The sequence below is a fragment of the Lutjanus erythropterus genome, chromosome 2 (genome assembly GCF_056507025.1).
Source record: "Lutjanus erythropterus isolate fLutEry1 chromosome 2, fLutEry1.hap2, whole genome shotgun sequence".
In the NCBI taxonomy this organism is placed as follows: Eukaryota; Metazoa; Chordata; class Actinopteri; order Lutjaniformes; family Lutjanidae; genus Lutjanus; species Lutjanus erythropterus.
In genome coordinates this window covers 20,877,107-20,947,980 of record NC_139318.1, presented here as the reverse complement: position 1 = coordinate 20,947,980, position 70,874 = coordinate 20,877,107, and the positions used below count along the sequence as shown (strand labels likewise).

General features: G+C 38.6%; 6 protein-coding genes across 8 annotated transcripts in view; 3 read left to right on the top strand and 3 right to left on the bottom strand.

The window, feature by feature from the left end:
* The window catches only part of nab2 (NGFI-A binding protein 2 (EGR1 binding protein 2)), an 11,460-nt gene extending 3,452 nt beyond the window's left edge, over positions 1-8,008 (bottom strand). Inside the window, exons 1-7 of one of the 2 annotated variants that reach the window (XM_084731683.1) lie at positions 7,628-8,008; positions 7,355-7,445; positions 4,889-5,852; positions 4,573-4,706; positions 2,886-2,937; positions 2,607-2,721; positions 2,312-2,497 (exon numbers count right to left, since the gene is read on the bottom strand). In XM_084731683.1, the coding sequence (XP_084587809.1) occupies positions 2,312-2,497; positions 2,607-2,721; positions 2,886-2,937; positions 4,573-4,706; positions 4,889-5,800 (1,399 nt within the window). In that variant the 5' untranslated portion in view covers positions 5,801-5,852; positions 7,355-7,445; positions 7,628-8,008. The remainder of the gene's footprint in view (positions 1-2,311; positions 2,498-2,606; positions 2,722-2,885; positions 2,938-4,572; positions 4,707-4,888; positions 5,853-7,354; positions 7,446-7,627) is intronic. The other variant, XM_084731674.1, reaches the window with a different exon arrangement.
* Positions 8,009-11,041: 3,033 nt separating this feature from the next.
* Positions 11,042-18,963, top strand: dnajc14 (DnaJ (Hsp40) homolog, subfamily C, member 14). 2 transcript variants are annotated; one of them, XM_084731662.1, is made up of 7 exons: positions 11,042-11,150; positions 13,206-14,624; positions 14,740-14,846; positions 16,389-16,508; positions 16,685-16,845; positions 17,015-17,117; positions 18,108-18,963. In XM_084731662.1, exons 2-7 carry the CDS (start codon positions 13,425-13,427, stop codon positions 18,400-18,402), a joined length of 1,986 nt encoding a protein of 661 aa, XP_084587788.1. In that variant the 5' UTR covers positions 11,042-11,150; positions 13,206-13,424; the 3' UTR covers positions 18,403-18,963. The 2 variants fall into 2 exon arrangements, with proteins under 2 accessions (XP_084587788.1, XP_084587778.1); XM_084731652.1 differs by having other exon boundaries at positions 11,042-11,170.
* Positions 18,964-25,800: 6,837 nt separating this feature from the next.
* Positions 25,801-34,537, bottom strand: inpp1 (inositol polyphosphate-1-phosphatase). The gene is made up of 6 exons (XM_084731639.1): positions 34,048-34,537; positions 32,507-32,712; positions 32,359-32,419; positions 29,592-29,792; positions 29,317-29,491; positions 25,801-26,528 (listed from the first exon to the last, which is right to left on the bottom strand). The coding sequence occupies exons 2-6, from the start codon at positions 32,708-32,710 to the stop codon at positions 26,036-26,038; spliced, it is 1,134 nt and encodes a 377-aa protein (XP_084587765.1). The 5' UTR covers positions 32,711-32,712; positions 34,048-34,537; the 3' UTR covers positions 25,801-26,035.
* Positions 34,538-37,888: 3,351 nt separating this feature from the next.
* On the top strand, positions 37,889-41,377 carry LOC146331482 (protein S100-B-like). The gene is made up of 3 exons (XM_084744574.1): positions 37,889-38,080; positions 38,245-38,388; positions 41,156-41,377. Exons 1-3 carry the CDS (start codon positions 38,075-38,077, stop codon positions 41,297-41,299), a joined length of 294 nt encoding a protein of 97 aa, XP_084600700.1. The 5' UTR covers positions 37,889-38,074; the 3' UTR covers positions 41,300-41,377.
* A 5,587-nt stretch (positions 41,378-46,964) lies between these two features.
* On the bottom strand, positions 46,965-56,127 carry LOC146331481 (bile acid-CoA:amino acid N-acyltransferase-like). The gene is made up of 11 exons (XM_084731625.1): positions 56,052-56,127; positions 54,108-54,317; positions 52,501-52,600; positions 50,579-50,769; positions 50,303-50,478; positions 50,068-50,184; positions 49,713-49,798; positions 49,289-49,382; positions 49,053-49,133; positions 48,775-48,910; positions 46,965-47,662 (listed from the first exon to the last, which is right to left on the bottom strand). The coding sequence occupies exons 1-11, from the start codon at positions 56,104-56,106 to the stop codon at positions 47,562-47,564; spliced, it is 1,347 nt and encodes a 448-aa protein (XP_084587751.1). The 5' UTR covers positions 56,107-56,127; the 3' UTR covers positions 46,965-47,561.
* Positions 56,128-61,288: 5,161 nt separating this feature from the next.
* Positions 61,289-64,963, top strand: sys1 (SYS1 golgi trafficking protein). Its single transcript, XM_084731614.1, has 4 exons — positions 61,289-61,444; positions 63,170-63,432; positions 63,530-63,597; positions 64,228-64,963. Exons 2-4 carry the CDS (start codon positions 63,271-63,273, stop codon positions 64,466-64,468), a joined length of 471 nt encoding a protein of 156 aa, XP_084587740.1. The 5' UTR covers positions 61,289-61,444; positions 63,170-63,270; the 3' UTR covers positions 64,469-64,963.
* Positions 64,964-70,874: the final 5,911 nt, after the last annotated feature.

The window sequence follows — 70,874 nt, the reverse complement described above, 5'->3', positions numbered from 1 at the left end:
TGTTAAAACGATGAGATCCTGACTGTATGAAGCGTCAGCGGAAGATGAGTTGTGGCAGAAAACAATGACGTTGAAAGGAAGTGAGAGAAAGTTCTGATTAATGAGAGAGACAAGATGAAGGAAACTTGGATGAGTGTGAAAGACAGAGAAAAAAAGACAAAGTGAGGGAGATCGACGTCAGAGATGAAACATATGTCATTTTTTCTGTTGTTTCCGCAGTCCTTTTGGTAGAGGGAGAAGATGTATAAAAAAGACTGTGCCATTTCCCTGCCCACAGGTTTTATTTTTGTACACTGTCGCTTGGTGAGTCAATGCAACGCCCCTCCAATTACCTCCCACTCCTTCGCCCCCACGCCCCATCCATCCCGCCCTTCAGCCCACGCACCTAACACACTCTGACGTCAGTCGCTGCTGAGAGGGGGGGTCCGATTCTGCCACCCACAGAGTACTTCCTATCCCCCCTCCCCCCCTCCTCCCTCCCCGCCCCCTCATGTCTTTGCTGGCTTCCTTCTTCTCCTCGCTTCATCTCTTCGACTGGCTATCACAGCCCAGAACGACTAACTTGCCCAGATCAGTGCTTTTTTTTTTCTCTTTCTTGTGAGAAGCTGTGATGCATCAGAAAATGATACACTAACAGGGTATTAAGGAAGTGCTATAACAGTGTAACACCCTCCCTCCCTCCCTTTTCTCTACCCTCCTTCTCTCACTCTTTTCCTCTCCATATATCGCTCTCCACCTCCTTCTGTTTCCCCTTCTAACTTCTATCCTCTCTAATTTACAGTCTGGTGAAGTTCAGCTGTGCATGGTGGGAGGCGTCACCTAGTGTGACTCACTAGAGTTCAAGCTCTAGTGAGCTATGAAATATTCATTGTTAGGAGAGGTTATTGAGTCTCTGTCTGTCATTTTCAATTTAACCCCGACATTAACTTACTCTAATTTAATTCACCTTAAAATCCAACTTTAAGAAATAATTTGATATTTCTGGAAATAAGGTTATTTGCTTTCTTGATGAGAGTTGCACAAGAAGATTGATACCACACTCATGTTGGTATGTTAAATATGCAGCTAACACCAGGAGCCAGTTAGCTTAGTTTAGCTTAGCTTAGCATAAAGGCTGGAAACAAGGGGGAAACAAAGTCATGTCTATAAGGGAATCCCAGATTCACAAAATGATCTTGTTGTAGTGATTTTTAACTGAAATTATTCTCTTTTCCTAACCCTAACCAGATGTTTTCTGTCCCTAAACCCATCCAAATCTTTACCACACATTGTTAAACATTGCTGTTTGAACAATGTACACAATGAAGAAACAACACATACAAATCTTCTGAGAATTTCACAAATCAAGGGTTCCCTTACAGACACGACTGAGAAACAGCTAGCATGACTCAGTCAGTCTTTCAGCACCGCTAAAGCTCTCTCATTGACCCCTATTTGTATGTCCTGCCCCTATTTCCTCTGTGCAAGTTGAGTAGGCTTTGCAACAGGTGGAAACTTGGTCACCGTTCACCTTTTCTGTTTCCTGTTCTTAGCTGTGCTAGAGTCATCAATAGAAAACAAGTCTGAAAGTGGTTAAAAGATGTTACTGGAGGACCTATAAAAGCAACATGGTCAGAGCTTAAGTTGGTTAATGTCTACAAATCACTAGCTAACTACCTGCTAACAACTGATTTAGATTAGCTTGCTAGTTAGATAGAATTCTGCTAGCATTAGCTGTAAGATATAAGTAGCTAGCTAATATTTGGTTTGGATTTGCTAGCTAGTAAGCCAGCATTTTGCTTAAAGAAAGGAGAAAGTTTGTGGAGGTTCTGCCGTGTACAAAGATTGCTCAAATGGAGAACAGAGCAAAAAGGGGCAGGACTTTGGAAGGGTCAATAACACATTATATCTTATTTGTTTAATAGGTACAATAACTGAAGTTTAAAAGTGCTTCCAGGCAACAAAATAATTAGCATACAACCCCTGTAAAATGGCAAATTGTTATTTTTTACAGTTTGTTTTTTGTACACATTAAACAAACAAGATACGACAAGTTAATTTGTGAGCTTTAGATGTGCTGGGTTTGGATTTTCTCAGCTTTGGGTAGAGACCCATTGTTTCAGGTCTTTGTGCTATCCTAAGCTAACTGTCTGCTAGCTGTAGCATTGTATTTATCATAGAAATATGAGTCTTATTTGCCTTTTCATCCCAAAATGTTAAACTATTCCTTTAACTCAAACAAAGCTGGGAAAACATTTCAAAATACACGTTTTATTCTGTGTCCATTGTTATTATGCACATAATATTGTTGAGTCATTATTGGAAAAGTCACCTGTAGCGTGAGTTCCTTCTGACCCTAGGCTGAGCTTGCCAGCCCGATCATGTGACACCATCCGAGCCAATCGCAGCCCTTCATCCATTAGCGTTTGCTGTATGAGATGGCGACTCCAGCTGGTGGGGTTGGAGGTGTCGGTATGGGGACGGGGGGATGGAGACTGGTTGCACTGTGAGCCCATGTCTAACAGGACAGACAGATTTGGGTGTGAATGCTGTCTTTAAACACCAAGTTCTCATAGAAACATGAGGATCTACTAAGGAGCTCAGAGAAATCGATCTGAAGTGTTTACCATGTGATACACTGTCGAGGCTCTCTGCAGATAAGCTGTCATCATCTGCCCTCTGGGTCAGGCCCTCTGAGCCATCCACTCCGAGAAGTGACGACACACTCTCAGGCACAATCACCTAAAACACATCATGCTGATGAACCACTTAAAATTACTGACAAGTGACCTGAAATCTGGCTACGTTTACACACGGCGTCATGTGTTATAATCACACATTGATCTGTAAGAAGTCACACTGAATATTGTTATCAGGTGACAGCAGTGAATTTACTGAACACTCACCTCATGTCTCACTCTCTTATTGGACAGTAGGCTGTTTTCTTCTGCATTTGACCTGCGGGAGGAAAACAGTTGAGCCAGTTGAACATGAGTTCAAGTTCATTTTGACCTGGGAAACAAGTATTCTGACCACTAATGAGTTTTTTTTTTTTCTGCAGAGCTTTCAAATGCAGCATCTTCCTCAACAGATGGAGGCTAAAGGCTCAGAAAAAAAGCTCACAGTTTACACTGATTTAAAGGGAAAAATCAGCACTTTTCATGTTGATGTCAGTCATTGTTAATGGTAAATGTATTCAGTTGAACCAATACATTCCCCAGTATGTGCTATATTGACTGAGAAACCTGAGCTCTTCTGCTGCAAAATCTGTTGCTGCACCTGCACCAGTGATGTCAGAGTGATGTCACCGGTGTTAAGGACAAACTACAGGCTGTTTCAGCTTGTATTTCTGGTCTCAGCCTCCGGGTACCCAAAGGGCATGCTAGTCACCTAATGCTGTTTTTTAGTCAAGAAAGTAATAACTATTGGCTAGGGTGGTGATACATGACAAGATGGATGTGGGAGTCACAAGCTCACTTGCAATGCATCCTGGTTCATGTAGGCACTACTAGTATGGCTTAGTCAGCATGAGAACTCAGCTTTCTAGGCCAATATAGCACACACTGAGGTATTTCCTGCTTTAACTGGCCACATTTACCATCAACACTGACTGGACATCCACATGAAAAGTGCCAAATTTTCCCTTTAAGGTTATTTTTTTCAAGTCAAGCCAATGCTTTTGCACAAGACGCAGCAAAAGACAAGAAGTCACACTGAATACAACTTTTATTCAACTTATAAAATGACCTGGTACATAATTTTAAAAATGATTTGACCATAAACAAAAATAAATATGCGAATCTGTAAGCTTGTTGTCATTTACGTTTATATGAATTATTTGTACGCAAATATATATTTCCAAATAAAGTGTCTGTTGTAAGTATTTGAATTCCATGAGGTAGCAAGCACAAGGAGAACTTTTGTTATATTTTTTAAAAATAATTTGACTGACTATGGCTAGGAAAATTTAAATAACACCAGGCCCAAAGACACTGTTAAACTCAAAACACTAATTAAATCTAAAGGATTATATAATAATTTTGTGAATTTTTGTTAAATAGTTTGCTGTGGTTTGTACTGTCTTATTACTTTTTAAATCCCCATGGGGGGGGGGTTTAAAAAAAACTGCTGATACTTACTTTCATAAAGATTATATGAGAATGTTTTGTGCAAGTTAACAAACACATACAGCTGGGGGTTTGTGTATTCCTGTGTGGCTCAGACGTTCAGCTCATTATATTATAACACTACAGAGGTTGGAGTTCAATTCCCACTGTGATCTGAACCAGGTTCATTGTGAAAATGAATGAAGTGGTGGGAAGATGACTCATAGAAACCACATGGTACATGTACAATATGCTAAATAAAGATTTTTTTCTGCTTTGAAATCATGTCAGTTAATTTACTTCACATGTGGCTTATTATAACATGTTGCTACTCTGTTGCTGTGGAGGGTTTCAGATGGTGCTTTTCTATTCTCTCATAGAGTTTTGCCATAAGATAGAGGAACAATTAAGACACAGCAAAGGTGAGGTGCACTGGTCATAGGTTGTTGGTGAACAGATCACTCTTCTCGATGGGCAGCGGCCCTACCTTGCATGCTTTAGTGTGGAGGTGTAGGCACATTTTCTTGCCACCTGCCGAGCCAAAGAAAAGAGTTCCACTCGTCTCAGCAGAAGGGCATTGTCGCGCATACAGAACTGGGCTGCAGCTTCATTGATGATCAACTGAGGACGAAAACACTAAGTGAAGGACACTGAAAAAATGACATGCAGATAATAAAGAAATTATACTTTTATTTTGAAATTTATATATATGCCCTATTAAAGCTGTCTTCTGCCTCACCTTTAATCAACAGTTTATTGCAGGTATAACACATGATTCAAAATCTTGTTTTTGGTGCTTTTACCTCGTGATGTGTGAGCTGCTTCCCTTCTCTCCTCTTGGAGTCAAAGCGTCCGTAGATGAGACTGTACTTCCGGATCTCCTCTTCTTTGTTCACGTCTTGGGACCCCATCTTGAAGATGTGTCCCACAGTCTTTGCCATCTTTTTGTTCATCCTGAGCAGAGTCTTCACCTCTGCAGGATCAGACCTCGGCAGGGTCCTAAGGAGCCTCTCCACGCTCTCCACCACCGCCCTCGCCGTCTCCCCGTCCAGCTGTCCTCCAGGCCAGGCTGACAGGGCTGCTGGCGCGAAGGAGGCAGAGGGGCTCGGAGATGTGGAGGGACCTGGGGGACCCGTGGACAGCAGAGGTGGGCTGGGCGGCTCCTCTTCTGCTCCAGATGCAGAAGCCAAAGTGCAGTTCCCATCAGGCTCTGGGCTGAGCCAGTGTGGGTCCATGGGTGACAGTTTTTCCCTGTAGTGTGTGTCCGGTGGCTGTGGCGAGGCCTGCGAGCAGGGGCTTCTTGGACTCCCACTGTGCATTGGAGTGAGACACGCCCGATCCTCCCTCTCACAGGGAGATCCCGGCTGCCCGTTGCTCACAGACTTCCTGGGCCCGCCTGCTGGGCCACTGGCGCCCGTCCCGTCCACTTTGAACAGCGGGATGCCCCCGAGGGGAACATTAGAGACAGGCTGACTGAACAGGGCAGGGTTCGCCGCCCAGTCTCGGAGGGCCTTCTGCAGCCTACGCACGTGCAGCGGCTTGGTGGCCATGCCAACTAGTGCCATGATCTCCAGAAACTCCTCCTCTGCTGCCTCGCAGAGCTGCTGCACGTCGTCACCACCCTGCTGGATGAAGGTTTCATAATAGGCAAGCAGGTTGGCCCTCTGCAGTACCCGATAAAGCTGCAGCTCCCCAAGTGTGCGTGGCAGAGACATGGCTGGCACACAGCACTGGAAAGTTTAGGCAGGAGAAAGGAAAGACGTGAACCTGCAGGTGGAGAAATCCTCCACAAGTTATTTATTTAGATAAAGACTTTGACATCTGGACTACAACTAGTGGCCTATACCTGCTCCAAATGCTTCTGTCATGATGAAAAATCAATAAAAACAGATGAATACAGGAAGTTTATAATTGCTTTGGAGCAGTTTTCTCCATATATGAACTATTTTCAACTTCTTAAACATGTTTTGTTCTATATTACCCTAATATAACTAACATGTTGAGTATAGGGGAGACCAGGGGAAATTTTAACAAGGGACAATTGTAACCAACTCAATATCTCCAATCAGAAACAAGCTACAGCTAGAATGATGACACTTACTCCGCACATGCTCACAAGTCTGAAAGCTACATTTTGGATGCTCAGCATTTTTCTTCTGCTGTCTAAAGTTTAGATAAGTGCAAATCTACACTTAGGTCAATTTTATCTCTAAGTTATTGGTTAAAAATTAGCATGAACAAACTATGCTAATATAGGTGTTGCTAGCTAGCATACAGGATTGTATCATAGCTGCTGTTACAGCAGCCCCAGAGCCACATGGCCCAATGTCAGCACCTTGTTTGTATGTGTTGATATATTTTTCCGTTGGAAAATAACCACACGTTTTACTGAATTTATATGTGAAATTACTTTTAACACAATTTTAAACTAGTATAGTATAAAAAACAATACTCTATACCTCTTTGGTTTTTTTCTGTTGGGTCTATGTATTATGTTGTGAGCCCCTAACCTAAGATGATTTTCTGTCACTTTGTGATAGGCAATTTTTGAATTTTAAATCTTTTGATACCACAACAAAAAAGTCCTAGGCAGACAATATATTATATTTCTTTCTATCTTTCTTTCTTTTTTATTAACAACTTACACATACTGCAACAGAAAAAAGTCACTTAACACTGGTTTTGCTACAAGCCAAATATCAGAAAGACCAAACTGAACTGAGATCCTGGATGAGCACATTGATAACCTTTTAAAATAGTTTTGGTATTGTAACTTATGGATATTGTATTGTTTTAAACACATGGTATTGAAAAAGTATGTCAGTATTGATTGTTTTGACAACCTTGATTCAAATAATTAAAATCTAGTTACCACTAGAATAGCTGTCAGATCCACTAAAATAGAAATAGACTTTTGTTTTAAACACATATGATGCCTGACATCTAACAGAATTTGAACCATATACAAAGCAGTCTTGAGTGACATTATTAGATACTGCAGCAGTAATCTGATTACTTTGAAGCATACTTTTGTTTGAGATATATGGGTTAGTTTGACTTATTTTATCAGTGTTACAATTGCCCAAACCAAATTCTGACTTTTTGCATTAAATTTAATATTACTGCCTTGTCCATTAGGGTATTTATATGCATTGTGTTATTAATTAATGCACATGTTTCTTATATGAAGATGAATATTTCGTAGTCTGAGAGTTATGAAGGAAAATGTTACAATTGCTCCCAGTCTCCCCTACATAAACCTCTCTTACCTTCTTCAGGTCAGGTAGACGGACGTGCGTAATTTCAGAAAGGTGTCTCTCCAACCACCCGATGTCACAGGTCGTTACTCCCGGACTGAAACTGAGAGAGAAATAAGAACCATGAGACAAAGGCACGTTACATTTGGACTGCACTAAAGTAGAAACACTCGGGTTATTGTCTCCGGCTCAGACTCAGCCATCGACTGGAGGAGTCCTGAGCCAGATGTGAGCAGAAAACACCCCGCTCGCAGCTCGCAGTTTGTTATCCTATTCGTTTCTTACCCTGTTGCCTATCGCCGAAAGCTTCCCCGGCTCAGATTGGCGTAGTAAATCCCCTTTGCGTATCGTAGCTCGTCTGAAATCACTGGCAGAAATCCTCCTCCGGCGCACCGTATTGGTTGCTGGCTGCCCTGTCTGTGTGGGCTGGAGAATGACGGGGGCGGACTGCAGCACGCCATCTGACCGAAAAAGAGCCTTCCTCTCCCGGTAGAGAGGCGGCTTTCAAATTGGAGATGTGGGTGGTGGTTGGTGGGGGCTTGAAATTAACCCTCTGCGTCTTCAAGATTAGGCTTTTATGCAGAGGCTTCAGGGGGTTCCCACAGTTTTGCCGTCGTCAAAGACCCTCTAAACAAGCAGTCAGCACATCAGCATTACAGGCTCACACAAAGGACACTGGACAGATGAGACAGATGTGGGTTTACTGAACCGTGAGCTGGTTTTTCCTATTTTATTTATGTAGGAGGTGGGTGGTCGTACGTTATTCTGAGAGCACAGGTGGAACTCAGTTATTCCCCCAGTAGCCTACTTTCTGTACGTGCTGTATCACATTTCTTTCCAAATTTAAAGGGTCATTTCATACAAATATGCTTATAAAATCACCAAAAATATCAACTCCTCTCCACCTCTAAGTTTCTGCCCATGCACGTCCAGGATCAACAAAGCTCACTGCTGTCACTGTGAACCACTGTAACTATTGCAAATGTTATTTTATTACAGAGATGTTTTCATAGGTGTCATTGACACTGTGGATATGTCCACACCACTTTTTGAAAGGGGCATTTTTGTCCCCATCACCTTTAAAAATGATAAATTATTAAAACTGTTCAGAAAAAAATGTTTGCACCAATGTTAACTAATGTTTTGAGAACCATTTACTTCCACAATGAGTAAACATACAATGAGTCATGATTGGCTGAACTCATGAACTCTTGTGACCTCTTGTGAGTCCTTGTGAAAGAGAACAAGGTTATATTATTATTTATAAGGTAGATTCTGTTTTGTCATACTTTAGGGCAGTGATATTGGAGAATTTTTTATTGCTGGGCTGGCTGATATGCACAGATGCTTTCTACAGTAAATGTGATACTGGAATCTTTTCTCTTTTATTCTGTTTTCTCTTCTCTCTCTCTCTCTTTTTTTTTTTTAAAAACTCAATTTTAAAATGTGATCCAGTATTGACTTTAAATTTGAAGAGGTTTAACTTTTAAATTGGCCGTCTTTTTGATTAAGCAAAATAATCAGGTTCCTCAAAGGAACTTAAGAGACTCGACTCAGTGAAATCCAGTTATATAATGTGCCCCTTTTTCTTTAACTTCAGTTAATCCATTAAAACAAGAGTTGCTGCCAGGTTGTCTCTGTTTTTTCTTACCGTTGTGTTGTCCATTTTTAAATAATCTATTATTTGGTCATATTGCTCCATTAAATCAGCCAACAACATTTTATTCTTAAAGGAGAAGGAACTAGAGTTTCTCTGTGAATAGGCTAACTAGTTAACAAACAATGTGATATTTTATCAGCTTTTGCTGAGTGAGAAGGAGGAATGCACACCAGAGTTGGAGAGGTGCTGACCATGAAAAAGTACTGGTGTGGAGGGTTATTATTAATTAATTAATCAATTATTATTATTGTTTTGCATTGTGGCTATGGATGTGCAACTATCCTCTTTCACAACTTTTAGCTCACTAGCAAACATTTTGTAAACTCTCAGGTAGCCACCAAACAATGTGACATTTCTATTAGGAATACAGACCATTGGCATTGTTTTGTAGATTGACATGGTGTTGAAGTAGTGGATGTGATGGATGAGTTGTTTTTCGTGTTTTTATGACAAGTATTTTGGTAGTTTTGACTTTAGAGTAGCCCAGGCTATGTCCTTTTGATGTGTTGTCATATATTTACTCTGATGGGCAAAGCAGGTCTCATTACTCCTCTGTTTTATTATTGCCATCATGCTGCATGTCTGAGATACCACACCACACACAGAATGCCTTCACTGGTATTACCCTGCTCTTTAAATGCAGTTTTAGGTTGCAGGTTTCCAGTTTCAAAAACAGCAGAACACAATAAAAAACACGTGTCACCAGTCTGGTGAACATAATACATCCTGAACAGAGACCCTACACCCTTCTTAGAATGACTTGGATTTTACTAAAGGGAAATTGCACCACTTTTTATGTGGATGTCCAGTCAGTGTTGATAGTAAATTTTGTCCATTGAGGTGATAAATTCCTCAGTGCAGGCTATATTGACCAAGAAAGGCTTGTTCTGAGGTGCAGGTGGGGAAAACCAGGGGAGACATATGCAGTGAATGATTATGATTCATGCAGGGAAAATAAACAAAGAAGACTTTATTTATGCTATTGTACTGACCTTTATTTCACTTTAAGGACCAGTGTGTAGGATTCAGTGACATCTAGTGGTGAGCTTGCGGCTTACAAAAAAACTCATCTCACTCTCCCCTTCTAAGCATGTAGGAGAGCCTACAATGACCAAGAAACTTGTGCAAAATGCGGAAGGCTCTATCTAGAAACAGTGTTTAGTTTATTCATGCTGGGCTACTGTAGAAACATGCAATGCAACATGGCAGCATAGATTTTTATTATTATTATTATTATTATTATAATGAATAAGATATAGTATGCAAAGATGATGACCATTCAGTCAGAATTGCTCACCTGGCACACAAGCCAAAGTATAAGGGCAACTGCAGTATGTTCTAAAAGTAGGGTGAAAATGCGCAGTAGTGTTCCTCCCCTCACCCCCACCTACGAGTTCCTCACAGTCCCATAGACTTTATATTGTGATGATGTCACAAATTTTTAAACAGCTTTTTCTCTAGTCTATCTTGTCTAGTCAAGTTTTCAAATATAAAACCTCCTAGGATCAAAACTTCAGCATAGAAAGAGTCTTGACTAACCTTGTTTCCCATTTGAGGTGTCCTGTCAGCAGTTTTAGTCTTGTTTATAATGGTGACTTAATGGGGAGGTTTTTTTTTGCTGCACTACCGTGAATGTCCACTACATGTATACATAGTGGCCTCCTGAGAAGAGGACAAGCACCCTTTGTAGATACAAATAGCTCATTCTAAGGTAATAAAAACACAATGTTTTTATTTTCAGGTGATTATACACTAATGAAAACATATTCATGCATATTATATTCCATTTCTGCCATATCCTGATAATAAATCCCTGTAAATCTTACACACTGGACTTTTAATATAATATATAAATATATTATATATATTATTCAGATTATTATTTTTTTTTTATAATATACTATTTAAATTCAAAATTATAATATACAATTTATTGTATATAAACTAAAACATCAACGTTGACTGCTAGGGTTACTACAGATCAGTGGGTGGCAGTGGTGCCTTTGCTAACAGTCAGAAAGCAACGAAGAAGAAGAAGAAGGGGGAGGAGGAGGAAGAAGAAATGGGAAGAAAATAGGAAAAGGAGCAGAAGAAGAAGAAGTGGCTAAAAAAACAACACGGACACTTGGCTGTCTGTTCACAAACAAGGTTACACTATTATCTGAGAGGTATAGATGACATCTAGTGTATTTGAATGCAAAATGCAGAATAATTTGCCTCCTTACTGGACTCGTCCGATGTCCAAAACACGCCTTAGCTGACTGGTCAAACCCCACAGGAAGAAGAAGAAGAAGGGGAAACCAGCGTTAACATTAGCTAGTCCTGCTTGCTAACTGTTATCGGCTAACACTTAGCTGCTCGACTGTTTGTTTGTTAGCTAAAGGCGGTAACAAATAGTTGCTGTGCTGTCGTTTAATCTTAATTTGAGATCTAATTCAGTCGAAATATGGTCAGGTTAGCCAGCCAGAGGAAAGCTAATTTTAGCCCCTGACTGTAGCGCCTGTCTGTCATCCTGTTGGCTGGACTGTCTGCTTCCTCATGCTAACAGCTAACATTAGCCGCCTTGAAGACATCTGCTATTGTTGTCAGAGTTAAATTAATACCAAGTTGATCTGTCAGCATGTCCACCAGACAGGATTGGTTGTTTTGTAATGGCTGTTTCTTTGGCTTTTTATCGGTTCTCAAAGTTCAAACGTGTGTTCATGCTGCCCGTATATAAGATAGACTATGTTCTTCTCTGGCTAACTGCATTAGCTATTAACTGAACAGTATCTCTGAATGTATGTAAATACTGTGCTATCACAAATGTACGTCTTAAAGCAAGTTTGATAATCTAATTTAACCGAAGATCACGCCTGGGCAGATAAGGTCATGCAGTTCCATTATGTTTAAGTTAATAATTAATGAACGACATTACTCATTCGGTGTTAGTTTCGTTCTTTATGCTTGAGGAGCTCCTTCAAACAGTGTTGTTCTGAAGTCATTCTGAACAAAACACATAGGTCCAGTTTAACTCCCCAGGTGTAAAGTAAAAACTTGTGTGAATTTATTATAAATATATTCCTCACGGGAATTCAACTAACTACTATTGACATTCATTCATTATTGTCATAATATCAATCTAAGTATGTTTTCGGTAGTGTACAATAACCTGAAAATAAGAATCATTATGAGTTTGTTACTTTAAAATGAGCCATTTACATCTACAGAGGGAGTGGGTCCTCTTCCATGTTACAGTAGCCCTGAACGGAGAAATTTTCTGGCTCTAGATTGTGTTTTTTGTGAGTTACATGGCCACCATAGTTTCTCTCACATCCTTGGAGGGTAGGGAGAGATGAGGTGTTTGCATTCTGCTAGAAGCCACTAAATCCTTTACACTGGTCCCTTAACTGTTTAGGGATGCACTGCTTCATCAGCTGAACCTGGGTATCAGCTGACATTTTCCTGCAATCAGCAAATTGGCAACTAAGATAACAGTTACCACTGGTAACTGATGTGTATTGGTTGTGTAGCAGCAGTTTTGCACTCTCTAAATTTTATTTTGGTTATTTGCAGTTGGACAACAGTAGCTAGCATACCTAGCTGAGATGAAGCCACTGGTTGGACATGTCTCTGATATGATGGAAAAGGGCAGTGGATGTCTTGTTTTATAATGAAGATTCCTGACACAAAAGTAGGAATAAATAACAACTAAAACTAAATAAACAACCACAAAACATTCATTCATTCATTGGCTAAGAGCTAAATTGTTACTTTAAGCATTGGTATCAGACCAGAATTTCGCAATCAGTGCATCCCCAGTGTTTAGAGTATCAAACATTAGAAAATAGTGAAAAATGCTAGTAACAGTTTTCTAGACCCTAAGGTGATGTCTTCACATGTCTCGTCTTGTCCGACCAATAGTCTGAGCAAATATTTTCAGTTTACAATCTTGCAAAGCAGAGCAAAGCAGCAGGAGAAAGTTTAGAGAATTTCTGCTTGATTATTAACTTTTCTTGAGTTATGTATAATTTCATATTTCTAGATGCATATGCACTGTAATACAGTATTTTCTTCTGTTAAATTAAGGTAGATAACCAGAAGAGCCCACATTTATTTTTTATTGTGTAAAAACTTGAATGCTGGTAGAAACAAAATCTTCACTGATTTTTTTTTTGTCTTATTCACTGTGTGGTTTTTGAACTCTCATGTGTTGATTTTCAGACCTGGTGACCTGATGCATGATGTGAGGTGTGTGAAAAGCTGTTTGACACCTGGAAGTGGCTGCTGATATGGTGGACCTGAGACTGATCCTCAGGAGCCCCCAGTCTCACGTTTTTATGAGAGTCTGGGGAAAATGCTGCCACAGATTATGGATCTAGGAGATCATCTTCCATGATATTCCGATTTCACAGCATTTCAATCAAAAGGCTGTAAGGAAACATGGAGCGAGAAGCAGCTGAGAAGGAGATTACGGACACTGATGAGGAGATCCCTGATGGTGATTCCACATCAGTCACCAATTCTAGTCCTTGGGAGCCCAGACAGATTGATGAAGACTGTGAGCAGGAGGACAAACATCTCAAATCTCAGGACCCCCCAAATCCAGCCACTCCACAAGACTCTGGCATTGGTGAAGCAGAGTTTTGTGGATCCACAGAGGCCAAAGAGGATACTGAGGAGGCTTCAGATGGGTTCGAGCATGACAGCGTCACAGATCATGAGAATTTGCATGTCATAAATCAAGAAGAGGATGAAGCTGCCAAGGAGCAGCAGCACATGAACGGGGAGTCTGGCTGGAGGAATGAGGGATCTGGGAGGAGATGCAAACTGAGGAACAGTGGATCGGTTTCAGAGCAAAGTGCTTTTTCTTCCGTCCAGAAGGGCAATGTAATGTCGAGTGGTGGTCGGCACAAGCAGACCCGCAGACGTAACCATCACCACCATCAGCAGAACCGAGGCCGCAGGCGGACAGGCAATCAGCTCGTCACGGCTTTCAAGGAAATGTTGTCAGAGTCTTTGAGCTTCTGGTGCATCTCCTGCGTCCACATGATGATTGAAATCATTGTCACATTAACTCACAACTGCGGAGTTGGGGTGGAGACCGGAGGGGTGAAACTTTACAACTTCGGGCAGCAGCTCCTTGCAAAGGTCACAGATGTAGCAGGACTGAAGGCGGATGCTAGCCGGATTCTGAAATGGACGAAATGCACCATAACGGACCTGATGGATAAAATAGTTCGGTCAGTGAAGTGGGTAAAGACAGCTGCCTTATCTTGTTTCAGACTTTTCTGCGCTTTGGTTGTTCTCGGCTCCCAGTGGGCAAAGGGTATGATGGTCCGCCTCAGTGGAGAGAGGGGAAAACGCTATTGGACAGCTTTTCAGGAGTCACGGCTTTGGAAGAGGGTGGTGTCCCTCCTGGAGAGAGTCCGCAGCAGGTTCAGGAGGGACAGACATGTACCGCCGTCCAGCCCTGAGTCACCCGGCAGAGCAGGGAGAGGACAACCCGGCCAGGAGCTGGAGAGACTGCTGGCCTTGGCGGAGGTACCAGAAGACGAGCTCGACCCCTTTACAGTGCTCGGTGTGGAGGTGCACGCCACTGAGGCCGAGCTGAAGAAGGCCTACAGACAGCTGGCTGTCCAGGTAAGTGTGAAGTTTCAGCTATCGGATGCCTGAATTACTGACTAATACACTGTATCCGAGGTTGAAATTTTCTACTTTACTCATGCAACCTTTTCCTCTGTCCTCTCTCTTTCAGGTCCATCCAGACAAGAATAAACACCCACGAGCTGGAGAGGCGTTCAAAGTACTGAGGGCTGCCTGGGATATTGTCAGTAACCCAGAGACACGACGAGAGTATGAGCTGTGAGTACACAGAGGAAGAGGTTATCACAGGACATTTACAATAGATTATAAAGCCAAAAAAAAAATAATAATAATAAGAGCGGACCAAGTAACATTTATTTTGTAGCCTGTTTTTTAACCTGTGTAAATTAACATTCATTTGTTGTATTTTATTATTTAATAGTTTGGTAGAATGTTATTCTTGATTTAAAGGGATAGTTCAGACTATTTGAAATGAGATTGTATGAGGTACATATCCATAGTCAGTGTATTAGTTACAGTTAAACTGCTGTGGACAGGGTCAGCAGCAAAACATATTTTTTTTACAGACGTAAAAAAAGTCAATACCAGTTTTAGTGTATGCTATATTGAGAATGTACCATGTATAGCAGATATAGGATATCATTGCTTTACCTGACTGTCAGGCACACTTTTTTGACAGGAAACTGCTGTTATATAAGCCAAACATCACTTTCTCCAAAGCAGTTCCTTGTCCACTGCTGCTTCAACCTGTTAGTTTGTTTGTATTATTGTGTGACTTAAGTGTATCCAAACTATCCTTTAAAACACTGAATTCACACAATAACACTGGAAATCTGTTGAAATACTTGAATTTTAATGTAGCATTTTCAAGGTTTAAACGGCGTTTGTATTTTGGATAAAATACTTTAACTGTAATTGCATTACTTTCATAATAAATCTGTTTTGCTAAAAGAAAGAAACAAAATGAGTCAGATAATGGCTCACCCATGTTATATGGGATGCCAAGTGCACTTCCATACAGATGACACATTATGAAACATTGAAACTGAGTCCTTTAATTTCTCACTCTTCTGCAGAATGCTGTCACAAAGCATGATTTTGGTTGTTTATAGCACAATAACATCTGATGTAATTTGACGAAGAAGTGAAATTAAACTTTTTGAGTATATGCATATAAATATGTAATTTATCAAGCAGTGAGGTGCTGGAAAAACTTGAATGCATGTTGAAGATTCTTGAAAAGTGTTTGAAATTGACTTTGGAAAAGTTGTAGGAACCCTGTAAATTTTCTGTTTTTGGCACAGCAGTCTGGTTGCTTTGCAGAGAGGCTTATTTGGCTTATATAACAATGGTTTCCCATCATAGAGGCTCATATAATACCACTTAAAAAAAATACTAATGGGGTACTTGGATAGCTCAGTTGGTAGAGCGTGCGCCCCATGTACAGATGCTGTGAGTCCTCTGGAGCGGCGTAGGTTCAACTCCTGCCCATGGCCCTTTGCTACGTGTCATTACCCCACTCTCTCTCCCCATTTCCTCTCGTGTCTTCTTCTGTCCTGTCATTGAAGGCATAAAATGAAAAAAATGTAATTATCCCTTCAATAAATTAATGTTCCAACTTTCTTCCTTTTGTTAACCACTGAACGAACCCTTCAGTCAGCACCGCCTTTGCATTATTTGCAAAACATGTATATTCTGTTTCATTGGCCTAAAATTGTACAGTGATTTAGTGTGTGTTTGATTCATTAGGCCTGTTTTGTTCATGTTTCACTCAACCAGCCTGTTTTGGTTCCCACGCAGGAAACGTATGGCAGCAACTGAGCTCTCAAAGTCCATGAACGAGTTTCTCACTAAACTGCAGGATGACCTGAAGGAAGCCATGAACACCATGATGTGTACCAAGTGTGAAGGCAAACACAAGTATGTTGCCACACAATATACATGAGTACAGCTACACACAGCCATCACCCACTGAACTGAGTATCAGACATTTCCTCAGACTGAATTTAAACATCATGTTACACACAGTTGAATTGTGTCTCATGCAGTCAACTTTGACCGCAGTTGTGTTTTCTTCCTGACTCGTGTGTGTGCAGGCGGTTCGAGATGGATCGTGAACCTGCTGAGGCCCGGTTCTGTGCTGAATGCAATCGTTGCCATAGTGCTGAGGAGGGGGACCTGTGGGCGGAGTCCAGCATGCTGGGCCTACGTATCACATACTTTGCCTGTATGGATGGCAAAGTCTATGATATCACAGGTGAACGTCAGTTTTTTGTAAAGAGTATCAGCCCGCCTCCTCAGTATCCCAGATTATCAGTATCCACTACATCCACTACGTGTTGTCAAGTGAAAGAGAAGCTTCAGAGTATTCCCTAGACACTTTTTCTCTCAGTCATGTGACCTGTTGTGATGCTGTCATGTTTCAGAGTGGGCAGGTTGCCAGAGAATAGGCATTTCTCCTGACACGCATCGTGTGCCCTATCACATCTCTTTTGGTTCAAAGAACAACAGCAACTCCACACGACACAGGTATGATCTTTTTTATTCACATTTAGGTTGTTGTTGTGGCTTCATTGTGCTGAAGCATCTATTTCATCCTGCTGCTCCTCAGATAAATCGTAACTGATCTTGGCAGTTTTGAGGAGTTTTACATGTCTGGAACATCAGTTTTCTTGTTGGAAATAATTAAACACCAGTGGTCTTTTAGACATATGGTGAAATGAAATTAAAAAAAAGTATCATTGCAGAATATGTCTCCATTATGGAAGTGAAGTTAGGATGCATTTCTGTTTTAAGAGATAAATGTATGTAAATATGATTTCTAAATTTAATTTGAATTGTTTTTTTTTCAGTCTCTGCTGATAAAACATCTCCTTCCTCTGTGATTGATAAATTTCCCAAATTCCTAATGTTAGTGCTTCATTGTTGTGGTAATGATGTTGACAGAAAAGTCACATACAGTGGAAATGGCTTATAGTGATCACAGTTACAGTGATAAACCACTTATGGTTATATGCATCAAAAAGCCTGGCACAGAATCATTACTGTACGGACAGACCAAAAATTAGCCAATCAGAAGCAGCAGTGAAACGCAGTAAACTATATTTTATATACAGTACTTTATTCTATCATAGTGTATTTGAATTACACACAGTAGAGTAATTTAATTTGTACAGTAATTTGAAAAGCAGCTGTACTGTATCTTGAAAACATCAATTAATCAATTAATCGTTGCAGCTCTTGCAATAATCATAAAATGTTTCCACTGTACTGTACTATACTGTTTGTATTTTGTCTTTATTATTGGCTTTCGTTGATTGTTTCCACATGATCATCTATAAAAGCATAAAAGATCATCAGTTCACTATAAAAGTGAAATAAAAACTAAATGTACATAAACATAAAAAATGTGATTTTGCCAAGATCTCAAAAAATAAAAAGTAAGTATAAAATGCTTTATAAATAAATAAGAACCCTTAAAAACGAAAGTTCTCTGAACTCTCCAACTTTGACTTCCAGGACGCCCTCAGAGCACGCCACAGGTCCGACCAACCCTGCAGATCTGCAGGACTTCTTCAACCGCATCTTCAAGGGAGGTCCTCCTAATGATATGGCTGCCAACGGGGGCTTCTTCCCCTCAGGTCCGCCCCATCACCAGCCACCTGGTGCTGGAGCGCCCCCATTCTCCCCTCCCCCAGGCCAGACAGGTTTCTTCATGCCTGGGGGTCACCGGCCAGAGTCCAGTGAGACGTGGGCTGAGGGTGGCAAACCCCCTAGAAGGAGGAAGAAAGTCCGCAAACCCTTCCAGAGGTGAAGTCCGTCAACCTCTCAGTGTATCAACACATCAACACAGGGACACAATAAATAATGGCCATGTTTGTCTCTCGCCTGCCTGTTGGCACGCCAAGATCTGAACTGGAGGAGATTCATGTGGCTGCGGTCAGATCAGCCAGAGCAGAGAGAGACGGGTTGATGAAGAGGAGTCTGTTGACGGAACACAAGTGTTGAAGGAGGGTTAAAGACACGGCAGCGATGGTGCTTTACCTCTCATTTCACCTTATTCTTTTGTTGGTCTTTAAGACAACCGTAGCCTTGGCATTGAAATCCTCATTGGGATGCTGTAATGAAACATTTTCCTTTCATAATCTCCTGCCAAAATCCTGCAATGCATGATTTATTCACCTGCATCTTAACACTTCAGTTCTCTCACTTTTGTTGTTAATGTTTTCTATAAGGTTAGTGTAAGGCAGAAGGACACGTGAAGAGAGGTTTACAGTGGCTACGTTTACATGCACACTGATTTTCCACTATTAATAAGAATATCACAGTATTTTGAATTTGATACATGTTATATAAACAGTATATTCTGTTTGGATATTTTGAAATAGGCCTTATTCTGAATGGAGCATTTTCTGATTTAAGACATGGTGGATCGCAACACTGACCTTTACAAGAAGGAGGTTGAATGAATCTAAAAAGGAGCCACCAGTGGAAAACTTTTAAGAAAAATCTATTTTGATGTAAAGCAGCCAAATGGCTCAAGCTGCATGTAAAAATGAATATTAACAAATAAGAAGAAATAAAAAAAGAACAAACAAAATATTTTGTGCATGCAAACGTAGTCACTGAGTTATGTTTGACTGTAATCAACATGAAGAAGATAATGATCTGGGCAGCTTCACTCTCGCCTCACTGTCAGTGTCGCTCATGTGAGTGACACGTGGTTCTGCACCTCCACCCTCCATATCAACAGAAACCATTTTAACCCAACACTTCTGAACCTAAATTTGCGAAAGCAGCAGAACAGAAACACACGTCTTTTGTTGTGAGTTGTCTGCTTTTACAGTAAAATCAAAGGGCATGGTCAGATGTGACTCACTGGTAGTGTGTCACAGTCATTCAGCATCCAGCATTAGGGATCCTCTGAGTTGTATTTGTGTTACTATAAGCAGACAGATTATATCTTGAATTGACACAATGCATAATTAAATATTACATGAATCTTTCTTAAATAACAAATTTGTGCTTTCTAGGAGTTCAGTTTCATTGACTGGATATTACTTGACGCTGATATTTGTGTGGCAGTTACTGGAGAGTCACATCTTGCATTATAAGACCATGCACTAAAAATATATTACTGTCTTTCTTCTTCAAGAGCCACTGAGCCAGAGACGAGATCATGAACCTGCAACAAAGTCAAGATGTAAAATCTAGATCTGAATTAGTGAAAATCATAAAAGCTGTTTTGTTTTGAGATACACTAATTCAGACATGCTAAAATCTGCCTTGTGTTTATGTTCAGTTGTTAGAATTGCTATAATTACATTATGTGTTCAAATCCTACAGCAGAAAGCAGTTCAGTGGTGTTTCTGTCAGACTGAGCTCCAGCTGAGCTGCTTTGAGAAGTTCTCAAAACTTGAAAAGTGACACCTTGACATTTTGAAATATCGATGTCTTTCCTCAGCAGGGAAGCTGTTAAAAACACACAGAATTGATCTATGTTGCCCCCTGTTGATTCACTCAGTCATACAAAATGAAAACAGCGGTCACACTTTAACTGATTTACAAAGTTATGAACAAACAGAATATGTGAGTTAACGGCCATTTGAGTCTTAAATTAGTGTAATTTGATATTGTGCTAATTTACACACGCTGAAGCAACCATGTCCTGTGTGTAAACCTACAGTGCTGTCTCATTTATGTTTTCTTTCACCAACATAATTTCTTAAAATTTGATCATTACCGAACTATGTCTTGAATGAAAACGGGTAGAAGTCGATGCTAAAGCGTTGATTCTGATGCCTCTGCCTGCAACAGTTTCATACAGCTGTGACTTTTTGTGTTCCCTACACCTGATTGAAACTATTGATTCATTATAAATCCTATTTGCAAGTGTCCCAGGAGTTTGAGAATGATGGCTCTATTGATACAGTATACAGTTAATGAGAAAAGATTGCAAGGAAAGAGCTATTACCTTTATTACCTAAAAGTATCCAACATAGTTATTCAAAAATATATCAAAGTCAAATATAAAAAAGCTTTAAAATTGACCAAGTTATTGGCATAAGAGTGTTTTTAGAGACAGGTCTGTCAGGCGGCAATTTTGCAGCCATCTCGAAAGCGTTGGTCTCCAAAATTTAATCAGTTCATGTACCTGTTATAGAGTGTTAGCACACAAGATTTGGTGCAAATCCGTCCACCCGTTCAAAAGTTATCGTGCAAACAAAAATCTGTGACGGAAGGACGGACGCACGGACTCACGTACGGCCGGACAACCGGAGAACAGTATGCCTCCGGCCCGGCACCTTCAGCGGGCGGAGGCATAATAAGACATTAAAACATGTTAAATTTGCAACACATGCAATATGACCATTTCATGTAGTAGATTAGCATAGTTGTTCAGGCTGCTGCTGAAAATACATCTAAATTTTGACATTGTTTTCATCAGGGTCTTTCTTTTTCTTGTAAAGTGCTATTTTATGCCTTCTTTAAAGTTTCAGGATGTGTTAAACTTCTACACCAGTGGTCAGTCATGGCTGTCACCCAGCTTAGAACAAGGCAGTAAAAAACCCCCACTGCCATAGATGTGTTTCAAGCCATCCTGGTTATTACATTCAAAATATTTTCATCTTCGTGTCTGCAGGATTATCTCAGTGGCTCCTGACAACTTACAATTAAAGAAATGAATAATGTGACTCTTAAATAAGTGTTTTCTTCCACCTGAATGTGGCTCAGCTTTCAAAATGTCAAGGTCACATGTTCACAGAAAATCTTATCTCCATCCAAACAACCGATTTTCTCTTAGTCTCTCCAGTGTTTCTGTATGTAACAACATGAAGGGGACAGAAAAATGAGAACTGGTTTTATTTTGGGTTTAACTTCTCGATATGGTTCTAATTATTGGTTTCTCGCATAGAAATAACAATTTAATTTTCATCATAGTTTAATTTAAGACAACAGAACTGATATTGTTTACACCTGATATGTGAAGGTTGTGAGAGTGTAGTGAAATGCTATTATGTGTGATAAGGCATTTGATAAAGGCTATTTTTTTATATTGACAGTTGATGATGAAAAGTACCATGTTTTTTTTGTTTTGGTTTTTGGTGTTAATTTGCACATCCACCCCGGTAATAACATCACAGGGATTTTGAACAGTCATCGGTGATTTAGCCCTAGCAAGACTCCTCCAGCTGCAGCTGAGTAGGAGGTGTAGCTCGCTAAGCTAACAGCTCATTTGCAAATTAAGATTTTTTTTTTTTTGGTAGAATCTGAATGTTAAATGAGTGACAAATATTTTGAAAAACATTTGAGTTGCACGTCCATTACACTTTGGAGAAACCCGAGTATCAGAACTGTTTTATGGCATTGTTAATGCATAATGTGGGTTTGTTTTCCAGCCTGAGAGGATGAACCTTTTCTCTTAATATTGTTTGAGCTTATTGAAGCAGGACATTAAGTTTGCCATGTTTCTTTTCATGTGTCAAATTGTTTTTCTCTTGTACGCATTTGATCAGTTTTCAAGACATGAATTGGGTTGTTCTCAACTAAAATGACCCTTCCTTTTAAATGAAACTCAGTCAAAATGTAAAAAAAGTTCTGGATTTAGCTTATTCTATAAAGAAACTATTTGGCAGCATAAAGGAAGGTTACAGCTAAGCCTGAACTATGAGGACCTAAAGGGATAGGTTTGAATTTTTTGAAGTGGGGCGGTATGAAGTACTTATCAATAGTCAGTGTATTACCTGCAGTAGATGATGGCCGGCACGTCTCCAGTTTGGAGAAACAGCAGGAGTACTGGTGTAGGAAGCTAAGCAATGTACATCTGTGGTTAAGGTCAGCAGCCACAAAATGTATTTTAGCCTCCTGAAAAAAGACCCACCTCAAAAAATCAATACTGCCAGACGGGCTTTTCTGATTGGAAACTGACATTAAATAAGCCAGATGTTGGTCTCTTCAAACCAATTATGTGACTTTGGTGAATCCAAATTAATAGGGATGTCCCGATACAACTTTTTCACTTCCGACACGATACCGATATTGCAGCCTTGAGTATTGGCCGGTATCGATATCGATCCGATACGATATCAGAACGAATCATACATACTTTTATTACTTATTTTTTAGTGTGGAATGTTAGAAAAGGCTTGATTAAGTGATGTTACTCAAACAGAGAACAATAGTCAGCAACCAGAGTCACCTATGGATAGAAGTGCTGGAGTGGAAAATGGACTGCTTATCGGAGCGCTTATATCAGAGATTTTAGATGCTGTCCGATAAAATCTGATACTCGTTTTTTGGCTGATATCGGACCGATATCCGATATCAATATCGGATCAGGACACCCCTACAAATTAACCCTTTAAAACACTAAAGTAACACAAACAAACGAAGAGATTGAGGCAGTGATAGAAAAGCAACTCCTGTGTTCTGTGAGGTAATATTGATTTTAATTAATAATTTAATAATTTGGTTGGTTTGGAGGGAGCGATATTTAGCACAACAGTGGTTTCCTGTTGGAAAAGGTTGTCTGAAGGCTAAGAAAATCAGTGAAAATACTCTAAATATAGTGCACACTTTAACTATTTTTTTTTTAAAGGTGGGCCTTTTTAAGTTGCTAAAATACATTTTGCGGTCGACCCTGTCCATTTGTGCTGGTACTCCAAGCTGTGGGTCTGCCAACTGATATCTACTGTAGGTACTATACTGACTGTGGGCAAGTATCTGATACAAGCACCTTAAAATAACCAGAAATGTCCCTTTAAATAAGTATTTTCAATCGGGCAGGTTTGAATTCAGATTGTTAATGTTTAATGATCAGAGAGAAATCAACAAAAAAATATATTTCAGTCATTTGTATTCAGCAATGTGCAATTTCTCATCTTACATCCTCCTGTAGGCATTGACCATCTGAACATCCAGGAAAACGGTTTTTAGATCCTGATATACTGTAAAATATCTAATTCAGTCCCAGTCTGGGAAACTGGATCCACAGCTGTGATCACGTTAGGCTGAGCAGAGCGTTGTTTTCCACACGTCCACCTCGACTTGAGAATGTACAGTGCTGTATGTTAAAGGTAGCAGGTCAATGAAAGAGCCAATACATTTTTGGTTTTGCATTTTCTTTTCAGATTTTAACAGAATATGCAGAAGTATTGCAAAAAATATCTGACAATCATCAGGGTTTTTTGTAGGGAATTATGAGGCGAGTTCCCTGGCTGGCAAACAGTTTTAAAATAATATCACTGTTGGGTTTCTTTCCCCCGCTTTCTCTGGTTTTCAAAATAAAGATGATTTCCTATATGCACATTGTTGTTCTGTTTTATGCTCATTACACATATCACAGTATTTGTCATATCAAAGTCATTTTAAACATATACAGTGACTGACAGTAAGGTTAAACAAGTCATTGTTGCAAACATCTGGATAAGAATCTTCAGAGGAGCCTGTTAGCTTGCATAGGTCCCATCCTTCAAATTGTCTTAATATTTCATTTTACAGTAAACCCACACTGAAAAGGACTCTCTGTGTCACCGTTTTACCTCATATGGCTTCTCCACTCTCTGACCTTTTTAACTAATGGTGTTACAGCCATGGAAAGAGGGCAGGGCATGGCTATCCCTCTACTCCTTAAAAGGAGTTGTTTCAGAGAGGTTCAGATTCCTGCACACTGCTTGATTTCAGTCTCATTCACTCACTCAACTTACTTTAGCCTTTTACAGGTTAGATAAGGTGAAAAATTTCTAATATTTTTCATAACCGCAATTCAGACACGAATAAAGTAGTCTTGTGATGCCGCTTTACCTTTCCTCTGGCAGTGAAGCGTTCCTCAGCTGTCCAGCAGTGAGCACTGTACTCTCTTGAACTAATAATATACTTTATATTTAACATGTAGACAAAGCTTAGAAATGTTTAATAAATGATTATCAGGTCTGAGCTAAACAAAATTCACAAATAATGCTTAGTTTGTTGTAGCAGTGAGGAGGAGGAAGTCAACATTGGATCGCCATCGCTGACTTGGTAGTCATAGAAGTCAATAGTTAAACTGATTGAAAAATATTCTTTTGATTGTCTAAATTTCTGTTGTCAATCACATTGATCCATGTGGCAGGTTTAACTTGTCTGGTAAGATGGAGTTCAGTGGTTTCCAAACCTTTTCTGTCAGTCCACCCTTTGACCCCTGCTCCTTGACACATCATCTGATTATATTTTTAGGCTGGTGTCTAGAAGGGAACCCCAGACCCGCGACAAATCTCACAAGACTTCTTTCTTTTTAACGCAATCCTTAATGTTTTCCTTACAACAATCAAGTGTTTTCTGTCCGAGATTTGACCCAAAGTCACATTATAAAACATAATTAGCTTATACCAATTATTATTAGTAACGCATAATCAAGAGGCAATATGTACAAATCTTGCGAGAGTTTCTCAAATCAAAGGTTCCCTTCCAAACCCAACTAAATTAATATCAACTTTGTTCTTAGAAACCATTAAGACCTAAGGGTCTCTTGGCAGAGGTGTGGATTCAAGTCACAAGTTAATAACTAAACATTTAACTCAACTTGACAACAACAACAACAAAAAAAAAAAAGACTTGCAATGTGACTTGGACTTTAACACCAATGACTTGTGACTTCACTTGGACCTGAGCCTCTTGACTTGAAAATACCTGCCCCCCAGCCCAAAGATGAAAAACCATGTTATTAAAAAAAACACAAATCATTTCCTGAATTATCTAACACTAATCATCTGCAGCAAGTCGACACTTAATTCCCCAGATCGACTTTGTTTGAATCAATCCAATCACGTTGCAGGAGAGAACCATGAAAAAATGATATCAAACAGGGCTGCGATATGCAGCAACAATAAAAAAAAAATGCAATTATTCTGATAGATATTGCAATTATGATGTGTCACAATTTTAGTGGGAATGATAATTTTTGTATTTCATTTTCACTGAAAAAACAATCTAAAAGTAGTCCTGTGGTTTTTGCTGGGGTCTGTACAAAAAAAAAACACGTTCCCTTATGTCTAGAGAACATGATTTTACCTTTATCAAAATGGTGCAGCTCCTGTGATATTACACTTGGCCATATTTCAATAATAATAAATGTTGTTTGGTTATCGTTTCCAAATGAATCAGAATCATTCAAGTCTTGTTTAACTTCATATTTTTTTCCCTGGTCATGTATCCACTCATAACTTACACCCTCCAGCACCACTGACAGTATTTGAAAATATTATTTGGCCCAGACTGGATGTCCATCTTGTAATATATACACTTGCAAATATATCTGGTTAAAAATAAGACAGTATTATTTATAATTAAAATATTTCTTCCTGTGCCCCGATCCTTCTCTCCCTTCTTATATAGAAAAAATCAATATAATTGTATGTATGCAACAACAAGTGCTTCAGCTTGTGCTGAATACTTCACTGCTCTGTCACCTACAGCTTGTCCTTCAGAGCTGCTGTGACGCTGCGGAGCTGAGAACAGTTTCGATAAGCCACCAGGCCGCCGTGGTTAGCCCAGCGGTCTGCTCCTTTACACTGAGTGTACGGCTGGTGGTAGGTCAGTTCTGCCTGCTGATCCTGAGCTTCAGAGCTGGACTGTAGAGACTTAGACAGGTCCACCACCCCCCCTCCGAGGGCTCGGAGCAGGGCGTGAGGAGCGCAGGAGTCCCACTTAAAGGTGCTTCCCTCTGAGAGGACGTAAACGTCAGCCAGGCCCTGGATCACACACAGGATCTTGAAGCCAGCTCCAGAGGCGTACATCAGCTTGTCGGGGCCACATAGCGAGGTGAGGGCTTCCTTCACCACCTGCTTCTCGCTGGAGCTCAGCACCACAGACAACCCGCCACCAGGTCCGTCAGTAGGCCGCGACTCTGAGCAGGTGTTCATGCCACCATATGATACGCCCCAGAAATGCTTCCCCCTCCAGCTGTGAATGTAAATAAGTAGAGGTGGGTTGAGAAGATTTTACTTTAGTGGAAGAGAAAGAGCCCAGAATGATACCAAAGAAAAACTTGTCTGTCAACTATTCACCAAAATTTTCTGGGTGAATTTAAACCTAGAAAAATATAAATTTTAGTCACTTCGGGGGCAGCAAAAACAAGCTATGAACAACATTGACACATCATCATCTTTTAGGTAATATAGCAAACTTGTCAGCAACTAGTAATTTTTATTAATACTTATTTATACATCAAGCAGTTGCAGAGCAGCATAAACCTGATGGATTTAAGTTTTGGCTGGGCTGTCCTGAATACAATTTTTGGGTCTTTGAAGCTTCAGTCAGAATTACCTGCAAACTTGTGGTCATTATTTGCTTCAATACTTAACTAATATTATTGTAATTATCAGTCTGGTGAGAGACAAGGACAGAAGGGGAGACATAAGCCGCTGTCTATTTCAGCCCTGCCTCAAAAATCTCAACTTCACGAGCAAGAGTTGAGCAGTTGTGAGAGAAAGGGTTGAGCTCTTTGTTGGCAGAACCACATTTTCCACCTGGTTTTTATGTGCAAGGGCTTTGAGACTTATTACACACCACAGAGTAGCTCCATTTCTTGCTCTTTTGCCTCTTTTCGGTGCAGCTGATGCAATGGCTCCTTCTTCTCACCAAAAAAACTAAACAAAACAAAGCCCTTCCCAGCATTCAAATATTGATTTGGACGTAATTACCATAACAACGGTAGACGCTTCAAAGTGTTCGGGTCAGCCCCTACACATTTACTGTCTTTAAGCTCTGTTTTTGGTCTCTACCAATTCCTGAAGGAAAATATCTGATTCTTAATCTAAATGCTCCAGATTCATTTTCACATTCTCATTTGATAAATTGTTATTATCAAAAATAGCGATTATAGCTGCTTTAAGCTTAAAAGCGGGTCAGGCAATCAGTCTTTATAACATCTTGGTTACATAGTTGCTCATGAGGTTCAGATAGTAAATCGCCCCATCTTCTAAACACTCCCTTCAGTTTTTCTGATTGATCTGACATGCAGAGTATCTGGTCAGACTCAAACTGGAAAAACTGTACTCGCAACCTGAGCTCTGGCCATGTGAGGCAAGAGAAAAAGATCCAGAGATAAAGATAGAGAAAGTGAAAGGTACGTACAGTACAGATACATGAAAGACACTGATGTATATGAGGCCCTTTCAGGCATGTTGCTCTGCATGAAAATGAGATGGAAATTTTCATGTATGAATAAGCGCCCAAGCCAGAAGTCACGGCTGCTCTCTTACCAGGTTGGACCTCATAACATTTCAAACACGGCACGAGTCTGAATTGAAAGGTAAAACTCACAGAGTGGAAAGTGACCTGAATGTTTACTGTTGTTTGCTGGGGATAACTGGGCTGTTTTAATAAGTTGTAGATAAATTGTTGAGTATGTATTTGCCAGAGAAAGAAATCCAAATGTTTTGAAAATATGTGTCATTACGTTAAAAACGCTGGGGGAATTACACTCAGTGGCCACTGCCTTAGGTACACCTGTAAAATCTGATGCCATCCAATACAACTATTGCCTTAAAGTCTACTTTTATGTAGGCCTGCCCTTTGAAAGTCCATGAGTTGAATCATCAGTTCACCCCATCAGACCCCTCAGTCGATATTAGCTGGTGCACCTGGACTACGAGCAATGACACACAAGTAACTTTCTCTGACTGTGTGAAAATCTGATGTTTTCATGTCATAAATGACAAAGTTAACCATGAGTCATATAAGCCGATAGAGGAGTTTAGAGTGGTAAAGTTGAAAAAAAAGGCAAAGGAAATCATAGAACCTCATATTTGATAGTCAAATCAACTGAAAAAACTCTGAGTCATATACAACCCTTCTTTTATGATGCCAATAATTTTCTATGTTTTTTTGAGACTATAAAGATGTTCATTAAATTCTACGTTTTAGCACTGAGGTCAGAGTTATTAGTAATGTTGGACTGGACTGGACTGTATTCAGAGGTGTTTCTAATATTCTGCCATCCTCATATTTGTAAACAGGAAGGACAAAAGACTGGAAACAGCTCTCAATATAATATAAAGTACAACACCAGCTTAAAGTGTGATTGCAATAAAAAACGTGTGATTTATACATTTCCTCCATCAACAAAAACTGAACATTATAAACTTCAAACAGATCAGTGTAATGGCAGAGATGTTGTACTGGACTGTGTTAGATTGAACAAGTGTACCTAATAAATTGTTTTTTTCCTTTTCTTTTTTTTTTTTTTAGCACTAGTGGTTTCACCATTTCTCAACTGTTGTGTCTTTGTGATTGGTAAAACTAAACAGATCACTGGTTTTATGTATTGACAACTGTCATTTACATTTCCAAATTCTTCTTTAAAAAGGGTATCAGTTGTGATAAAATGGCCTGTAAGTAGTGGCCTGTTTTGTCATGCACTAGATGTGAAAAAAAAAAAAGGTGAACAGGTAGAATTTTTGACTCTGGCTCTGATTTCAATTATTGAAATTGAAAGCTCAATTTGATTGACTTTTGATTCAGTGTTGAAATTGTGACTCCCCTAACACTAACAGATCGATGACACAAGTAAAATTTAATTCAATATTAATGCTGGGAAACTTTTTTGGTTCTTTCATGTAAATTTAAATGTATATATGAAAGTGTTTAAAAAATAAAAGAGCCTTATGAAGTTGCATACATGCAGTGACCCTGTCAGAGATAGAGGAGGAAATGTTTGTGTTTCTGTGTCACCCTCTGTCCGTCTTACCCTCCACCTGCTGGATCTTTGTAGTTGAACGGCTGGTTGATGACGCCCATGACGGGCTCGCCTGTGCTCCGCAGATAAACCCCGATCAGGACCAAAGCACAGTGCAGACCTGAAGGAGACAGGTGGCCCTCCTGCAGCACCTCCTCCCGGCCCTCGATGTACTGACTGGTGGCATCTTAATGAGAAACAGCAGACAAATAGTCAGTGAGGCTCGACTCTCTGCAGAATGAGTTTCTGGTTCAGGGTAGCAGTCAGAACAGTCGCCAGCCTCTCACCTATCGGGTCGATCCAGATGCCGAGCTCAGAGGGGCTGAGGGGAACTGTCAGACCATCTGTGTGAGCCTCGATGGTCACCGGGTCCTGGTGAATGGCTCGAGCCAGCAGAGACGCTGCTGTGTGATCACTGTCCAGCACGGAGGCCAGCAGCTTCGCAGTCTCCTCCTCGGTACTGCACACGGTGATGATCACACTCTCTCCTGGTCACACAGAGTCAGCGAGGCTTCATTTGATTACTTTACACAAATGACTTTAAAAATTTACACAGTACAGTGTGAATCACTTTGTAACATGGATTCTGTAAAGTGCTCTATAAATAAATATTATTATTTTTATTATGTGCCAAAATATTTAGACAATGACACAGTGATAATGATTGATGACACATCTGCTTATTTTAGATATAAGAGGATCCAGTCACTGTGAGCTTCAAGTGCAGATTATTATAACACCAGAGTAAAGATTAGAAACAGGTCTGTTGGCAACGATGTTTTTGCATACGAACAGTGTTCATTTTGTCCAGAAAAATTAATCGACATCCTTTTTATTTCACGACCAAATTGCGATGATCAGTGTAGAAAATATTGACAAGACAAAACAGTTGTCTCTGTTTGGGTGGACAACATAAGTCAGGTCACAGTAACCAGCCATCTCAAACCACTAATAAACCAGCAGCCTGTCAGGTGGGAAAGAAAGGAAGAGAAAGAGGAGAGACTACCTCTCTTATATTCAAACCGAAAGTATGACTGATGCATTGTTCCCATTTAGGATGGAGCACCATCTGGATTAAAGATATGCAGAAAAAACACAATCAATTTGAAAAGACACCTGAAAACACACCATCCTGCAGTGTCAGTAAAGGTAAATACCAGTTATCTAAGTTGATAGACTCAATAACATGTATGTTAATTCCTTTATAGGAAATAAATGTAATGTTAGTTTGGCTTAAAGTTCTTTGTGGATTCAGGCTGCATTACTTCATGCCATTAACATATCGTTAAATTTAACAGAGCCAAGTTTACAGTAAATATCTACTCCTAAAGATCACTTATGATTTCTTAAAACTCATAAAGAGACACTAACCCCTTCAATTTTTATAGCCAGGAGAAATAATTTTCAACAAAATCTATTACAGTATCATGTAGGGATGTAACTATACCAAAAACTCACAGTACGGTAATACCATGATAAAAAGTCCACAATATTTATCATGACATTAAAAAAACAGAAAAATTACAACTTGAAAAATGTCCACTACTGAATAATAACACTGATGTGTACAGGATTTTTTGTTCATATAAAAGCTGTATTTCATTTTAAGTTAAAGTGCTTCTGCCTTCCTTATTTAATAAAGTAAAATAAAAGTAGCATCCAAGTATGCAAAAAATGAACTGTCTCAGGCACTGAATGCTTGAACTGTGTATGTTCAAATTGCAGAACAAAAGCAATACAGAGTCACTAGCAGTCCTTTTATAAAATAAAATAATTAACCATGTAACGTCATAGTATGTATTGTCAATTAAGTCCTGCAATATCACAATATTCATTATATTGTTAAATTGCTAGTGTCATGAAACTGTTTGAGAAAATTAGGACTAAAACACTGTCTAAAATTCAGTTCTCCTGACTAAATCTTGACTAAAACAAAGCAAAAGACAAAAATGTGACTTTAACTCACTAAAATTTTCAGTAAGCAACTAAGACTGAAACTGAATTCAAAAGTCTTGTCAAAAGAAACACTGAAGCACTTCTTAGTCTTATTTTAACAGGTGAAAGCTTTGGTATTCTTGGAGCTCCGTTGAGCAAAACATTTAACCCCAATCTGCTCCAAAGGAGGTGATCAGAGGCCAGCAGATCAGACTGAGACTGTACTGAGCAGGTGAGAACATGTGTATCTGAGGGAGTGTGAACAGTGTGACTGCATTTACATGTGCACTAGTATCCTGGTTTTAGTCCTGATTTTGATCATATTGAGGACATCGTGTTTACATGGAACATGAAAAATCTGGTCATTCATATCCCTGCATATATGATCATAACATTATCCTTAACATTATCATTAAGTTTCTGATCATCTGCCTGGAAGTGTGTCACAATGTTCTGCACTAACTACATGTGTCACGATTCTCACAATCCACTACTCAATTTATCTTTCGATTTTAAGTTCACAATACAATTTTTTGGTTTAAACATTTTTTTTTTAGCACTGATGGATTTGACACTGTTAGAAAATCAAGTCTTGATTTGTAAAGATTAATAGATAATTGGCTTTTATGAACTGACCACTGTCTTCTACCTTTTCAAATTCTTGTTAAAAAAAGATTTAAACTATTTTTTCTCTCCCAACAAGCTCTTGGTGCCACAAGTTGGCAGTGGTGGAGAGAAAACGAAAACAACAGGGAGAATTCCCTTCTGTCTTTAATTTCAATTATTGAAATTGAGAGCTCATTTTCTGTCGGTGTGCTCCAGGTAGCATATCCAGGTTTCTGAAACCAGGATACAATGTGTACATGCAGGTAACTGGAATACTCTAAAATACAAGTACACATGTAAACACACTCCAAGCAAGAGCTGAAACAAATAGCTGATCAACAGAAAATCTGCAAAAATTTAATGATCGATTAATTGCTTTGGTCTGATGCTGATGTGTTGTAGACTAAACAATTAATTGTTAGATGCATGTATGATAGGGTCACACCTGGAATAACTGCCTACAAACTAGAGAAACCTTAATAAGAGAGCATGAGCATGCGATGTGATAATTACCAAGACCATTTTCGAACTTGTTGGACTCCTCTCCATGAATGAAGCCAGCCATCTCTGGGAACTGAGCAAGAGAACACACAGGACATGATTACAGTCCAGCTCTAGTCCATTCAGACAGTCCATACTTCTTCACATCGACATCTCCTACCTGAGTGCCAACATCGTGCCGGATCATCTCCTGGATCACCACGTCGGCGAGCGTCTTGAAGTCCTGGACGAACTTCTTGTTCTTGTCATCGCCGGTCTTCTCCTGTACGAGGAGCTGGAAGAGGGGAGCCTCCTGCCTGCAGACCCGAGCCACGTTAGCTGCTTTCTCAGCCACCCGGAGCAGCAGCCTCAGCAGATCAGCCATGCCTGAACAGGAGAGCAGAAGACAGGGTTTAGTCAACTTAGAGATGATGGAAACTGTGTGTGTGAGAGAGGAGAGCAGGTCACACTTTCACATACTGAGCTAATTATAGCCTCAAAATGAAAACAGGCCATTTCTGAAAAAAGATAAGTGTGTGAGGGAGGCACGTGGCTTCAGGACGTTGCATATGATCCAGAATACTCCTCTCTCCAGAAAACGCCTCTTAGGGCACGACCAATACTGGACTTTCGGGGCTGATTCCAATAATGATATGTGGAGCAAAGAAAAAAAATCCAATATCATTATATCGGCTGATATTGCAAAGATCAATGATGACAGGATAATTTACAGATTAACAAATTTTATTGATCAAAATGATTAGAAACAGATAGATATATTGATCAGCTGATACTGGTCTTGATATTTTCTTTACAGAACATAAAACAGATTTTTTTTTTATTATAGTTATTTATAATTATTGAAAATGCCACTCACAATTTACTCAGCTCCCTGCTATAATTTTGGATTATACATATACAAAGATTATTCATACTGGAATTTTATTACTCCCTACTCTAATATCAATATCCGCATTGGCTTCCCAAAATCCAGTATTGCTGGGCTCTAAAAATGACATCAATAAAAAAATAACTAACTAAAAGTACCAAATATACTTAAAATACTGCCTAGTTAAAAAAGTTTTAAAATGTAATAACATGAACAAGCTGATTGAAATGATCTGCTATATATGCTGTTAAAAAAAATACACATTTTCATATAGATGCAACTTGAACAACATACATGCTGATACAGATAAAGCTGTGATAGCCAAGAATGGGGCTGATAATATCGGTCAACCAATATATCAGTCAGCCTCTAATTCAAACAGATATGCAGCTTACAATCTTCTCCTGAAACACTTTCCAGTTTCTAAATAATTATTTTTGAAGTATGCAAAACTCTATAACTAAACTGAACACAATCATTTAATAAAATAAAGGGAGATAAAAAAAAAACAACAAAAAAAAACAAATAGCACAATAGTGTTTGTACAAAGACACTACTGAGGGCCTCCTACACACTGTTGATTGCTGTTAGTGATGTCAGAGGAATGGGATGGAAAAATATGAAAAGTGAATATATCAATATGATTGTTTTGGCTTGTAACTGCACACAACTTTCACGTTACTCAGTCACCTTACTACATTTACGATACCGATCATCCCACTGAACGGGTTTGCTAGTGTTTAGCTTAGCACTTATGAGGTCAGACAATATAGCAGAGGAATTTAAACGTCAGAGGACAGAAAAACAGTGTGAGAAAATGACTGAAACCTTACCAAAACCCAGGTTTCACACACTGCTTGTTTTCCTCTTGGCTGTCGCTCTCGGTTGCTGTTTTCGTGTCCGCCCAACACTCACTAAACGCGGATAGTGCGGTGTGAAAGCACGTACAGTTTCAGTAAAACAGTGGTATAAAGGCGACTAATTAACACTAAGGATCAGTCTGCTCTGGTTTCTTTACGTCAGTGCGAGTTTCCTATCGCAGGAAGGGCGGACCGTGAGGGGCGGACGGTCTCCTCACATCAAGGCCGCCGGCCAAAAGGTTCCGGCGGGCGCGTCATCACGGAGAGCACGGTGAGTTCTACAAGGAACCAGCAACAGGAAATGTAGCCGCGGTGCGTTCACTGCAACTGCGAAATTCAACCTTCACGGGAAACTGTAGGCTAACTTCAGGCAAAGAGGGATAGTTTTTGCCGAATGTCTCCGATGTTTTGTTAATTATTATTCATGAAGGACAAAATGCTCAGTCTGTAAGAAATTGGCTTGGGAATGGGTGCTACTAAGGTGCGTTTGAGTAAAGCACTTAACCCCTAACTGCTCGAGGTGCAGCCCCCCTCACTGTCACATCTTTCCGATGCATTTTTACAGGTCCTGTCTGTGTATTTGTGTGTGTTTCGGGCCTGAAACGTGTAACCCTCCGCCCAAGGGAATTAATGAAGTATGCCTTCTTCTTCCTTCCGCTTCATCTTCCTGTCAACATGCTGACAGCAAAATAACACTGCAGAAATTATTCAAAGCTTTTATCAACATAACCGATTTGAAATGTCGTTCCCTTTTTACTACTCACACAAACAAATATTTTATACAAAATTGTATAGCATAGAGTAGATTGGATGAATAAATAGCAAGTCATATAAATAAAAATGAAATAAAATGCTCATGTGCATTGTCCCTTCTTAAATAAAATATACATAAACTTCATCCATACAATCTATAGCCTCTTGTGAAATTTTAAAATGAAATTTCCTGGTTTAGAGACACCTTTGGTGCTAAAGTTGGACAATCACTCTTGCATTATGCACGTGAGCAAACAAACAAGATCATATATTTAGTCAGTTATGACCATTTTATCCAAATTACATCCACACTTTGACCGATTAATTGTATGTTGCTACTGCTATCTGATACAAGAGTCAGCATACAGTAATTCGATAGAAATGGATTGTAAACTGTAACCAGTGATTTGATTTTATTGAATTGTTTGATTCAAAACAAAGGATCAGAAAATAAGTTCAGAACTTGTTTAGTCAAAGGCAGTGGTTGTCAAAGTCTGAGACTGTGGGCGCCCACTAGACAAAGCTTGGAAAAAAGCACTCCTTTAGTTTACTTGCATACTTTCACTCAGTTCCTGGATGTCTGTGGTGTCATGATTATCTTTTTTGATCCCATATATACTCAACAATTAAGTCAAGATAGCCTAATATTGCTGTTTTACATATATTCAAAGCCAAATAAGTTATATAAAAGGCATTTATTAATTTCACTCTGCAAAAGTGGAAAAAGCAGTGAAATTACCTGATACTCCCTGATCTCTCACTTTAACCAAGTCACTCATTTAGGGTACTTAATGTGATCTCTTTTGATAACTAATGTAAGATGTTTTCACTTCCATTCACTAAGCTTCTGGGGAGGCCTGCCTCCCACTCTGAAAAGCTCTGGTCTATATGGACTAATGGAAAGTGGTTTTGGACACTGGACACCCATGTACTCTTACAGCTCCAGTTATTGTCTTTCATCCAAGGATATATTACTTTTTCATTCTTGCTTCTAATCTACTTTCCTTGCTATTTAATTTTATTCACTTCTGTTTGCTCCTCTTTACCCACAGTTTGTCTGCCATTTCCTGTAGACTAATTAATCTTAAATATGAATGAAAATATGACTTTTTTTGCCCTCTCAACACAAAATCCTCCATCCTACTTTAACACTGCAATGTTGACTGGAGTGGTTAAATCTGTTTTTATTAAACAGCCTCATATCAGTCCAAAACAGCATTTCATTTGTCAGCATGCTTACTGTGAGTCTTTCTGGGTGAGGCAGTTTTAAAAGTGACAACACAACCACAGCTGTGTTTATTATCCAGCAGACACTCAGTAACAAAACAATGTTAAAAATGTTTTTAAAGGGTCACATTAAAAAGGCAGTATGTTTTCATTGTTTATGTGTATGTAACGTGAAAATGATAAATTGACATCTATGCGAGAACTTGCTGTATGTATAATATCAGAGTGTATCAAGTGCCCTTGAGCTAAAAGTGTCATGACTTATTGTCAGAAGACACACTTATTCAATTTCCAACCCTTCACTATAAATGTGGTAATTATGTTTAGTAATTAAGCTACAGTAATCTTATCTGAGAGGGAAGGTCCTCTGCAGAGCTCACTGTTGTGGATGTGCAGTGTGTATTAAGGCAGACAGTTTAGGACTGGCACTGTGTTCATGTTTGACAGAGTATCCAGCTTTGACTGCTGCTTTTCTTTAACCACATTTTTACTATAATGTTGCAAATATATCAATATTTTAACTCTTTATGGTTCTTCAAAATGGGAAGTTAGCATCTCTCCCTGTATACAACCTCTAGCAGCGTTTTATATTTAATTTTTCTATATTTCTACATCTTCTTACACAATGTTCTGTTTTTATTACATATATAATTTAAATCTATTATTGCATATTTTATTTTTATTATTTTGTCTTTTATTACTTAAATTACTTTTATTTATTTTTTTAAAATGGAGCATTACAGCCAAAGTTTTTCCACATTATTGTATTGTATAACTGAGTTAACATCTTAAAGCTCAAACCCCTGTAAAACTTTAAACTACAAAGTTGATTACTATGTTAGAAAAACTTTACAGTGTGTTCTCCATGAAATCTGAACAAGATAATTTTAAGTTTTGTATGGGCTCAGACAAGTGGTTTGCAATTTTGCAGACGAAGTCAGGGCAAAAATTGCACTTGTAACTTGTAAATTTGTTTAAAACACACTTTTCAGCTTTGAATCTGTACTCAGATGTCAGATCTTTTTTTCTCAGTGTTTATGTAGATAATGTATTAGTGCACAGTTTCTGTAACTACAAATCTTGTCCACATATTCACAAACCTTCATTTCTCAAGGCAACAAAGTTTACAGTGAAAGGTTTATATATTGTAGTCTTGTGTGTACAGTCCTGTACTTAGTACTTTACATTTTATATTTCTTAGACTTTATATTTTAAATCTGATAGGTATATACATATTTTCTACTTTTTATCTTAATATTTATAAGTACTTATTGTCACTCTTCTATCCGTACTGCTGAGCTGCTGTGACAAGTGAATTTCCCCGGTGTAGGATCAATAAAGTTCATCTTATCTTATCTTATCTTATCTTATCTTATCTTATCTTATCTTATCTTATCTTATCTTATCTTATCTTATCTCACACAGATTTGTTTCTGAGGTTTACAAAGGGTGATATACAACCACAGGCTTTAGAACTATTTCTGAACATTATTTCACAAACTCACAATATTATTGACCTGCATTTGTGCCCTTTTAAGTGTTGTATCAGAGACAAATGTTGCAATCTGTGGGCATTTGTTCTTTTTTTTTTCACTGTATATAAAGTAGTGAATATGCTGGACACTATCTGGAACTTATAAAGAGCCCACTAAAGTTTACAAGACTCCAAACAGAAAGTGTGGACCCTCAATGTCTGTCTGCATCACTGCTGTGGCAAGAAAATGCACCCATTACTCAATTCATATATACAGACACACACATACACACACAGGAAGCAGCAGAGAAACATGATCACAGTCAAGTGACACATTGTAAGTAAAGGCAAATGATTTTTGGTTCAGTGCTCTGACCACCAGTGTCCATTAGTCGTCCATTATGTGGTGCATGGCAGAGGAGAAGCCTCTGCGTGGTTGATCAATACAGTTTGGTGTACAGTGTAACTGGGCGAGGCAGTCAACACACTGCTTGACAAGCCTTCAGTTGAATTTCGGATCCTTACAAGACAGAGGAGATTCTTCAGATGAAGGTAAGAATGATGAATATTTTAATTTTACATATTTGAAACCTCTGATAATAACTTGAGTTCAGTGCATGCATCATGTTACAATGTATTTAATATAAAAAAACATATAGGAAATGAATATTCTAAAAAATATATATATGAAATTGATTTAAATTGTTTTGGTGCAGGCTTCAGAGGAGGAAATGTCAGACCTGGAGAGTGGCATGGTCACAATTATCAAAGTCTTCCACAAATACTCGGGTCACAAGTGTAAGCTGAAGAAAGCAGAACTGAAAGAGCTGATCAACAATGAGATGAGCCAGTTCATAATGGTGAGTTATAGTACTAAAAGTGTGAAAAAATGGCATGTTTATAGCAGCACTTAACAACTCAAGATGATGGGTTCTTAATAAGCATGTGTTCGTTTTCATGTTTACTTTGAGACAACAGTCTGCCACACTTAAAATGTGTCTTACTGTGTTTAAATACTAGGAACTGCACTTGGATGTCAGTCAGTCCAACACAGATCAAGAATGAAATATTACAACTAGTGATGCACGATATTAGATTTTTGCTGATAATTGATATGCTGATATTTTCCAACACATTTTTGTTGATAGCCAATATATGCACTTACTTTTTTCCACCTGGTTGCAGAGTTCATCCAGTTTCCCCTGTAACAGAATTAACATATTATTATGCATACTGGTATTGTGGTGGCCACTGGAATGCAGACATAAACTACAATGCTTTTCAAAATATACTCATTCACTTGGCAAAATAAGAAAGTAATGATGACAGTTTGTTTTTGTTTTTTTTTGAGTTTTTTTTTACTGCACAAATTTATGACAGTGATCATGATGATGGCTCTCAAGACAGGGAATTAAATTTGTAGTGTTGAAAGAATGTGACTCGGCTCCTCCTTGCATGATCAACACTGAGCAGTCATTGCAAATAGCAACTTTGGTATCTGTTTCGGTCACTTCAAAAAACCACCACACCACATACAGATATAGTTGTGTCGTGTGTGCACACAAGCTACTGCAAAGAACTTTCATATTGTGTTGATTTTGGAGGCCCCCGTAGTATTTCTACCATAATAACCAAACAAATATCATCAAAAACCAAATCCATCCATCCATCCATCCATTTTCTGTAACCGCTTATTTCTGAAGGGTCGCGGGGGGCTGGAGCCTATCCCAGCTGACACTGGGCAAGAGGTGGGGTTCACCCTGTACAAGTCGCCACTTCATCGCAGGGCTGACACATAGAGACAGACAACCACTCACACTCACATTCACACCTACGGACAATTTAGAGTCACCAATTAACCTAGCATGCATGTCTTTGGACTGTGGGAGGAAGCCGGAGAACCCGGAGAGAACCCACGCAGACACGAGGAGAACATGCAGACTCTGCACAGAAAGGCCCTGCCCCAGCCCTCACTGTAACATTGCCTGCTAAAATATAAATACATGCTGGTTTCATCTGATTTCAAAAATAATCTGTCCCAGTGACTGACATTCAGAATAAGTGCACAGATGTTCTTTTCACAGATGGTCTTGTTTGCTTCTAGTCTTAGAGAGGCATCAGAAATACATTAAGACTGTTTCAAAACCAGATAAAATCTCCTGGTCATTGCTTGAAATGACATTTCCGGCCAGTACTGATATTTGGTTTGAAAGCCTTTATGTTCTGATACCAGTGACGTGCTGATGTTTTTGTGCATCTCTAATGACAGCTACTCAATGGGCCTCATACAATTTGGCACAGATATTCATGGTCTCTAGATGACTTGCTCAAATGACTCAGATTCTTACTGAGCTTAAAACTAACAAAACGTGTTTACATGCTATATTAGCTATGCTGACCAGCTAATGCTTAGTGACAAGTTTTGGCAAAAGAGCAGACAACTAACAAACAACATTTCTCTGTCAGCACTCAATGAACCTTCATCTCTCTATAATGGAATACAAGTTTATCTGTATGAACAGTATGTCCTTCACTTCACACTTCCATCTTGAAAATCATTCATCAAATATTCTGCAGATTTGGCAGGTGTCAAATTTGTTGGAATTTGGCCAGATGGTGGCACTTCACCAACAAACTTTATGTTTTTGGCCATAACGTTTGAACTTTAAGTTGTAGAAACAAAATTATTTCGTTCGTTTCATTTCTGCCATTTTTGCTACTCCTTCTACAAATATTAAGCCATTATCAACATCTCTGGACCAGTTGGAAATAATTACTTTTTCAGTTTTTGTTTGTTTGTTTGTCTGTTTTTATCAGGGTGACCAGACATCTTGAGACAATTCATGACAGTCCGAAATTACAACCACTTGTACCAAATCCTGTCCTGTTTCTCCTGAATACTAACCACTATAGTAATACATAATATAAACAATGCATTACTTATTTTAGTTATTGAAAATGACCTGTTTGTTTTTGGTAAAATATACAGCATATGTGTCTTATGCCATAATGTTAACAAATGATCAGGTGTTATTCTGAATAATTCTGAATATTTTAATCATTCTGCTGGGACACGGCCACCCCAAACTCCCCTGCCCCTCAGTTCACCCATTCTCATCTGGTCAACATATTATTGATTGATCATTTTTATTGAGCATTTGTATTCCATGTAAATTTCACTTGCACATGCAGTACTCACTTTTATGATTCTTACAACTGTGCCTGGGCTCATTGGGAAGTTAAACAAGGCGATAGGCACAGAGTTGATATGTCAGTGAAATAATAAACAGAAAAACAAGCAGTTCATTGTCTTTGAATGTTTTGGCAATACTTAATATTAATCATTATAATAAAGGGCAAATTGATAGTTAATTAATTTTAGCTAATAGCTGTTTCACTGTTAAAACAAAAAAAATGATAATCAATAAGGTTTATGATATGCTATGATGCAAAATATAATTTTTATTTTATATTACACAAACTTAAAGTAAACATTATAATTTTGTTGTTTGTTGTTAAAATAATTATGAACTAAGTTTAAATTAGAATCAGTTTACCATTTCTTACAGATGGTTATTATAAAGTGTAACTGATGTTTCACTTTCATTCACTTTACTTGCTGAACAGAAAATCCAGGAGAATGACACTCTGGATGAGCTCTTTGCGGATCTCGACCAGAATGGAGACCTGGAGATTGACTTCAAAGAGTTCATCGCCCTCATCGCCATGGTTACCTCAGCCTGTCAGGAACTCTTCATGCCAAACTCCTAGGATGATTAGTTAGCATGTATACATGTCTCTCATTAAAAATATGAGCATCTCAGAAAAAGAGTGCCTGAATCTTTTTAAGTGGGAGAGAGTTTTTTTTACAAACTTGGATCTCAGTTTGTTGCATGAAATAAAATGTAGAAATGATGACGATGCATGAAAAACCTTACATATATCATCCAACTGCAGAGCTGCATCTTCAGACCTGCATTTCTGAATCAGTTCCAGCCTGAACAGCACCACCTTTTGGCAAGACAACAGCAACATTTTAACCCTGGAGGTGAAAACATGTAATGTGTCCCAAGATTTTTTTAAATTCAACCATGTGTAAACATGTGTCATAAGTGCAGCTGCACCTGGTAACATAAGTTCTTTGGGTCTAAACTGCTGCTGTTGCCCTTTCTTCTCCTCTGGAGGTGTTTGTTGGCAGGTTCAGTGACAAAACAGCTCCCCTTTGTGGACAATCTGCAGCCTGTTAAATACCTTTATATCTAACAATGACACATTTTGAAGCATTTCAAGGTGTTTTCTATCTCAAAATTTTGAGATTCACCATCTCAGATGCCTCTCCATAAAATCCAGGACTTTCTTCCAGGCGTCTTCCTGAGCAGCAGCGTGCGGTGCAAGATGATCTTCAAACACAGCAAGTACTGCAGGGCAAAGAAAACACAACAGCACAACAAAATGTGTTACTCACACCTAATAAGTTAAATCATCAAATTTTGATATGCATATTAATTTGATATTCTTTACGTATGTGTGTGCAGGCTTGGGGAGTAACAGATTACATCTAACTAATTAGGATACAAAAAGGTAACTGTAATCAATTACAGCTAATCTCAGAGGTTATTAAACCTTGCTACTGTACCTAAACCCAAGAAAGACCTGCTGTTGTTCAACAATTGGAGACTCTGTTATATAAAGGTTATACAATTACTTGCCTTAGTATTTTCTAATCATCTTAAACTTGTGTTACATTCATTGTTGCATCTTATTGTATATTGGTGTTTCTCGTTAAACCTCTTGCTGATCCCTTTAGGTTGATCACATGATTGACTTGGGGGGCTGAGTCTATATAGGCTGGCCGTTTTGTTCAGCTCTCTCTCTCTCCATCCAGCTGCAGCAGCACCTCTGTGGTGCTACATATCTGTGTTTCTTTAATGTAGTAAACCTCTCTCTGGGTGTTGTGTCCATTATTATGTTCAGTGTTGAACCACCCATAACATAATAATGGGGGCTTGTTCAGGATTTCAAACCTAGTTCTTTAATTTTTAGTTAGTAACGTCATGTATGTCTAGCCACATGAGGTCGTTTTTTGAAATCTCCCAGTTGAGTGAGCCAGTGGGTGCTGGAGAGACCAACCCCCCTTTATTATTTTGGTGTAATAGCCCTGGGGTGGTCCCTGGTGTGTCTGGGTGCATCACTGAAGATAAACAGGTAAAGTAAGGTCATAACCCCCCAGGCAGAAAGGGAACTGGGTTACTTCTAGACTAGGAGGTTAGACATGCCAAGGTCTTGTCTTAAGAGTAGCATGTGGCTGCCCACGACGACCTCAGTGAGGTCTGCTTTGAGTGTGAATAAGTTAGACTAAAATATGCAGGGTTTAGTACTGAGCATTCGAAATAAAGCTGTTTCACTGGATTGACCCTTGTACCTTTTTGTTTGGCTACAAACTTTTTACTGCATGAGTTGTTTATCATGTAGCTCTGCTTTTGCAGTCTGCACATTGTGTGGTACCTTAAAGGATATTTTGTACTGATGTTATCTGAATGTTTGTGCTTTGTTGGCTGTAATTTGTTTGTGGCTTATTGTCACGATTCATACAGCTTTTGGGAACCCCTTTGTCACTTTGGAGTCCCAGTGGAGACATTTGTGGTTTGGTGGCATTCATAGTTGATAACAACTTGTGTTGTGACTCATGCCCAGTCTCAAAAAGCTGACTCTATCAGCCTCTTTGAAACATTTATGGCTGAACCTCCAGATACAACTGAGCCTGAGCTGGTTGCTGTTGATGCAATCATGTCTGACAGTGAAGATGGCAAGGATAACTTTTCCACTGCCTCTAAAGTTGTTGATTTGACATTGTGTGACCCTGGCATTTCTGCTGAAACTTCACCACAGCCAGGTAGAGTAGAGCTAGTGATGTCACAGAGGGCTGATCGTTCTTTAGCCAAGTGCTTTGCAGATGTTAAGCCAAAGGCTGTTGGTTTTTTGGATATTGAAACACTTCTTTTGGCCTGGTTAAAGGCTGCTGTTGTAGAGTATTATCGCACCTGCCACATATGTCAGTTAGCGGGCAAACCTAACCAGGTGATTCCTCCAGCGCCCCAACAGCCTATTCCTATAATAGGAGAGCCATTTGAGACTTATTTCTAGACTGTGTAGATCCCATACCAAAGTAAAAATCTGGTAATTAATACATTTTGACCGCTGTGTGCCACAACTTGCTACCCTGAGGCAATACCTCTGCACTCTCTTAAATCTCAATATGACAACCGATTCAAGTTGTTTAAAAAAAACATTATTAGAACTGTGAATATTCTTTTTCCTCTTGACAAAAACCCTGTAATTGAGGTGAACGAACGCAACTAAAGGTCAAGTCAAAAGTAACCGACATACTTCTGTGCTGAGCATGTTGCTCATTAGCTAGACTCTCTTTAAGATTAAGATAATTTAATCTTCCTTTTTTGTGTTGCTATGTAAATTAGGCAGTAGTTGTCAATGCTGGAGTAGTGACTTTTCTGGCAGGAGTTTTTATTCAGGCTTTCCACCAAAAGGATGTGGATGCACATCTGCACTAGTAGAGGAGCCAATAAGAACACCTGGTCTTTGAGATGACCTGTGATTGGTCAAAGTCTCCCATCACAGGCCATATTTCCTAAAGCCTGAAAAAAAGCCAAGAGGATGTTCTAAGGTGTTCATGTATCATTATACACTCCATATTCAGTACGCTTACCCTTGTTTGAAATAAAAAAATAGAGACTTTGCTTTCGATTCATGCTTCAGTGGCATCTCCTGACGAGGCAGCATATATTGACAGAAGACGGCCCAGAGGCAAGGATGCGTCATTTTGTTAAATGCCTGTTGCCTCGATTCCTCTCTCTTCCTCGCCTCTGCTTGCATCACAGATGGGACGGATATGAGAAGAGGAATTGAGGATGCACAAACTGAGAAATGAGAACAACCTTGTTTGTTGTGAGAGAGACCCCTATTGGCAGAATTGGTATATAGATGGTACTAAAGCAGCATAATCTGACTATCGTATGAAGGAAGGAATCTCTGTCTGTATGTGTATGACTGAATATCTCAAGAACTGTTCAGCCAATCAACCTCACACTTAGTGGGTGTACTGCTGAGGACCCAGGGGAGCGCTACGCTGACTGTGAAGTCAAGCGGATGAGCAGTTCTCAAGAAAACTGCAAGCAGCACTTCCATGGAGCCAAGCAATCAGCCTGCTAAAAATGGACACTGCACCAGCAACATCCAACAGTTTGGCTTTCTGATGTGTAATGAGCATTCAACTTTGTGGTGTCGTGAGTGTTGCTATACACTTTTACTCGTTAATTTTACTGTTAATTGCCTACAAATGATTCAGCTTCTTTCACTTTTCCCACTGAGCAGAATATCCAGGAGAATGAAACTCTGGATGAGCTTTTTCCAATTCTTTTTGATCCAGTTCAAAGAGTTCATCACATTCATCGCCATGGTTACCTCAAAGTGTCAAGAACTCTTCATGCCAAACTACCATGATTATTTAGCATGTATACGCAATGCTCTTTTTGATCAATTCTCTTTATTTTAATATTCACACATATAAACACAACATACATCCACTGAACACATTGTGACTGACCATGAAGAAAAACATATAACATTATATATGATGGTTAGTATGTGAAGGTTTCCAGCAGACTGTGACCATTTTGTTGGCTGCTGTTAGATCTGACACTGACACTACAAGCTTCTGGTATTTTGGAACATGAAGTGAGAAAATATCGTTGATGACCGCAGGTAATGACTCTGAAATAAGAGCTGTCACTTTGGATGCATCCTGGTGGGCATTTTCAAAACCATAGGAAGAAATGTATCAGGAGTATTTAAAGAGTATAAAGTGCAGGACACATCCCTTATAACTTGTTATAACATGACATAAAGCTTGCAATTGTCAGGTAAATTCTATGCACAAAGTTATAATGAATCTGTTGATGGTCGGGGCTCCAAGAGGCCAAATGAAGATTAGCCAATATTTTGCCCCAGTCAAAGTTTCTGTTCTGTAGGAGGCTTCAATAAAATACTGGTAAAAGTTGGACACCATACCCCTAGAACCTTTTTTCGTAACAGTTACCTCATGAAGGGGATGTATGGGCAAAGCGTCTTGCCATGGTACACTGTGTGCCTAAAGAGGTGCCTGTAGTTGTAATTAAAAAAAAAAGGATGTACACTGTGTCATATATAGAGATAGAAAAACTGTTGAAATTATTTGATGCATATAAAGATAAAAAATCATTTTTTTCTGTCACTACCTTCAGCTTTGACAACAGTCATTATTTCTAGCTACAATAGCCACGCCGTTGGTTCTTATAAAACATGAGGAAGAGTATGTCACATGATAACATCTATCTGCTAGACACTTGATGTCTTGTCTCCTATAACAGTGCAAAGTTTTCCACCTACAGAATAAACATAAGGTGCAGGCTCTTTTATGAGGAGCACTCAGTCCACAAGATGCTGAGCTCAAACATGATCTAAAACACTGCTTCCAAATGTAAGTGCTGACAGATATACGAGAGTAGCACCTGCAACCACCAAAATGCTTACAACAGATAATTACTACTGTCCGTTTAGGTCTTCCTCTCCCTCCCCAAAAATAAGTCCACACCAAAAAATGAACCTCTGCAGATTATTCCCTATGACAAAACCAATAAGTTACATCTATAAGAAAAAAATCACAGGTTAAATAGCTAGAACTCCCAACACTCCCGCTTAGTTGGCTCCATAAATGGATAGTGGGTAGCAGTAGGTCAGTCAACCGCCAGCACAACTCCCCCAATTTATGACCAGGGGTGGGCTGTCAGGGCCGTCAGGGCCTTCTCTGCTGGCCCTGTCAAAATCAAAATCATATATTTTCATAATTACATTAATGTAATTAATTAAGCGTCTGAATGTGTCTGAATTCAAGTACTTTTTCAATAAGCTACTACAATATATCCAGAACGAATATGGTTATTTTCTTGTGAGGAAGAGGTGTTGCTGGAGTTTGGGCAGTGGATGGTGATGTTGTTTATCAGTGTGATGACGCATGTTGACAGTATCTGATGCCATTTAATGTACATTAAGCATATTAAGGGAACTCACTGGAATAGCTGTGGTAAAATATTTGGTATATAATGTTATTCAGTTTGTTATTGAAGGCACTGAAACCCCACGGTGTGCTACTGTCAATGACACAAAAGACGATGATCTCACTATTTGTAATGCAAAATGGTATGAAAATGTATGTCATAGTAAAACAATGCAATAAAAATAAAATGAAACAAAAAATATTGTAGAGATCATGCTGAACAAAACCAAACAATTTGAAAGTATTTTGCCCTTTGTAAATGAGTTTGAGTCAACATGTGACATGAGTACACAGAAAGGCAGGATAGTGCTAAGCTGTTCAAAAAAAGTTATACTACTCTATAGCAACATTAAATGTGTTAAATATGTCATTAAAAATGTCTGAATAATGACACATGAACTATTTGTTTACTACAACAAAGACACGGCAGCAGCCAGTATAATCCAGCTGTAGAGTCACAGCTTCAGACCTGCATTTCTGAACCATTTCTGAATCAGTTCCAGTCTGAACAGCACCACCTTTTGACAAGATAGCAGCAATATTTTAGGCTTGCAGATGAAGACATGTAATGTATCCCAGGAAAAATAACAGTTAACACGTTTTTGTTCACTTAAAACACATGTCATAAGTGCAGTTGTACATGGTGACATAACATGTTTGTGTCAACACAGCTGCCTGACTGACAATCCTTTCCTTCTGGAGGTATTGGTTGGCAGGTTAAGTGACCAAACAGCTCGCCTTTGAGGAGAATCTGCAGCCTGCTGAATATCAAGGAGTGAGTTTATAAGTTCTTGTTACAGTCAGATCATCAAAAAACACCACTTTTCTTTTTTCTCTCTCAACTGTCTGTATGTAAATATCTCAGTTAAAAGCATCACATTTATGTTACGATTTTCTATCACAAGATTTCCATTCTTCACAGTTTCACCGTCTCAGATGCCTCTCCATAAAATCTTGGATTTTCTTCCAGGCATCTTCCTGGGCAGCAGCGTGGGGTGCAAGATGACCTCCCCACAGAGTGAACACTGAAAGAAAACAGGACAGCATTATCATAATTATTACTTCCAATAGTGGTACATATGCAATATTACAATAAATAGTCTCACATTGAAGGGACCTGTTATGCTTTCCTTTTTTGTTATATTGATTTGATCTTGTATTGATGATCGGAGGAAAAATCCATTCAGGGATCAGGGAGAAAAAAATCTATTGATGGAAAAATATAACACTGCTGTACCTCAACCTGAGCAACTGAACCAACCCCAGATCAAAAAACTGCCCCCACAGGCCTGTACAGTGGGCACTAGACATGATGGGAGCATCACTTCATCCACCTCTCTTCTTACCCTGATGCCCCCATCATTCTGGAACAGGGTAAATCTGGACTTATCAGACCACATGACCTTTTTCCATTGCTCCAGAGTCCAGTCTTTAAGATACTGATAAGTGATTTTCTTAAGGCTGCACAGCTGTTTAGTCACAATCCCTTTAGTTCTCTTCACATTGTTCTGTGTGGAAATGCTCTTACTTTCACTGTTAAACATAACTGTGAGTTCTGCTGTTGAGTTTTTAAGATCTGATTTCACGAAACATATTAGTGATCTCTGATTATGATCATTTAAGATTTTTTTCTGACCATGTTTCTTCCTCGAAGATGATGGTTCCCCACTATCCTTACAGGTTTTGATAATGTGTTGGACAGTTAACTCTACATAAGTAGTTTGATCAGTCACCTTAGTTGTTTTCTTTGCTTGATGCAGGACAATAATTTGACCCTTATGAAACAGAGTAAGATCTTTTCCACAACCACAGGATATGTCTTCTGACAGGTTTGTTTAAGAAATGAGAAGCTCCTCACTGCATCAGTTAGGATTAAATAACTTGTCGTGTATGTATGAATGTAGATATATATGTGTGTGTGTGTGTGTGTGTGTGTGTGTGTGTGTGTGTGTGTGTTTATTTATTTATACAATGTGGGTATGTGGGTTGATCATAGGTGCCATGGCGTACACCTTATTAGTGAGAAAAAAAAAATATAGAGCTGGAAATAAACGTAATAGGTCCCCTTTAAAATGTAATGATGAAGTGTAAAATAGGATTTGGCTGAAAGAAAAATGCAGCTATAGGATGAGCTCACGTTTTCTGGGTTTGACGCTCCACAGAGATGCTCTTGAATTTGGAGTGTAAGGTGGTTCAATCAGGTGGCCAGCATTGGGATACGACAAACGGGTAAACAGGTGGGATTTACCTGCAGCCTTCAGGGTCTCCTCGATCTGATGACCATAAACAAGTGCAGTATTAATGTGAACCCACAGCTAACTAAATTTAAAAAAAGTTAATTCACACTTAAAAATTTAAATTCAACAAAACCCTCATATAACAAAACATTATAAACAGTAAAATAAGACAGTTTACCAGGTCTGCAGTCTCCATGGTTGAAGCGCTCAGGTCATCTTCACCCACTATGTACATTAAAGGACAGGTGAGCTTTTCAAGCTGCAAAGACACAAGATGTCATTTTGGAGTCAAGTTTCTCTTATTGATATAAAATACTAAAATACATATTAATTTGACATTCTTCAACCATGTGTTTGTGTTTGTATTGTTGTGTGTTCAGAGGGGAAGAGAAGCTGATTGGTCTTTCATATCACCTTCACCATGTTCTCAGGGGGAATGTTAGCAGGCAAAGATACGTCTCTGAAAATGACATGGCCTTGATCATCATATGTCCAATATTTCTCGTCACTAAAAGGACAAGTTAATAGAGAAAATAGTTATTTTTTAATTAGTCTCAGATTCATCAAGTCCCATTTACATACCAGAAAAACTGTTTTACTAGATGATAATGAATAAGTCAATAAAACTTACAATGAACTGTTAGTCTAGAACAGGGGTCAGCAGATACAGACACCACCACACACTTCCAGTGGATCATAAGAGATTGATTATGTTTTTTAAGGAAGATTCTGTATAGTACACAGTATATATATAAGTATCATATCTTAAAATATTGGCTGATATTCCATAGTGATGTCTTAATAATAATATTCTGCATGTTGCATTGTTACCATTTACCTTTCAAACTCTTCAGTCCTGCCTTCTGCATCTGTGAACTTGATATTACTTCCTGCTGGGCCATTGATACAAATCAAACAGGATGGCTGAAGAGGAGAGCATGCATTGTTAAAAGTCAATGTGAACTTCTTCCGACAAGCTTAACAAGCTTAATAAAAGACATAATTACCTTTCTATTGATAGGCTTATAGTATATTTATTTTTATACATGTTCATTCTAAAGAAGCAGGTGTTATGGTAGTGCCAACACATAGTGTGCCACATAAATATACTGTATTATGCTTCCATCGCTTCTCATTTGCCACCACAGTGTCAAACTATACATTTTCTAAATGGATGACAGAGATAAACATACTTTGATGCCAGTGTGAGTGGCAATTCGAAGGGCCAGGTAGACTCCGAAAGAGAGACCAATGATCCCAACTCTGTCGCCACAGACCTGATTATGGTCTTGAAGTAGTTGGAATGCTGACTGTTCAAACAAACAAAAAAAAAATTAAAGTAAGTGACACATACTCATGATGCAGAAATAAATGAAAATTCCACAGGATAGTAAGTAGCGTAGCGTAAGTAAATCCTGCACATATTACCTTAAAGTATGAATCACCCACATTGATGCTGTTTAGTGGGCCGGGCAATTCTTTGTGCCCGAAGTAGGCAAGGGACAGGCTAGCATAGCCTCTGGATGCTAACAGGGCGGAGCGGTACTCCACCAGTCCTCCACCCATTCCCCACAGGTCCAACATGGCTGGAAATGGGCCTGGGCCTTCAGGAAACCAGTACAGGAGGTGTAGTTCAGAGGACGCAAGTGTTTTTTTACTCCAGTCTTAAAACTTGTGAGTGAATGCTTCAAATCTTGTGCTCACCAGGGGGTAAAAACAATGTTCCTACAAGGCCATTCTGTCGAATCTGTATTCTCCGTACGCCTGGTGCCATGTACCAGCGCTCAGTCGTGACAGCAGCCAGCTCAGTGTTCTGTCCCGCACTGGGTGAAACGTGGCCCTCCAGTAAGGACATGTGCACAACGAATGGAGTCTCTGTGTTTTTTTTCCTCAGCCTGTAAAGAAGAGCATGTTTCAGTTAAGAAATTCTCATGAACTGTTTTTTATGACCATTTCAAGAACAAATTTGTTACACAGACTTAAGCAAGGCATGACTAAATGAACATGAGCCCCTATAAATTTTACTCTTGAACTTAAATTATTCTAAATTTTAAGATGGGCAGATGCTGGAGAGATAGAGTTACATTTGTAGGAAGCAGTGTGTAGCCACATCTGTTAATAAGAACCATCTAATTGCCTTGCCTCTTCTTGCTCTGTATTCCAGTAACAGTTGAGCAACTTGGTACCAGGCAGGACCAAGGTCAACTTTCTTTTTCCTGTTTTGTAGATACGCTATGTGCTAGACTTGTCTATGGTGAAAAAGAAAACCACATTTTGAAGATGGCTGACAGATGTAGCTAGTGGTCCTGTAAAAACTACATACTATACGGTCACACCCTAAGTGAACTAATTACAACTACTGGATTAATTATTCAGACTGTAATATGCACACGCATATGCAAGTTAACAACACATACTCTCTGCTTCTTAGGCACTGCAGTTAATTAATGCGTCATAAAAATTAACATTCTGATCAATAGCAGATGGCTGCAGGTGGATGAAGCAGTGTGCATGTATGAGTGACCCTGGCCAGTTTACAAACATCAGCTCTAACTTCATTGATTATTTTAATCTGAAAGTCTGTTAATTAATGTTCTGTGTTCTTTGACACATCCAAAAGTCACAGTTCATACAGTGAAATTGTTTAGAGTGCAGCAGCCGTCGCCTGATAAATCCTGACATCCATCAGAGTTGTCTAAAAATATTTTGTTTGAACAGGTTTCTGTTTTAAAACAGTTTTTATTTTTTCAGTAAATATTAACAGTATTTGCTGCAGTAAGAACGGAAACGAAACTGAAAGCACCCTCCCTGATCATTCAGTGAATGTTTAAATGATGTTGAGCGGTGAAAGCTCTCAGGGTGATTTCTTTATTGTGTGTTGTATTGACTTTAACAATTTACTTAAATGGTCAGTGAGGCTGATTTCAATATCAATATCAATCCAGCAGGTTAACCGCAGTGCCTGAATTATTGCAAGGGTGATCATCTCAGCATCCCTTTTGACTCCAGCTTCCTGAATCTGTGATTTAAATGACAATGTGCCAGAAGCAGGTGCACCTGACTCTCTTAAAGGGAATAGGAAATTATACTGATTGGTTTCATTCATTTTACACCCAAAACACACCTATGATTTATCAAGAGACTAAATAAAACCTCTCTGTATGTTGCACCCAGATTATGCATCATTTAAATAGCAAAGTGGTGCTGGACATGCCCTAAATGCTGCTGTGCCATGTACTTTGGACCGTGTGCTATAGATCTTCTAAGTAGGGCCTCTCACAGGTCCCCAGCAACGTCTTTTTAGCATCTTCAAATGTGGTTTTCTTTTGAGACATAGATGAGCCGAGCACATAGCATATGTAAGTACAGGAAACAGGAAATGCTTGCTCAACTGTTATTAGAGCACAGAACAAATGGGGCAGACTTTTGATAGGTCAATTGTTTGAGCTAGATTGTGATCACATATTATTGGATGGTGTGTTGAGAATACGACTTTAAAACGACCACTGTGTCCTGCATTAACAAGCTCCATTAGAAACAGGGTTTATCTATAGATGTTGGTCCGTGCTACAAGTGTACAAGAAAACAGACAGTTTCTTCCTACAAACTGTATTTTCTTCACTTGCCTTAAACCTTCTCTTCCACCAGGAGCTGGCTGCAGTCCCCAGAACAGACCCATTGGCTCACAGCCTGAATATGAACCCCCGACTGAATGATCCTTCGTCACTATTGAGGGGACAGAAAGGAGAGATGGTTACATTTTATATTTTAAGTTGGATCCACGCTAAACAGATTAAATGTTTACTTTTAACTTTCATCAATCATTTTCTACAACTAGAAATTAAAGGTACAATGTGAAACAATTTATATGTGTTAATTGCTTTGTATTTGTAATGTGTGAACAATAATGAAACTTTAAACATGAGACCTTCCTGGACTTTTTTGGTTGTCTATAACAGTCTGTGGCCTGATTTCTATGCAAAGAACTTGGGATGATCTCTCCAGGAAAATTCAAAGGATGTGGCGTTAACACACACTCCTGAGTGATTTATATTCCATTCCCCAACATTGGCAACGGTATGTAACACTTGCTAATGTTAGCTTCGAAATTGAGTCAATAAACGACAGCAGGCACCCACCACCATGTTGAGTCCAACACAAAGTCCAAAGTCAAAGCTAACATTACTCCAAAACATGTAAAATATATTGTGACATAGTGGTTTTAGCTGGCTAATGTTAGCTAATATTAGCTTGCTTGTTAACACGGACAATTTGCTACCTAGATTAAAAAAAAAGAAAAAGAAAAAAAGAAAAGAAGCAAAATACTGTCTTGAGAGGATTTGTAAATTACTTTTACCATCTGATGTTATAAAGTAACCAATGACAGATCCATGCAGCATATGTAAGTATAGCCAGCTGGCTAACCCTAACTTGCTTGCTTGTTACTGTTAAACTATCTGAGTTGATTTAGTTAATGTGAGCCATAATACTAACTTGTGAATTACGACAAACAGTGTTGATTTTAGCCAACAATAAATAATAGACAGTACAAAGCAAAAGTGTAAAATGATTGATGTCTACTAACCAAGAGCGATGTAAGGCTGGGGCAGGGAACTAGCTAATTATAAGCTAGACTGAGCTAAGGTTAGTCAGCTACGTGTAACTTAACTATGTGGCATTCATCTGGATTTGGTTGCTTCGTAATTTTAGCTGCTTAAGTAATTTGCAAACAACAAGCTAGTTAGGATCAATGAGTCATGGTTAGAATAAAATATAGGAACATTATGGATAATAACATATGATTGTAATTTATTTTTAATTTCTGTATTCTTGTGTGTGTCATTGTTTTGGCCAGTGCCCGTGATAATGCTCACCTGCGTCTACGTGGTGCGAGCACAAAGTACAAGCAACTGACTGCAGGTCACTTAACAGTCATCAATGTCATTAATAAGGTGGGTTTAATTAAAATTCCACATAGTACTTTTAATTGTAACTTTACACGACAAATCTGGTTTCACACCAACTGTGCTGCTGCAAACTTGAAAATATAGAAGTACCTGCAAAACACTACAAAATTAGTAACTGTAATAAAATTCAGTAATTCTCACACTAATCATAGCATTTACCAACATTCATCAGAATCCGTTTTCTTCCTCTACAGTCCAACTTTTGTGTTTTCTTTCAGCAATTGTTCAAATTAATATACTGTACAACAACACTCAGTATGACTCACAGTTAACAGTGCCATCTGCATTTGTGGTATAATGTGCGAATGACTCCCACAGGTCATCGTCCTCACTGTGCATCCGTGCACGCACTGTGACAGGACAGTGTGGAGGCAGGAAATGCGCTTTAATGCTGATCTGTTCATCAATGAGGCTGCGAACAGGAGTGGCTGTCAACAGGGGCGCTGGTCTGGAGCTGCTCTTCCATCGAACTCCACCTACGTGTAGAAGAAAAAAAGAAAAACTTGTGGCCTAAGTATTGCAAGAGGTATTGCAGATGATAGTGCCTTTAATATGATCTACTGAACAGATTTAATATCAACTATCAGAAGGCTTATAAAGACCTGACATACCTTTGCTGATGAAATAAATGACACTATTTTAACTTTCTGCTGGAGGTATTTCTTTTGCTCATTAAGCTCTCAGCAATTCTGCTCGGGTGTTTTCAGTTTATGAATATTTATATGATACAAGATATATGCTACCAACTATACATCCGCCAAGGCAATGACAGAAAATGTGGAAAGATTTTGACATCATGGGCATTTGTCAAATGCTTTTGTCCACAGCAACTTACATACTTGCCCACATATCACAAACTAATTTAGAGTCATTGTCTAATTGAAGCTGAGAATTTAATTACTAACCCTACAATTAATAACCAACCATTGGACAACCTGACCTACAGTGAGCCTCCTTTATTTCAGCGTTATAATTTACATAGTCATAGCCAATGAGGTGCCGTAGTGCAGTAGTTCATGAGAAATCTCTAGATAAATTGAAATTTTAACTGAAGATATACAGAATACATGTTTTTTCTCAATTTACAGGAACAGTTCACCCCAGAATAAAAAATACATAATTTTCCCATGGCCTGTGGTGACATTTGTCTATCTAGATTTCTTCATGTGAGTTGCTGAGTTTTTGAAATATTGGCTGTAGAGGTGTCTGCCTTCTCTTGAATATTATGGGACTAAATGGCACTCGGCTTGCGGTGCTCAAAGCACCAAAATATGTACTTGAAAAATTCAAAACCAGTGTTTCTTTTCAAAAATCATGACATTATATTAGAAAGGAAGTAATTCTAAAGCAGTCTGGTAGATTCTACTGCAGAGAGAAAGCAGTTTTCTACATGAAACTACTGTTGAATTGTGTATTTTTTTGTTTCAAACCGTAACACGACAGATGGATAAATAGCACTACAGGCCGGAGGAAAAATACATATTTTTGATTTTGGAGTGAACTGTCCCTTTATATTAAATAGGAACAATTCTAGCAGCACATTTGTTTTATGAAACAGTTCCCAATGCAAAGACAACTTAAACAAATAATAATAAAACAAAAATAAGACTCTTGCTGCTCTTGTCTCCATCCTTATTCGAGAAATGGAGAAATTAAAAATAAATTAATGCAATTTCACTTGGTTAAATTCTTAAAAAAAAAAAAGATTTATTGATGAGTGATTAATCATGAACATTTAAACTAATTATTTGTTCTCTGGCCCATGGTCTAACTTTCCGTCAATTTCTACAGATGTGTCTCCATAGGTTTCTGATTTGCTCGCTTGCAAACGTGGCGCAGGAAACAGCAGTCTTCAAAAAGAATTATAATTGCTGTAATACAAAAGTATGGCTACCATACAGTCAAGCACTTAAGTCAAAATATTAAGATGAACTTAACTTAAAATTAATTCCGTTTCACATGACCTCTAGAAAATATTCTGTGATTATTTTACACTTTAAACTGAATGAATAAAGGGAAAGATTCTATATTCTTATCATATGTTCATATTCTTAACTGTCAGACCTTCATGTAAGAAGAGCAGTTGTAGATCTGCAACATTATAGTAGCATATTTACTGAGGGTCAAAGCAGATTTCACTGCAAAACTCAGGCACAAGTTCTCTAATAATTCATTTGAAAAACACAATAAAAAACAATCATTATTCTTACCGAAAACATGATGCAAACATGCCAGGTTCCTGTGTACACTGATACATGGTATCATCTTCACTTCTATGAGTTGCCGTACTGTTTCTGTCTACCCTGGAAAAGAAAGTGAGTTAAGATCAATGTGTCATGTTTGAGTTAAATATTAAACCTCACATCCGATCCGAGCGTGAAATGCACACTATGCCTCCAGGATTCGGCAGGCTCACTTGTCTCTACAAGACCTTTGTACTGCACAAATTCCCAGCCAAGTATTGTCTTACATAACAGATGTTAAGAGGCTGTTTTAAGACTGGCTGTCCCGAAAAATGTGGAATTTTAGATTTGAACTAGTTTTTTACCAAACTGTCAGTGGTATCCATTATGAGAAATACTGACAATAATTAAGAATTTGCACCAGTTTTTCACCTGTACCCAGCAAAGATCAGAAAGTGGCTGATGGTATGCCAGTGGTAGTTCAGTGGCATATGCTGATCCCCAGAGTGATATGCTGCTCAGTTAATGGTGTATGCCACTGCTCTGCACCTCTAAAGAACAGTGCCTGGTTGTTTAAAAACACTAAAGCTAAGGTTAAATTTAGGATGACTTAGAAAAAAAATGAGATTCATAAAATCACCCTAAGGATTTACTTAGAGTGACTTAAGGGAAACCCTTTAATTTCTTAGTATCTTCCCTTAGCTGCATAACCATTTTGTGCGTCCCTTTTAAGAGAAATAATTTGTGAAACATAAGACAATGGCTGATTTTATGGTGACTGAAGAGAAAGACAGGAAAGATAAGAGATAAAGAGGGCCATCAGCCGCGGTCTCGTGGTCGGATTCGCCCTAGGTGAAGAGGCTCTGGATTGTCACGGCCTTCGGACATTGCCTTAAGGAATTCGATGTCGCTTCCCGTCGCCACTAGGTGGCACTATGAGTATGTCTCATGATTGTCATGTAGATGTATTCAGACTGGGACTTTTATGACACCTGTGAAGTTTGGTGTGGATCGGACCATGTACACCCAAGTTATAGCAATTTCGTCTTTCATGGTGAGACGTCAAAGTCAACAACAGGCCACGGACACACCGTTTAACGCTGACCTAATCTTTACAAAGTTTTGATCACACATTTGTCTGGATGGTACACACCAGTTTTGACATCAATCGGAACATTTCTGTTGGAGGAGATTATTAAAATATGACATGTGGAAAACTCCAGAAATGTCTGCCAAATTCAAAATGGTCGACTTCCTGTTGGGTTTGGCCAATGGGTCCAAGAGGCTTTTTTGTGTGTCTGGGTATGATACATATGTGTACTGATTTTCGTGCATGTCGGTGAAACGTGCCACAGGGGCTGATGTTTAGAGGACCTGAAGTTTCAGGCAGATTTGACTAAGTATAGTGAAGTTAATGCGAATTTTTTATTTTTGGCGAAACATCGACTTCGACACTCTGTCACAGCAACACCGTGTGACGTCATGGTACGATTTTCATAATACACCATTACCAACATCTACTTAAAGTAAGCTAACCCAGCATACTGACGCTAGCTAGATTGAAAAAGGAAAAGAAAATTACACCAGAGAGTTTTTTTAAAGAAAAGGGAAAAGAAGGAAAGAAACAATTTTAATCAGAAGAATTTCAACAATTTTTGAGAAGAATACAGCCAACCCCCAGGAAGTGCCACAATGATACAAGAATGTGATCCCAGTCACATCAAATCTGTGAAGGGAAAAAAGACTTCCTAAAGTCATCACAGACTTTAATATAACAACACAGACTTTAAATAACAGAAAACAGCAAAGTAAAGATAAATCCACGGTTCCTTACAAACAAACCAAATGGTTAACATTTAACTTCCACAGAAGCATCCATGCACACAAAGAAGAATGACATTAGCAAAGGAAGACAAATCTCTGTCTACGAAGACTCAGACACAACCAGCCTGTTGTTGATCATTAATGTTTATCATAACAGTACAGTCATGGTCCAAGGATCTGAAAACTGCCTTGACAATCTTCAGAACAATTTCCAAAGAATGAAAGAGGAGGTTGAAAAGAAAAAGGAGGAAAGCTCAACACACTCAGAGGCAGACAACACAAACAAGAAAGAGGGCTTCAAAACATCCATCAATCCCCCAGTGTCTCTCAAAGAGTTCAAAGAGAGAACTCTTGTTGGTCTGCACCAGAAACTCTCGAATAACCAACCAAAACCAGAGACCCACGCTCCATCCTTCAACAACAGGACCAAATCAGAGAACTGCACCAGGCCGTGAGAGAGCTGGAGGAGGATAACCAGTCTGTAAGGACGATGGTCCAGCCGTGAAGAGAGGAAATCATCGCCATCAACCAAAGCAGAGCCAGAAAGCACAGGAGGAGAATCATCACCAATCAGATGTCATCTGTCCTCCCTCTGAAGTCAACCCCCAGCATCCTCAATATCCTCTACAACTCTCAATTAATGTTCCTTTTTCAGAAAGCATCTCAGAAAGCTGTCAAACAAGACACCCTAAACCTGAAAACCAAGAATTATGACAGGAACACCACGCCGCCTAACAACACAAGAAAATTATGAACCTAAAAAAGGCTAAACAGAGAAAATAAATTAGTCAAAATTAAAAAGACAATAGATCAAAGCTCTTTTTGGAACCCGTGGAAAAATTATTTCAACCAAATATAAAGATAACACTGCAATACAAAATGGCAATGTTTGGAAAAACCTTTTCTTAAATTTATAGCAAAATCCAGAACACTCTAATTTGAACATCCAGCAGATGTCCACAATTGACAAATTGAAATCTTTAGAAATTACAATAAAAGACGACCGAAATTCTTTGGATTGTTCAGTTACAATTGAAGAGCAACAAGATAAACTGTCTGAAAATGGAGAGGCTTGTGGTATCGATGGTATTAGGACAGAAATGTTGAAACACAGCAGCAGTAAACCTAAATTGGTTGTGCTAAAACTATTAAATTTGGTAAAATGTGGCATATATCCTGAAAGTTGAAACAAAGTCCTATTTTGAAAAATGGAGACAATCTAAATCCCAATAATTATGGCGCTGTTTTTCCGTAAATCTTAATTTGCATAAATCTTAATCTGGGAAATACTTTATGGCATTATTTAATTCAAGAATATTGTCCTACTTGATTAAAAGCATCACCTTATTTTAATCCTAAATTGGATTTATATCCAAAACAGTCCATATATTTACTCTGCATTACTCTACACACTATAATCCAAAAAACATGCACACCACCATGCACTTGCTTGGATTTGATTTGTGGGGGGGTGGGGGGTGGTTGGGCTGCAGCCAATCCCAGCCGACACTGGGCAAGACGTGGGGTACACCCTGAGAACCCACACAGACACGAGGAGAACATGCCACAAACTCCCCAGTGCCCCAGCCAGCTGGGGGAGTCGAAATCAGGACCTTCTTGCTGTGCGGCAGCAGAACTCACCACTGCGCTGCCCAGTCTTTCCTATCAGATAATCCAAAATGGTATTGGAGGCAGAGTATATGAGTTGATTAAAATGTAATGTGTGCAAAAATATGACCAAAAAAAAAACTGATTTCTTCAAACAATGTTCTGCAATTTAGCGTCAACACAGTTTAACATATATATTGACCATTTATCAAAATTACTTGAAAACTCTCCAGACCCAGGACTTGACCTTGAGGCAACAGAAGTGTCTGTTCTATCCAGATGACCTATTACTACTATCACAAACAGAACAAGGAACGCAAGACCATTTGAACAACCTCCAAGGTAACAGTAAAAATTGAGGAAAGTAAATTTAGATAAAACTAAAAATATTTCAAAAAATTGAAAAAAAAAAAGCAAAAGAAAAAAAAAAAAGCACAGCTTTCGTTTAAAGCCACCCCCAGCCCCCACCCCCTCCTAAATGTCCAAGCAGACAAAATTAAAATAAATAATTTTTTAAAAAGTATTGAAAACAGATTAAAACAAGTTAAATAATGACAGCAATAAGTATAACAATATTTATAGCAGTATCCACTGGTATAACAGGTAAGAAAAACAAACAAACAAGCAAACAAAAAATAAGAACAGTACTCCGAATATCTTCTACTTATCTTATATGGCATCAAGTAAACCCTGTGAGTTAGTTTTAACTGTAAGATTCTTTGTTGGCTGTTGTATTGAGAGCTGTCACAAACCAGCGTCCTCTCAAGAGTCCTCAAATGTTTGTCAAATGTCCACTTTCCTTTTAACCTCTGCATTGAGAGCTCTTCTTTCTGTAAGGCTTAAATGTGTCCTCCAAAACTGTTCATAACAATGCTGTCATGACCACACTCGTCCAGTCTACTAAGCTGACTTCCAGCCTGTCACTTCGGATTCGCTCTGTTCCAGCTTTCATAAACAGGAAAAAGAAAATGTTTTCGCAAGTTACCCGTAGACTCAAAATGTTAAGGCTCTCAGTGTACAGTGAATCAAAATATCTTACCAATAGAAGTGTTTCTCGCTTGCAGAGAAAGTTCCTGAACAGAGGAACTATATTGAAAACCAGAAAGCCATGAAAGGTGGGAGGGATTCCCTTCGAATGACGTAGATTTGATCAATTCAATTCTCTATATTTTATCTTGGAACAGCTAACATAAATTAACCAACCAATTATGGCATATTTTTTCATTGAGCGATTAGTCTATAAAATGTCAGAAAGTAGTGCTTGCGAGTTTTGCAATAATTCAAAATCATTTTTTCCGCACTAAAAACAAATACCATCTAGATTAATAGTGGAAGTGGATAATATTGTGAAAAAGAATACAACATTTTGACATTTTTAAATCACAAATATTTGGTTCCTGACCATATTTCCGAATTTTTTAATCGTGAAAATCTTACTTTCTTTACAATTATGCTCTTAAAAAGCAACAGATTCTTAAAACGTTACAATAAAATTGAAGAATATTAGGATAAATAAATCGTGATCCTCTATTGTCTATCTTCATAACTGAAATTTTATTTTTTGATTATTATTTAATTTATTTGTGCACAAACTACCGTTACAACTTCCTAAAGGTATAAGGGAAATGATGTCAAAATAATTGTTGTTCTTAAATAAATACAAATAAACGCCATTCAGTTGACTACAAACACACTACATGCATTGTGGATAACACGGATGGAGCTATTTTGTCCATCGGTTGTTTGCAGAGGACTAGGTTTTCAGGAAAACTAGTACAGACTGTCGCAGTCACATGTCTAAGGAATTTATTTTGAAAATACTCGTTTAATTTTATTTCCGGGTCAACCACTGTGATTTCCGTGTTGTTAACTAGTGTTGTTAGCCAATCGACTACAAGGCCCAGTGTATTATCGGTAAAGTATTTAATACATTAACCAACCGAGGAGATTAATACGGCACTCACAAATCTTTCTAACTCAGAACCCAGGTGTGTATCAGTGTCTTCGTGTTGTGTCGAAACTGTTCGCCTGCTGCCCTCGAAAAAAAACCAACATCCATGCTAACATGCTATAACTTGTTGGTCTTCTTACGTGATGTTGTAACGTTACCGTTAGACAAGAGATAGACTTCAGCGTTGTTTCACCCTGGATTAAATGTCTGAGGGCTAACTTGATATTTGTGTTGATTTGAAATGAATGTCACCGCGGGCTGTAAGTAATGAAACAGTGCTATCACGCTATAACTGGCTAACGTCGACGCTAGTTTTTGCCAGTCGTTGAGTAGCTGTATGTATTGGTGGACAGTTAGCTGGGGCTAGCTCGGTTAGCCTAGTCTTCTTGAGTTCAAATGAGAACATATGTGATTCAGCCAAGGCCAGATACGTACAGTGTTTCACATTCTGTGTTACTGAACTAGTAAAGTATTTAATTAGGCCATGCAATGGTAGTTATGGCTGGTATTTTCCTGATGATAAAAACCATAAGTAGATATTTTATACTGAGGTAGGCACAGCATTAACTCATGTAATTTTATTAACACAGTACTGGCGATATTTCCACTTGTCTGTCTTTATATTGATAAGAAATCATATCTTTATCGTAAGCAATGGTATTGCCAGGAAATACCAATCTTTATACAAGGTTATGTAGAATCTGTCTCTATTACACACGCCCAACAGAAATCATTGATAAGTAGATCATTTCACAGCAAATGTCCTGCTCAGTATGTATCTTTGCCATAATTGAGAATGAAAACAAACAAAGTTCATATGGAGATTGTTGTTTATGTTGAATATTTGGAACTGCAAGATGACTCACCAATTAGCGACCAACTATTAAAATAATCACCAACAGTTTTGATAATTGATAAAATGCTTTGAATCATTATAAATTCTCTGATTTTAGCTTCTCAAATATGATCATTCTCTGGTTTCCTCAGTCCTCTGTTACAATAAAGTGACAATCTTTGGGTTGTACATAAAATAAGACATTTGTGGTTTGAGCTTTAGTGAACATTGATCAACATTTTCTGACATTTTATGGACCAAACAATCAATTAATGAAGATCATGATCACCAGATTAATCAATAATGAAAATAATTGTTAGTAACAGCCCTATGGGTATTTTTGTAAAAAACAAACAAACAAACAAACAAAAAAAACATATAATATTGTCCAAATATCACTATCAGTATGAGCCTCAGGAATCCTGTATTGGTTTGGCTATAATAGTTAAGCTCAATAGCTGTATTCAAAGTTGAAATTTGATATATAAAAGATAAAAAGGGCCAAGATTGTATTGATTACGTTCCTGGCCTCTTGATAATGATTAGGAAGGGAAATAAAGACTGTTTGTACAAGTTAAACTAATCACAACAAATACTCTGAGAACAAATTGTGTCACATAATATTTGAAGACTGGTAAAGGTTTTTAGATTTTACTGCTTCTTTTACAGTAGAACTTGATGTGAGCTTAACTTCACTTTGCTGTATTTTTCAAAAACTTCAACTTCCAGCAACTCCTAAATTTGGTGCTCCTTTTGATTTTAACCTACATTTTTTATTTCATTGGTTGAGATGAGGAGACAATAGCTTATAATGTACCTCACAGCAATGCAGTTAGCTGTACTGTTACTGAAAACGCTACGATCCTATACTTACTGTCCTATTTCTTTGTGAGGTCTGTTAATTAAATATTACGCTTTGTGTTTTAGATTTAGAGATCACACACACGTCAGACTGGATGGGCAAGCTGGCAACAGTCGGGGCCAGCTGTTAACATCCTTCGGGCCTCTACGTGTAACATCTGTCCACAATGGCCAGTCACTTCCGTAGTTACATCTGGGACCCAGTCCTCATCGTGAGTCAGATTGTGTTGATGCAGTGCATCTACTACAGCTTCTTGGGCCTGTGGTTGGCTGGAGTGGACAGTCTGGTGCAAAGTAGCCGGTCACTGGACCAGATCTTCAGCTATGAAGTAAGTTATAAGATCTCTGTGACCATTTATGTGACCTGTTTGTGGAACATTTTTACTCTTCTGAAACAGTATTTAAATCTTTGTTCTGCTTTTACAGGTCCTTGGTTTTGCAACACTGCAGGGCCGGCTATCAATGATGGCATTCATTTTAAACTCTCTTACCTGGTAAGTAAGTCCTTCTATCTTTTTCCTGTATATCCAGCAAGAAGAAAGGTTGACATGCAAGATGTTTCTCTTGGAATATCTGTATGAAAGAACTAAATTGTCTCAACTGTACTCACAAATTAATTATGTGAGAGACTAGTTCTTGTCACACTACCAGGCAAACTAGTTGGGGTTATGTAGTTAAACAAAAACCCAGAACAGATGCAGTGTGCTCATCTGTAATGTATAGATCCATCACAAAAAACACATAAACAATAAACCCAATATTAATTGACCAAATTTATCTTGAACATATTCATATTGCAACTTTTTACACGTATTATGTTTTGTTTTAATAGTTATGTTTTGTTGTATGGACCCCAGGAAAAGGAATGGGATAGTAATGAGCTGTACATATCATGATACAAACACTTTAAAGGCCAGAATGGATTTATTCACATGTGCACAACTGAAGGATTTCCAGCAGTAGGACTAAACATTGTTGAAAATAATATTTATTCACATAAAATAAAAATAAAGAATTTCTATAAATTTTGTTTGATAGTTTCCCTTGAATGCACTGATTGCAAACCAGGCATAATTCTATCTGTGCAAATCTCTCATAACTTTTCTGTTTCATTGTTCCTGCAGTGCCCTCGGTCTGTGGTTCTTCATCCGTCGAGGGAAACAGTGTCTGGATTTCACGGTCACTGTGCACTTCTTCCATATGATCGGCTGCTGGATCTATAATTCTCATCTTCCAGCTGCTCTGTCCTGGTGGCTTGTCAATGTAGCCTGCATGGCGTTGATGGCTGTAATTGGAGAGTATTTGTGCATGCGGACTGAGCTCAGGGCCATTCCAGTCAATACTGGACCCAAATCTAATCTGTGAATTTTTGTTGACACCCAACTGAAAGTCTGTGGATGGTTAACCCCTGAGGAACTGGCTCAGAGGACGTTTTTTCACTGCTTGCAAAAAAAAAGGAGCATGACCCTCCATCAGCCTAAATGTTGGATTGTCATCCATTTCCTCTTCAAGTGATGAACAGATGAACTGATCTATTTATTCATAGCTGTCCAATAAATGTTGGATAGTATTAACTCTGTAGCATATTAAGATATATGTTTTAATGCTTATGAAAGCAGGCAGCGGTTTACATATTTCTCTGAACTTGTTGAATATAGATATGACTTTTTTTCTTTGGAATTACATTTTCTGTGTTCATTTTAAGTACATTAGCATGAGGATTCTCTCATTTTGAGATATCCACTATTTTTGTTACGGACACTAGAGATGAAACGGTATGACAGTTTCATATCACAATTCTAGCGACCAAAATGATCATGGTTATTATTACTGCGGTATTGTTAAAATGTTTTAAAAGTGCTGATACCCACACTGACATAATTTCACCACGTTTTACATTGAAAACCTCTCAGCGGTTTGAAACGGCATCATGTCTTTTGCAAAACAAACCCATATTGCTGCTGTGCCTGCGTCTTGGACACTGCAGCTAACTTTGGTCGATACTGGACAGTATTTACTGTAAGTTTTTCAAAGTGTGATAATCAAACAAGGTTATAATTATGATTACAATTTGAAACTGTAACACTAATCGAAACAAAATTTATTGTGGTTTATCGTGACACTGATTATCGTTTCATCCCTAATGTATGTGTCTTCACAGACAAGAAAGAAGAGGACGAAATAAAAAAAAATGAAACTTCTGGGTAAATATAAATTGTCTTAATAAGCAGCAGTAGAGCAACAAAGGTCAACAACAGACATTTTTCTCTTTTTGTTGGTATAATTGCAAGTTGGCTTGGTTGGCAAACAAACGTGATCATCAGGTTACAGGATATCATGATTTTAAAAGTCCAGTGTGTAAGATTTACAGGGATTTAATGGCAGAATATGGCAGAAGTGGACTATAGTAGTAGTAAGCATATTTTCATGACCTGAAACTAATATGTGTTTTTGTTTCCCTTAAAATGAGCCGTTTATATTTACAGGGGGCGTTGGTCCTCTTCCATGGAGGCTGCCATGTTTCTACAGTAGTCCAGACTGGACAAATCGAACACTGGCACTAGATACAGCCTTTCGTAGGCACTGTAGTTTCTGTTAGATGTCATTAAATCCTACATGCTGGTCCTTTAAATTTCACTGCAATTAAGAGATGCTAATGGGCAAAGTTATCGATTGCAGCTTTTGTCTTTTTTGTCTTCTAGCTGCATCTATAAGTTAAATGTTGGGTAGTTCAGTGTTCAAACCAGTATACTATAGTTTTCTGATATATTAGTCAATCATTGTGTAAACTCAAAGGAAGGAGACACTTTTCTTTTTGATAATTTCCTAACAATAGGTCAGAAATGTAAAATCAGGCTTATTTGTATCTTTCTGGATAACACTGGCACATCCAGCCTCACAATACTCATTTTAGGCCTTTCTTGTCAACCTTGTACAGCAGTTTCCATAGCTCATGTTGCTTATTTCTGTCTCTTTATGTCATAATGTATTATGCAGACATGGTGGCCACGCTGGGGACAGTTTGTCAGCCACCAGCTGTGCTCTGACAGCAGGCTGTGGCTTTGTTTTTGAAAACACTATTACTGTTTGTGGGGACGTGACGTGAAAGCACTGAAATGTGCAGCACTGAGGGTTTCTGGAACAATTTCAGCTCATTCAGTGATGGTTTTTAAAACCCTGTCTTGATTAACTTAGTATTACAGGTCCTGTAACACATACGCATATATCTTCTTATCTTGTGTGGTGACAGTCAGTATGATGGTGTGGACTATGCAGTGTCTTGTTTTGAAATCAGATTTCTTAAGTTTAGTATAAATACATCATTATGCTGCGGAGGTTTGATATTTTAAAGTTTCACAATAGTTGAATGTTTTGGGAAATTCAATGATTTTTCTTGCTGAGAGTTGGATGAGAAGATCAAAACCTCTCTCATGTCTGTCCATTAAATATGAAGCTGCAGCCAGCAGGCAGTTTGCTTAGCTTAGACTGGAGACTTGGAAAAAGCTCAAACTGAATGTAACCCAGCACCTCTTCAGCCCACTAATGAACATGTTATATCTTGTTTGATTAAAAGCAGAATATAAAAATGACAAGTTGTGCTTTTACAGGGGTGATGTGCCAAACTGTTTCTTGGCAGGGTGCTGTGACTTGCCGGATTTGTCTTGACACTGAAGTTGATGACAACCAGCAGAGACGTGGTCACTCGCCAGGCACGACTTAATTGTTTTTTTTATTTACTCTTCAGTTTTTGTACAGATTAAACAAATTAGAAGTAACCTGTTAATTAAGCCCCTTTTTCACTGGACACAAAAACTCACATCCACTAACATCTGGCTTTTGTCTTTAGTAGGAAAGTTAGCATTCATTCATTCAGTGATGTCTACATGACATCCAGGTGAACATGCTGCTTTTCACACCTTTTCTGGCAGACGCAATTAAGGCTTGTAGCCTCTGTCGGTAACTTGTGTGACTTTTTGTAATTTCAGCCACAAATTCCATCAGTGTTCGATCAACCGGTGCTCCAGCATCATTCCAGATTAGTCAGCATTGAGGAAAGAGACTTAAATAAAATATATTTAAAAAGTTGGCACTGAGTAAAAAGGAGTCAATTGCTTATTTTTAACAGGATTACCCGCTAAAAAACAGCATATACATGCTAGTAAAACAACGGAAAACAAACAGGTGCTGGCAGGTGTATTTTGTTACTTTTGGACAGAGCTAGGCTACTGGTTTCTCTCTGTTTCTAGTCTTTATGTTAAGCTAAGCTAACTGGTAGTGGCAGCTTCATATTTATCTCACAGAAGTGCACTTGGACATCTCAGACAACAGAAACATTCTCATTTTAATCTATGCTGCTGTCTGCACCAGCTCTGTGCATCTCAACAGCCTGAAGTGTTTATTTAGACTTCGGTTGTATTTGTTTCAACAATCGGCATGTGAACGTAAGGTTGTGCCAAGTAAAAAGTTGTGCTCAGATCCAGAGAGCAGCTCACCCTGGTCCTTATAATCCTGTAGACTCTGTCCTCACTTTACTCAGCAGCTGGGAAACAAGACACAGGAACTTTTTGAATTTCTTCTGCAGTTTTTATTCATGGGCAAACTGTAACCTTCACTGTATATTTACTGCCACTAGACAACTTCACTGCTACACTTAAAACCCTCTGCTCTGATCTAGGGCTGCACAAACAATCACAATATTATCAAAATTACAATATGGCCAAATGCAATTTTCAGATTGCAGAACTAGTGGCAATATTTTGAAAAAGGAAAGATGTGTGAAGAAACAGCATTATGAGGAAGTGCTGCAGAGTCTTAAAGTCTTGTTTTCCTGCTTTCTTTTTTTTCAGTAAAAATCAAAATTATAATCCAAAAATAATTCTGTCTAATCATATTGTGCATCGCAAGTGCACTTTCAGTCAAAATAATCACAGCCCTACTCTGATCGCTAACACGTGTCTGCTCTGAGCTTACGGCGCTCTTTTTCTTTTCTGTCTCTCGCTCAGCTATATTCACTGTGCACACACAAACACTGTTGTCGAAAATTCACAAAATGTTGAAGGAAAACTGCCGACTGCACAGAAAGTTAGGCTGCTCTATAGCTTCTGATACTTTGAAATGCATGGACAAGACACCTCAGTGTGGCGTGAATGAGTTTGTTACAGTACCGTCATGCCGATGTTTGTGGTTTAGACACGGAGTAACTCTCAGCAAGAAAGCAAGTAAAGTTTCCCAAAATGTGAAACTATTCCTTTAAAGCTATGTTCATACTCATGACTACTCTCTCTAAGCCAACATCACCTATTTGTTATTTCTAGCAAAGGCTGCTTTTAAAGTTTCCACATGCAATGCCACCTTTGTTTTCTTTAATCTTGAGTTTTTATAATGTATATAAAGACAGAGAACTTGAGAGATGGACCTATTCATGCAATCAAAGTTATCTGCCTTGTTTCTAGTCCAGAGACATCTCAGACAAAGTGTACATATTCTTTCCTCCTCTCTGAAGACTTAAATGTAGGGCGCTGGCACCAGCATGCAGGAATTATGCTGCAGTGCGAGTACTTTTATGCATATGCTGTTCAATAAAACACCACCAGTTCATATGGATTGGAAAATCTCAGCCAGGAAACTGTAGGTGAAAAAATAATTGGCCATTATGCGTCAGACGTCAAAGATAGGTCTTCTAATGAGGGGCACACCACAAGCGTGTCTTTGGATCTCTGAAAGTTTTCCACCCCAGGGCCCTGATCCCTCATTTTCTCCCACCACTGCCTGTGTCCAGGTGGAAAGAAGCAGATGGGAGAGCACTAACGAGTTGAAAGATGCTGGTTGTGATTCTCATTATCAACAATTTGCTTCAGGGAGGGCTAAAAACAGAAAGTCCTGTAGTAAATGAGTTATACAGCAGAGGACTGCACTGCATCGATTAAAGGTGCCACTGTTTTACCACTTTGTGTTTCTAGATGTTTACTTTCCATTATTTTGCTGAAGGCGATACACAGAAAAAACAGGCTGTATGTTTTTAACATGGTGCTTTATTATTACAAACACATTACTCTGCCATATATTGCTTTATACAGTTTTGTAAGTAGTGTGCTTTGCCATAAGTAATCTGAAAAAACACATGGATACTGAACATGTTTTTACATTCAGAAGTTCCTTCCATGTTTAACCTGTCGTTAGGGTTCTTCTCTTGTGGTATAATGCTTATGATAACACAATCATTTTCATGCTTTCTTCATCATCAGCATATGAAGGGATAAGAGTCCTCTCTTATTAAGAAGTGATCGTACATATTGCTCATGCTTTGAGGACATCACGACTGTGTTTGTATTCTCACCACCAGACACACAATGGATGAACATGAAATAAATAGAAACAACTAGAACAAACATGCTAATGGAGGTAGGGGAGGTGGGGATGTGTGGGCGGGTAATGAATCTGCATAAAAAGGATGCCGCTGATACACTGAGGAGCTATAGCCTAACTTCATGCACAGATCAATACCACTGTACACTTTGTCCAAGGTAAAAATCAACAGACTGTTAATTATTCTGAAGCACTGGCACTAAAATTATCATGCATTTGTGATAAAAGAGATGATGGAAAATATTCAGGACCATAAAAATCATCCATACTTTGATGATGCCTGTTGGGACCACGAGTGTTAAAAGAAAATAAGCAAATGGAGACAGTTTTGGAAAAACAAAAACAAAACAAATCAATGCTATTGCTCATTAATTTTTAATCTGCTCTGAATCTAGGTGATTATTGCAGTAATACTCAGATGTTTGTGGAAGAAATTTAACATAAATACTAATTTCGCAGAGACTAAAGCTGGAGTAGGCAGTTTATTCTTGGCATCATTGGATATTAATTCCATAATAACCTTTAAGCATATTGTAATTCAATTTAGAGATCCCTGAAGGGTCCTGATATTTGTCTATTAGGGGTGGGTTAGGGCCATTAAAAAAACTAGACTGGGCTTAAATTAGACTCAGGCTTCTCTCCAACTTCTCTCCTTTCATTGTAGACATATATAGACTGTGTGCAGAGTGCACTGTTTGAAATGCAACTGTTTTATTGATTAAAAGTTCTATAAATATTATACATACACATTTCATTCATTGTGCATTACACGTGACAGCAAATTAGTTAAAAGATATTCGGTGCGGGTCTTGGACCAAATATTGCATGCTTTGTTGAACTGTGACTTGGCAAGTGCTTGAACACTAGGGGCCACAGTTGGTCTAGGATTTAAGTTTTTGACTCATTTAGGGCTCTTATTCATTTACTTTGAGAGAAAACTAGACTTCTGCTCCTCCTCTTGACCCTGTTTACAGGCTTTTGAAAATCTAGCCTGTGATGGGAGTTTCTGACCAATCACAGGTCGGTAATATAGTTGATTTTTGAGTCTCATTCCCCCAAATATTTGACAACCTGGTAATGAGACTAAAGAATCAACAGCCTTTATTCAGAGTCATGCGTCACACCTTTAAAAAGAACATTACAATCATGCAAAAGTCTCTAAAATTTGATTGATCAAATGCATGAAATTGATAAATAGAGCCCCACAGTGTGGGATCTATTTAGTTGAATTCTTAATTATGCCAAGCGTTAATGGGTCAATCTGGAAAATGCTATTGATTGAATTCAATTGTATAGATGTTTTACAAAAATAAGCTATTGATTTAAATTACAGTAAGTATTTGTTTTGCAAGTGTATATAATTAGACTTTATTAGAGATAATTATGTGTTTAAAGTGAAATAAAT

What these genes read in the sequence shown, in the direction of transcription:
- sys1 (XM_084731614.1), top strand. Translation starts at nt 63,271, where the DNA reads ATGGCCAGTCACTTCCGTAGTTACATCTGGGACCCAGTCCTCATCGTG. An exon ending in ACCAGATCTTCAGCTATGAA is followed by an intron (nt 63,433 to 63,529) that starts GTAAGTTATAAG and finishes CTGCTTTTACAG; the next exon opens with GTCCTTGGTTTTGCAACACT. An exon ending in ATTTTAAACTCTCTTACCTG is followed by an intron (nt 63,598 to 64,227) that starts GTAAGTAAGTCC and finishes TTGTTCCTGCAG; the next exon opens with TGCCCTCGGTCTGTGGTTCT.
- inpp1 (XM_084731639.1), bottom strand. Translation starts at nt 32,710, where the DNA reads ATGGCTGATCTGCTGAGGCTGCTGCTCCGGGTGGCTGAGAAAGCAGCT. An exon ending in CATCTGGATCGACCCGATAG is followed by an intron (nt 29,492 to 29,591) that starts GTGAGAGGCTGG and finishes TTTCTCATTAAG; the next exon opens with ATGCCACCAGTCAGTACATC. An exon ending in AAAGATCCAGCAGGTGGAGG is followed by an intron (nt 26,529 to 29,316) that starts GTAAGACGGACA and finishes TTACATTCACAG; the next exon opens with CTGGAGGGGGAAGCATTTCT.
- LOC146331481 (XM_084731625.1), bottom strand. Translation starts at nt 56,106, where the DNA reads ATGATACCATGTATCAGTGTACACAGGAACCTGGCATGTTTGCATCAT. An exon ending in AACATTGTTTTTACCCCCTG is followed by an intron (nt 50,479 to 50,578) that starts GTGAGCACAAGA and finishes GGTTTCCTGAAG; the next exon opens with GCCCAGGCCCATTTCCAGCC. An exon ending in GAGCGTCAAACCCAGAAAAC is followed by an intron (nt 47,663 to 48,774) that starts GTGAGCTCATCC and finishes GTTTTCTTTCAG; the next exon opens with TGTTCACTCTGTGGGGAGGT.
- LOC146331482 (XM_084744574.1), top strand. An exon ending in AGATGAGCCAGTTCATAATG is followed by an intron (nt 38,389 to 41,155) that starts GTGAGTTATAGT and finishes CTTGCTGAACAG; the next exon opens with AAAATCCAGGAGAATGACAC.
- dnajc14 (XM_084731662.1), top strand. Translation starts at nt 13,425, where the DNA reads ATGGAGCGAGAAGCAGCTGAGAAGGAGATTACGGACACTGATGAGGAG. An exon ending in ACACGACGAGAGTATGAGCT is followed by an intron (nt 14,847 to 16,388) that starts GTGAGTACACAG and finishes GTTCCCACGCAG; the next exon opens with GAAACGTATGGCAGCAACTG. An exon ending in AAGTGTGAAGGCAAACACAA is followed by an intron (nt 16,509 to 16,684) that starts GTATGTTGCCAC and finishes GTGTGTGTGCAG; the next exon opens with GCGGTTCGAGATGGATCGTG.